This window comes from Sander lucioperca, chromosome 2 (genome assembly GCF_008315115.2).
Source record: "Sander lucioperca isolate FBNREF2018 chromosome 2, SLUC_FBN_1.2, whole genome shotgun sequence".
NCBI classification, from domain to species: Eukaryota; Metazoa; Chordata; class Actinopteri; order Perciformes; family Percidae; genus Sander; species Sander lucioperca.
This window is the reverse complement of record NC_050174.1, coordinates 40,453,640-40,525,728: the sequence shown is the minus strand read 5'-3', so window position 1 is coordinate 40,525,728 and position 72,089 is coordinate 40,453,640. Positions and strand designations below refer to the sequence as shown.

Below are 72,089 nucleotides of genomic sequence, written 5' to 3'. Positions count from 1 at the left end.
CAGAAGCGCCGCACGGCCAGGTGGATCTGTCGCGCCGCGCTCCACTCCACATCAACTGTCTGCACCTTCTAACCAGAGACTGATTTGGTATCTGCTTAATTTTGGAAATGAGTTTCAAAAGTCCTGTATATTCAAAGTATTTTACACATATGCTTTAAAACAGATTACTACCTATCTGATGGGAAATTCACTAAAATATATTTAATTTGGTTATTTCACTCAGACACCACTGAGATGAAGCCTTTATTTTCTATTAATAATGTTTATATTTGTTTTTCTACATTTCTACATTGTAGGCATTTGGGACATTTAGATAAATCGTTCCTTGTTTATAAAGATATAAAGACCTTATCAGTTATGTTAAGCAGAATTTGAGCATAAATCAAAGATTACTATGATTCATTTGAATGGATGATTATTAAAGTGAATATTATATTTATGAAGTGTGTGGTTATTTATTATCTTTGGCGCCATGTCTGGTTTCACTGCAGCATCTGTAGTCTTTGTGTCTTATATGCCATTTGGGCACAGCACCTTTATATGCTTGACAAACACTACACGATTAAACAGTCATGTATACAAGAGACCATTTTAACATTTGTTAGACAAGAGCTCCTTTCTGACAACGACAATTTCAAAATAAACAACACTTTTATCTGTACATGCCATAGTCAAAAGTAAGAGATTGCTTTCGTGCTTTTATCTTCACTATACTTCAATTTTGCCCAAATTAAAAATTTGTTCTCAAAACAAGGTTTTATGTTTTTATTCATAACACAAAATATTGTTATGGCTAACATCAGTACGACATATCTGAGACAAGTTAGTGTGAGAAGGGATTGTCCCTCATACTTGAGTGTACAATGCAACACAGCTGCTGTTATACACATTTACAATCCAAAGCATGTCAGCATTTCTATGTTTATCACTATGCACGATAGGTTTTATTTGTGTAAAAGAAGACCGCAAAGTTGAGAGAGATGGGAAGACCGAATAACATAATGGACCTGATACTCCTTCAGTTCACAGTTCCCAAGCTTTATTTCAAATTCAGTTTAGAACAATAAAGTTTTGATTTTAGGGAGGATTTGAAAAGTATTTGCATCGGCTTGTTGGACCTTTGTAGTTTGAAATGTGTTCCATGTGACTATCTGATGCTGTTTTGATCCCTGTTGTCTTTCCACAGGGTTTTATTTTGTGCCAGCTCATGCCTTTGATGTAAAATTGTTCTGGGAAATGTAATTCTACCTCCACCTTTTCTCTGAAATTCTTCCAACCACATAATGACATTAAAAATGGGACAAATTGTATAAGATTTTATATCAAGTAAGCAGCAGCTACGTAGGCATCCCAGTTAGTCAATTAATTCACAGTGGCAATAGTTATCAGAAACAGTACGACGATACAACTTTATTATCAGTTTACACTGAAATTCATTGTGCGTTCCCGAGCAGCTTCGCTTACAAAAAAGAAAAGTACACACAAGTTAGACAACAATTACACATATAGTACAAAAGATGACAACACATCAACAACCATGACAAAGAAACATGTTTCATGATATATCGAATCCAGATCTTAATTTGCAGCACATTGATTTTGGTTTAGCATCAGGATAGAATGATGTATGAAGTTCTTGAGCCTTTTGTGTTTAAACGACGGGACTCTAAATCGTTTATTAAGGCAAAAGTTGGTATTCACTATTCATAGTTTAAAACATGCAGTTAGAAGAGACGCTGTTAGCATGCTCTTTTTGTGGGTTGTTTGAAAGTTTGAGTCGGTTATATAATTTAGTTTTAAGTTTTGCAGATATGCTGCTGAGCCAGGCTGTGCTGCAGTACAGCATGACACTCTGAATTAATAATTACATCTATTATTATACTTATGCAGATGACACATAACTTTATATTTTAGTGTCACCACATGACTACAGTCCCTTACTTCCATTGACTAAGTGCATTTATGAAATCAATGAGTGGATGTGCCAGAATTTACTCCAGCTCAATGCAGATAAGACAGAAGTGATTGTTTTTGGCCCCAAAAATGAAAGGTCAAAGGTCGGTGCTCACCTTAACTCCATGTTATTAAAAGCTACAAATCAAGCCAGAAATCTTGGTGTAATTATTGACTCTGACCTGAATTTTAACAACCACTTAAAAGCTATTACTAAATCTGCCTATCACCACCTGAAAAATATAGCTAGAATTATTTATTTTTTGTCTAAACAAGACACAGAAAAAGTTGTTCATGTGTTTATTTTCAATATGTTAGATTTTTGTAACGGTGTCTTTACAGGTCTAAACAAAAAATCAGTCAGGCAGCTGCAGCTGATCCAGAATGCTGCTGCCAGAGTCCTTACAAACACCAGGAAATCGGACCATATTACATCGGTCCTTAAATCCCTACACTGGCTTGAATGAGCTGTGAGTTATAGGGTAGATTTTCAAATTGTATTATTGGTCTAAAAGCACTGAATGGTCATGGACCAAAATACATGCTGGATTTGTTCCCTATCAAGCATCCAAACCCCTCAGGTCGTCGTGGACAGGTTTTGTTGTGTGTTCCCAGAACTAGGACCAAACAATGTGAAGCGGAATTCAGTTATTATGCTCCTCACCTGTGGAACAAAATCCCTGAAAACCTGAGGTCTGCTCAAACGGTTAGCTCATTTAAATCATGGCTGAAACTTTATTGTTCACTGCAGCTTTCTGAAATTTGATACATTGTTTTTCCTAACTATTTATCATTTACCTTAAATGTACTGGCTTAATTTATTGATTTTTATGTTTATTTTAGTATTGATTTTAATATCTATTTTATGATAATGTTTCTAAATTTTAACTTTACTTCTCTTGTTACAATTATGATTTGTTTCTTGAATCTACTTTTATTGTTTATGTTTACAATGTGTTTCTATGTCTCTGTAAAGCACTTTGAGTTGCCTTGTGTATGAAATGTGCTATACAAATAAACTTGCCTTGCCTTACATTAGACTGCCCACAACTGCTGACATCTATGACCTCTTTCTGACATGCTGGCCATCATCTCTATATTCAGACAACATTTTTTCCAATATTTGCTTTTCTGGTTGGATATAACACAAATGCCTTGACCTAAAATCTGTAAATTAATGGTCCTAGGCAACAACTTTAAAAATAACTTTCTAGAGATTATGTGATAGATAACTAGCACTAAACCCTGAAATAAAACCAAACAGGAGACCAGAAGTCAGGGAGAGGAAATGGAGATGGATTGTGCAAAAGCAGGACATAAACATATATGACAACACGAGTGCCTGGATTAATATCCACAGTGAGGACAACTGAAAACAAAGAATTCCATGAATTTCAGAAAAGTACAGGGTCTGGTCATCATGCAACTTGGTACTATTTGACGGGGAATTATAACTAGGTCATGAAAGCACTACTGTCTGGATCAGTTATAAATACATTGTTTAGACTAGTAAGGGAAAAAGTGGCATGTTTTAATGTGTACATTAGCTGTTGGGCAGATGTTTTCATACAGATGTGAGGTTTCAGTGTAGAGTAATTTAGCAGAGGTCTGTAAGAATAAACAAAAAAGCCTCCTCTGAGCCTCCTGCTGTGACCTGTAGTGACTTGATGCCCTTATTGGGCTCAACTTTCACTGACTGTGCTATAAAAAAAAATAAAATAAAAAACGTTGGGAACTATTCAGGCCATAGGCTGTATTCCAGCAATCATACTTTTCATTTTCAATTCATATTACTGCCAACTTCTGCAAAAATAAAACTGCTAATGTATGTTTTATTTTTATTAATCACATAATATAAATAACAAGCTGACTTTAGGCAGCTGTTTATTTTGGGCTTTCACCTAAATGCTAACCTCAGCATGCTAACATGTTCATATTGACAATGCTAACATGCTGATGTTTAGCAGGTGTCATGTTTACCATACTGTCTTAGTCTAGTGCGATAGCCTGCCAAAAAAATGTCTATGGAGAAAAGAAAGCACATACATAGTAAAATGTATAATATATATTATAATTTGTAGTAAAATGTTAATATAGTAGTCAAATGTTTATAAAGCCTAGTAGTCCTAGTTTATACAGTAGTCAAATGTTAAAAAAGTCAAGCAGCCAGAGTCAAATTTCATGTAGGCGTATGTGTTCATGCATGTGTTCACACTTACTTGGCCATTAACCCTTGTGTTGTCCTGGGGTCAAATTTGACCCGTTTTTTAAAAGTTTTTTTATATCAGAAATATGGGTTTCTTACAACCAAATTACCCAAAATAACATGGATGCATGGATGTTCATTGTATGGAAGCCATACAACATTCTTCGCAGGTACAATTGATGATTACTTTCATTGAATTTGGGGTGTTTTATTCAATTTTATAGCATTTGAAAAAAGTGTTGAAATGGTTTCAAAACATATCCTGACTAAACTTTGACAGATACCAGTCTGTGTTTCACTCAACATCCTCTGATCTCAACTATTAGTCAAAACAATTAATAATTTCTGTTTTTTTAACTCAAAAATTAGGTATAATGTCATATAAATTAGGTTTAATGATCATGAATTTAAAAAAGCGTTGAGAAAAGTGACAAAAACATTGGAAAAAGTGCCAAAAAATTTTGACTGGGAAGGACAACAAATTCCTGGTGGACGGGAAGACAACTCAAGGTTAATAATATACAGTCTATGGTTAAAGCAGATTCTGATTCTGATGTATTTACATTAGCCTTGCATCTCCTCCTACTGGCAATTTTGGGTAGTACATGTGTGATAGAGGAGAATACTAAGGGAAATAAGAGAAATAAATGGTCGCAATATTGTTTCATAGGTCCACACTTAACAATGACCAGCGACTTTAACTGAATCCTTATTAAATCCTGCACATGACTTAGGCTAATAAGTTTGTTGGATCCTAACTTGGTATCTAAACTGGTATCCCCCTGGTCACCATGAACATCTATCTATCTATCTATCTATCTATCTATCTATCTATCTATCTATCTATCTATCTATCTATCTTATAAATCAGCTATCAGCTATTATAAATACACATTCATAAATATGAGTAGTCTACAAGTTGCCCAAAAATAAGTTGTATGTGTCATACAAATTATCTCCGTAAAAGGTAATTTACTGTTTTCTGAATGTTTAAATTGTCCCGTTAACACAGAAATATATAGTTCATCAGAGAGTCTTAGGAACATGAGAGGCCCGAGATCTCCGGCGTATGTCGCAAGGAATCATGGGAGCATCCAGGCGGCCAGTCATGGATCTACTACTAGTGACTCATCTCGCCTGATATGCATAATCTCTGGTCATGTGAGCGGATTGCTGGACCGCTGACACAGCGCGCAAACTCTCGCGAAATTAGCAACAGATTTGACCAAAATGCTAATGCAAAGCTATTTCCGGGTCAGGATGAGACTGTGGAGGACAGGACGAAAGGCGGAGTGATTACTGGAGAGATTTCTGCTGTAAACTGATCAGCCCATCGATTGTTTTGCTTTCCTAACCACGGCGGTGCATGGCCGCAGTAATGTTAGCTAACCGCACCTAGCTGACTGACAGCCCAATCGCTTGGTCACATGAAGTTAATTTAACCCAGTGGAAGGATGGCGGAGCGGGACATGTCGCCGGGAGATCTACCTCTGCATTCATTTCCAGAGGTTTCAGAAAGTTCCGCGAGAAAACATTCTTCAGATGAAAACGGACACGTTGATAGTCCAGATGACACTCTCTCCCCGACTTCGGTGATATACTTCAAGGAGGCTTTAAACTCAAACTTGAGATTTGGGAAGGCTGGGTCGCTGTCACCCACTCCGCTTCGACAGTTTGACTTCAGGATTGAAAGAATCGAGTCAAAGCGCAGAAGTAGGTGCTAACGAACTATTTAAAAGTACAGATATTTACCCAACTAGCTAGCTAGCATCACCCTCCTTAATAATCTAGTATACTAAGAATACCAACTGTAACGTTACCTGCAGTTAGCGTTGTCAACGTTAGCTAACGTTTGGCTGTCCATAAACAAAGTTCCTACCTCCTTAAAACTGACAATAACACATTTAGCTAATATTAGGAAGGCGATAAACGCTTTAAGTCAATAATCTAGGGGGCGTATCAATCAGCAAACATATCTGATGTCAACAATGTGTGTAAACTTCAAAAAGTTGTTTTGTGAGAATTCCTGTGTGTTGAACGTCCTGTGTGTCATGTGCTGTTTTGACAGACTCGGTTAATTGCTTTGCAACGCCACTGCAGGTTGCTATGGTACATGTAGGCTAATGGTGGATTGGTCATACTATAGCTAGCTGTCCGTGATAAATGTTTGTCACCCACATTTCAGATTAACTAACCAAACATTTGCAGTTTTTAATGTCCCATTGCTTTGTCTATCTAAGTACAAGTGAAGTAAGCTAACCACATGTGTAAGGAGGTCAATAATGAGCTGTCAGCGTTACACCAAAGCATTGAGTAGCCTACTGTCAATGATATTGCAATATGAAAGTAAATATGTTCTGGGATTTGGGTCAAACTAGGGCTGTCTCTGCTTAGTTAACTGATCGACTATAACTAGTCACTTGGTTTTTGGTTGAGTAAGGTTTTGTTTTGTATTAGTCATTTACTCTTTTCAAATTTTGTCATTTAGGCAAGTTTTTTACAGGGAATGATTTTGGTACTGATAAAAATGAGTAAATTAAAGGTGCCCTGCCACATGTATTTCATTACTTTGTGGTAATGTCTGAAGTTCTACCATGGACTGTAACATTTTTTTTGTGGAAAAAATGCCTTGGTTACCTTGTTTCAAGCCATTCTAGTGTGGTATAGAAAGCCTGCCGGAAGACTCAGCTCGATTTGTGCCAGTTCTCATTAATATTCAATGAGCAAAGCTGCTTGACTCTGATTGGCTAACAGCTAGCCAATGAGAGCCTGGCTATCAGCATCCTTTACCCAGCGCAACTGGGCGAGCTCATGAATAGTAATGAGCTCAGGCAACACCACGTCAGATTGACCAGCTTTTGTAATTGGGCTGATTTCTCCACTTATTTCTTTTCACTGGCTTGAGCTGACAGAGGAGGTAGCAGTTCATTTTCACATTCACGACATAACACAAACACATCATGGACCTAACATATTTCAAAAAATGCAAGTAAAAACGGTTTTGTGTGGCAGGGCACAATAATTTTGACGGTCAGGAAAAAAAGTAATTCATCAAGCCAACATGCTTACCATTTGTTGGTGCTCGCTCCTCAAATGTGTGGGTTTTGCTGCTTTTCTCTGTTTTATATAATTGTAAACTGAATATACTTGGAAGTTTTCGGCTGTTGCTAAAGCGAACCATGCAATTTGAATATGTCAACTTTGGCTCTGAGAATACGTGGTGGGCACGTTTGGACATTTCAGTAATTGAGAAAAAAACTAACCAGATTGATACTGGATTTTTGAGGCCAATACTAAAACGATATTAGGTAGTTAAAAAAAATCTGATGATATATGGACAAATAGGCATTTTGTTAAACATATTAACAACGATTTGGACAAATTTGACTTAGATTTATTTTTTAAAGACTTTAACAGACATTTTACAGTTTTACAATACAACTTGTTAAGGCTCTCTGATTGACAAACGATGCAATGTTGACACTGTTTATAAATTACCTAAAACATATCTTGCAATTTTTTTGTTACTCGTTGGCCAAAGATACCAATATGTCTTCTCATATTGCCCAATAAACATCTTATATGGACCAGTATATTGGCTTGGTCTTAGTCTGCTGATAATCGATAATGAAAATGATTGATCGCTACAAAGAAACAGGAAACATGGGGAGAGAATAAAGTGGTGACATACAACAAAGGTTCCCAGCTTGAACCAGGGATGTTGCAGTTACATGATCAAGTGTATTGGCAACAGGGATGCCCCTGCACTGGTCTTTTATAAGTATTACATTTGAAGAAATCTTTTGTATTATTCTGTGACAGAACAATACAGATGAAACACGTTGACCTACAGTAATTCTTTTCTTAAATCAGCTAATCAATTAGTCGAAAAAAAAATCCTATAATTATCTCTTAGATAATGTAAGTCCTAATAAGACCTTTTATACTGCACTTTTCAAACATTTATATAATAAGTGGTTTGCAATAAACCGGACACACATAACATGATTGAGCTTAAACATGAACTTTTCCTGGTTCTTAAGGCTGCCCAGCACTCATAGATACTTACTTTTCTCAATCTGACTGTTTTAGCCAAGAGAAACAAACAGTGAATGCTTTGTTGGCTTGGTCATTTTGACCACAATTACAAATGTTATATTGTGGATATATTGTTTTGTTTTTATCGAATTTCTTATGTGTATTTTTCTCATCATTTCATAGCACAGAACGTCGTCACCTAAATATCGTCTCCTCATCAATATCAAGTGTGGCTTTTGATTTTCTCAACATGCACCAAGCCTGTAGAAACTGTACCAATATACGGGTGTTTGTATTTTTTTTTTCTGACTTTCTAAAAGGTGCATCACTTAGTTTTCCCAAGTGGGAATTAAAATAACATAATGACTATTTACATCCAGGATCTTTAGCCTTATTACCCGTGTTGATTACTGCGGTTGGTGTTCTGCTGTCCTACTGCAGCCAGCTCAATAATTGCCTTGTCAAATAACAGCCTCTGTTTCAGGTCAGGGGGACACTGTTGATGCTTGAGAGGCAGATGAGTCCTCTGCTGCATCATTAGCATTGGCTTGGTACTCTTGGGATCCCCCCCCCCCCTTTTTCTTTTTACGCATGCACCATCTGCTCATGTGACGATGTGTTGCTGTACCCAGCACTAGTGTCAGCCATCTTGGTCGACACCCACCCAGTGCATTCACTGCGGTGCACAGGCAATCCAATCCGAGTGAACCGGTGCTAAGCTGACCAGAGGAGGGCTGTGATTTTCAGCACGGTGCTCTCTTGCATTTTAACTCCCCAGTCTGCACAAAAGGGATAACAAGAGGTTGAAGAGGAGGGGGAGGTGGAGGAGGAGAAGGCAGGGCAGCCTTTCTCAAGACAGTAGCATATTCCACTCAGTTGTGACAAGGAAGGGAAGGAGGATGCAAGCATAAAGAGGAGGAAACGCAGCACCCTTTCAAACACCTGCTGAGAGCTGCTGTGGGCCTTCCCACGTCTTTTGCCTTTTATCCTCTTTGTTTTGATGCTCTTTTCATCCTCTCTGATTTCCTCTTCTCTCTGACCTGTTATTTTTTTTTTTTTGGGGGGGGGGGCTTCACTGTTATTTTGGAACAAAAGCTACTTTGCTTTTTTTTTCTCCTCGGTGGTGTTGGTTTTGCATCGCATCAGCTGAGTCATCATGTCTGATCTGACGCCTCAGAGCGAAACCCCCACTCCCACCACCGACAAGATCACCCAGGCCGCCCGGGAGACTATTTATCTCTGCAACTTTCGCGTGTCTGTCGATGGCGAGTGGCTTTGCCTTCGCGAGCTCAACGACATCTCCCTCACGCCAGACCCAGAGCCGGCCCATGAAGGTAATGTGACCGATTAGCTCATCGTCCGAGGAGCTCTGTGAGCTCACAGTGTTTTTTTTTGTTTTTTTGTTCTCCTGTTTGGGCGTGGTGATACACAAGGTCCCCCAGACGCAACACGTTTCATCTAGTGAACTGTGTTAATGTGTCCTGTTTGAGCTGTGTCACGATGGATTTCAGGGGAGACAGCAAGATGTCTGAGAGCTACACAGCAGGATGACGCTGCTTGTAAATAAGCCAGGGCTGGCCACCAAAACAACCAGGAAGTGCCTCTTGTTTTGTCGTGAGAATTTATTATTTTGCAGTAAATCATATGGACAACAATGATAGGTCATATTTGATGTCTCTTTTCCTTATCTTGCAAAATATAACCCAGCAGAAACAGTTTTTTTTACTCTCACTGAGACTAAACGAGACAGGATGCAACTGAATTCAGATATTTAAATTTGGCAGTGAACTGTTAACTTGTTTTAAACAGATTCATGCTGCAGTATGTACTGTAGGTTTATGGTTTTAAATTGGATGGAAAACAGAATATCTGCTGTACAGCAAGGCTTTCCTCTTTCTCATCTTTTGCCATGCCTTCTCTCAGCACAGATCAGGCAGATTGGCAGGTCCATGGTTTTTTTTTTTGGTTTTTTTTTTGAGAAAAGGAGGCAGTTCAGACTTTTCTCTGGCCAGTTGGCGAATTCAATGCTGCAGCACTCAAACCTGCAGCTCTACTGCAATGACATTACAGAGGATAATATATAATATAATAACAGACAATGCCAGAAACATTTGTTCTGTCATGCTACTGTAAAATAAAAATGTCTGACTGCCAGTCCCTTATGTTGTGTGTTGGGTGACTGTGTTTAGTGTCAGGGGTGTTTGATGTTACATTTTTCACTTTATATCTGATAATCTAGAATTTCAATGGTCTTTCCATTCTATCTGATATTTATTTATATATTTTTTTATTTCACTGCAATATTACCACATTGGAGTTTACCAGTTTGATGCAAGTATTTCAACTTAAATTGAAGTAACATGTAACATTTACTTTACTCATGTTGGTTGTTGCTAATTTTCTAGTAGTGTAGCAGGGGAATTGTTGAATGCTTCCTTGTAAGAAGCCGACAATCGAGTTTACTCTTTAGTCTGAATCAAATGTTAGGCTGTCATGTTGCATTCTGTCTACAAAGCTAATTAAAGAGAACACAATATAATATTCCTCATTAACCAGCTGTCCTGTTTTATCCCAGTATTTATATACTTGGATATGTAAATTGTGTGTTGCAGTTACTTGCAATGAGGAAAGCTTTTCCATTAAAATCCGAGCTATTAAAATCACAACCCTGATGCAGAGTCACACCATTTTAAGATGTTTATGTTCTGTAACTAAAGTCCATGCAAACTACAGACCAAATATATGAATGTATTAATAATGTAAACAAATGCTGGAGGATAACTCTGTGGAACTCCTCTACTGAAAGCCTCTCAGTGTCTAGTTACAATATCTATTACATAAATAATGGATTAGGCACAGACGTATAGATGGATCATACCAAGATTTAAGTGCTGACTTTATTAGGTTTTTACGAGTTGAACCCTTCTCTCTTTCAGAGCTATTCATTGTTTTAGGTTTATGTTAAACATGTATAAAATGTTTTGCTGTGTTAGGCCCTAAAGTCAGTTTTAAGAGTCAAACTTACAGATGAAACACAGCTTTTCTTCTCCAACTTTACAACAAAAGCTCATTGTTTTTTTAAAATGTCATCTTGTTTGGTATTTCCATATCAAAACTACGATTACTTTTACTTCCTGGAAAACAGTGGATCTTGTCCCCTGACAGCTCTCGATAAATTCAGCTCCTGAGTCATTCTTGCTGTTAGACTGTAGTCTGTGTCATTACTACAAGGACTCTAAGGACCTTCTCCTGTGTTTTTCTTCTCTGTTAGATCCCAAGGATCCCATTGCAATCGAAAGGCTTAACTTGATGAACATGGCCAAACTGAGCATCAAGGGCCTGATCGAGTCTGCTCTCAACCTCGGGCGCACACTTGACTCTGACTATGCACCTCTCCAGCAGTTCTTTGTCGTGATGGAGCACTGTCTGAAACATGGGTTGAAAAGTACGTACAGCACACTTCACAATGTCATTGGTTCAAAGTTGCACGATCGGTGGAGCTTACAAGTCTGTAAATATACATATATATATATATATATATATATTAGTGCTGTCAAATTATTAAAATATTTAATTGCGATTAATCGCATTAATGTCATAGTTAACGTTAATCGCACATTTTTATCTATTCTAAATGTCCCTAGATTTCTTTTTGTCCAATTATTTTTTTCTCATTTTAATGCTCCTATCAACATGGAAAACTGGATCGGCTTGCTTTGTGCTTTTGTCACCCGGCTTTGACGAGGGGGCGGAGATTCCCATAGGCTGTGTGCTTGGTATCAAGTGGTATTTCAGACTGGACGTGCTGCGATGAGAGCTCAGTTCACAACGACAAAACACACAGATCACTTTGGTCTTGTCAATGGAACCATTTGGCAACTTTTGAAAAGTAAACTTTCCATTCAGAATCTTATTGGCATCCATTTCGCCGTCTCACGCTCGCCATCCACTCAAAACGTAACGTTAGCCTACTACTCTTTGGCCGGCTCGCAAGCCCAAACAAGTGTGTGCGGTGTGCCTGTTGTTTTGTTTCCGGTCTAGCTAGATCCGGTGTGGTGTTGTAGTTTTTCTAACGTTACTAGTTGTTGCAACAGCATGTAAAAAAACGACAAAGTTTGCTATGCCAAACAGAACATTAATCTCGCAATAAAAAAATGAACGCCATTAAAATGGGTTTGCGTTAACGCCGTTAATAACGCGTTTAACTGACAGCACTAATATATATAGGGAATATATATATATATATATATATAAAAAATCCACAATCTGTGTAGTTGTGAGAAATACTTAGTCGTTTACCCAGCCAGTGACACCATCCATCATATTCCATCCAACCAAAGAAACACACTTGTTACTGTTAAATTACTTATTCTCAGTTAGTTTCCGTTGCTCATTATTATACCCAGTGTGATGACTCGGTGACCCAAATACATCAAAATGAAATTGCTCAACAAGCACTATCTCTCAATCCCCAGCCAAGAAGACCTTCCTGGGGCAGAACAAGTCATTCTGGGGGGCGTTGGAGCTGGTGGAGAAGTTGACACCTGAAGCAGGAGAGATCACTGCCAGTGTAAAAGACCTGCCTGGCCTCAAGTGAGTCCGTTATCTCGATTCTCTAAAGAAGGCAGACAAATTTCACCTAGTCGTAACTTAAAGGAACACGCCACCGTTTTTTGAAATATGGGGTTATTCACCGTCTCCCCTAGATTTAGGCAAACGCATTTTTGTCTCAGTGCATGCATTGTCTTAGGCCGGCAGCGCCACCAATAGTTTAGCTTAGCATAGTGAATGGAATCCTTTGTTGCCGGATAGCATGTCGTGACTAAAAGTGAGCCAACAACAACAAAAAAAACGAATTACTTCTTGTGGCCTGCGTATTCACAATGAGTACAAATAGCAATGCAGATTAAGACTAGGCGATTTCCTAGGCAGATATTGACTTGAGACTATATTGGGGCGAAGTACTGCTACATGGGCGTGAATAACCCCTATTCAAAAAAACGGTGGCGTGTTCCTTTAAGATTTTATAGATATTATCAATGCGCTTTTCAAAATTTGCGAACAAAACAATGCCATGAAAATATTTAATAGCATGGGAGTTACTCCTTTTGACTGAAGTTAACTGTGCCGGCCATTTGGTGCTCCTTTGTAAATTTCCATTGTTTAGTAAAGATTGTAAGGAGCTGTTTTTAGTGTATTTATGTATCTAACTCTCTTGTGTTTGATTACAGAACTCCCCTAGGAAGAGGGCGTGCCTGGTTGCGACTGGCCTTGATGCAGAAGAAACTCTCCGACTACATGAAGACCATCATCAACAGAAAGGACCTGCTCAGGTGGGATTGTGTTAGGGGTGTGAGTCTTCACTGGTCTCATGATTTAAGTCGATTACGATTATCCTGTCAACGAATCAATTTGATATCACGATGCATTGTGATGCGTCACCTCCTCAATATTATTATGTATTGCTACACATGGTTTTCATCAACAAATTCAAGCAGTCAGATATACATGAACTCCCCTTTTCATTGTATCTGCTCTTAAAAAAGGGCAGCTAGGTGAGAAAGGGGGGGAAGACATGCAGGAAATTGTCACAGGTCGGACTCGAACCCTGGACCTCTGCGTCGAGGCATAAGCCTCTCAGTATATGTGCGCCTACTCTACCCGCTGAGCCAATCCGGCCACCATTTCTTTTTATTTCAATCACCTTATGAAAGCAGTGTGAACATACCTTGCCCCACCTTGACCAAAATAATGGCACCTCAACCAGTGCTAAGACCATATGTAGAGCCCTTAAGACATGTTCCATGCACAGTTTTCTGGAAAATTAAAGGTAAACGTAAAAAAAAAAAGAAAACACAAAAAAGCATTGTAACACAGATCCTGACGTATAGCTCAACCTCCAAAACTACTGGGTGCTACATTTCCCATAATGAAACGAATGAATGAATGAATAGCGTCTTTCATTAGACCCCTGTTCTTTTTTTTGCCCAAGAAGTGTTTTAGATAGATATATATATATATATATATATATAGAGATATATATATATATATAGATATATATATATATATAGATATATATATATATATATATATATATAGATATATATATATATATATATAGATATATATATATATATATATATATATATAGATATAGAGATATATATAGATATATATATATATATATATATATATATATATATATATATATATATATATATATATATATATATATATATAGATATAGATATAGATAGATATTTATGGTCCCATGAGGGAGATTTATTTTTACAGTCTGATGCATGCACATGGCAATATACACGGGCAAATACATCTACAGATAACATTAAGCCAGGTATATAGACACATAGAAACAACCACATTTACGACAACGACACCGGATCTGTACAAAGTCAGCGAGATAGTTTGTTCAGCAGTGCTATGGTAGAAGCGACAAAACTTCTGCCAAAGCGAGTCCTTCTACACCTCAGAGTCCTGTATCTGCGGCCAGAAGGCAGCAGTGTAAAGTGTGGATATGGAGGTCGATTGGTGTCATTGACAGTGGTGAGGGAAAGGCGTGTGATAGTACATGGTGCACGTTTAAAAATGCTTGAACAAAAGCACTACCCTGGTCAGTGACAGTATTTCTAACTCTGGTCTTTAGCGAATTCTATGAGCCGAATGCACTGATGATGGAGGAGGAGGGAGCCGTCATCGCCGGGCTGCTCGTCGGACTAAATGTCATTGATGCCAATCTGTGTATGAAGGGAGAGGACTTGGACTCTCAGGTAACTCGGCTTTTTGCCTTCTTTTACTTTCACATCGACCGCCACCCAGAGCTGCAGTAACACTTTTTTTCGTAGTGGTTGCAGAAAGGAAGGGTCAAATTTGTCTCTCAAATAGCTGAAACTACTGCATGGTGTTTGTGTAAGCTGACATGCTTTAAAATAAATATCAGCAGGAGTTTAATCACGTTCAAATTTTAGCTTTTTCTTTTTCTCTTTTAGAATAAGAAACTAAAGTAATGTGGTAGGCATTGAATTTACAGTTTGGAGCATTTACAGTTCAGTGCTTTACATCTCAACACCTACTATAGAGGCAAACATATCTTTACATATATTAAAATGTTCTACAGTGCAGATCTAAAACAAGGAAACTGTTGTTTTTCCCCATCATCATTGTTCTTGTGTTAATGCCATAGACAGCCGTTTCCAAACTACTCAGAAATCTCTGTTTCACCCTCTATTAGTTGTCAGTTTGGGAATGAAGCCAGAGGAACTGGGAGGATTGGCAGGTTGCCAGTTTGTCATCAGTTTAGTAAACAAGTATTACTCCAAGTACAAAGAATTGAAACCTCTCCACTTATAAACCTCTTTTTAATTAGACGTTGCACTGACTGCTAAAATATTTAGATAACCTGAATGCATCTAAACCAGAACAACACATTTTTGTATTAATAATACAAGTTGACATGATGCATTCAAATGCAAAGGCAAAGTCTTCCAGATGCAGCATGTACAGTGTGTAGCCATGCTATTTTCATTAGCATTTTGTTTTTTCTTGACGTTAGAGCTGCGGTGTGGTTTCAGTTGTCATTGATCATCTGTTTCTTACTAAATGACTCCTGCAGGTCGGGGTGATTGATTTTTCAATGTACCTCAAAGATGGTGGACACAGTAGTAAGAGTGCAGAGGGGTGAGTGCTGCTCTCTCATCTTTAACCACACTGATACTGATTTTTATTTTGGTCTCTCACACTACTTAACAGTAGCCACAATAAAGTTAACAGCCTGGTGAAGGGTGGACTTTGAATTTGTTTTTCTCCCTTTTCATTCATAGATTTAGTTGTTTTGTTTTGATTTCTAAGACATTATGTTGGCTTTCACTATGATCTTAGTAGGTGACACCTGATCTACTTTGATAGACTGGTCCATCAAGTTAAATGTTTGTCTGCTCATTGGTGTCTATGATTCGGCCACTTTTTGTAGCAGGCACACAGTAGATTAATGTCGAAGGCAAAATGTGTTAGTTGTTTGTTAACTTTGAATTATGTAAGGGAGAGATTTATAAAGAATTAAAAATATTGGTAAAGAAATACAGTAGTTGCATTATGGCAATTAGTACAGCACTTAATCTGCCAATTATTTTCTCGAATAATTGTTTGGGCTACAAAACATCAGATAACTGTTAAGATAAAAAAAAAGCCTGTTACAATTTTCATTGTGGTGTCAACAAATGTTTGACTAACAGTCCAAAACCCAGAGTTATTGAATTTGCTAAAATTTTGAGACGAGGAAAAGCAGAAACTGTCAAATGTTTTGCTTGAAAACTTGACTATTCATTGATTATAAAGTACAAATTCAAGGTACATGTACTTTATTTGAGTACTTCCATTTTATGCAGCTTTATACCTGTACTCTACTACATCTCATAGGTAAATCTTGTACTTTTTACTCCACTCCATTTGTCTGACAGCTTTAGTTACTTTTATTTATTTAGGATCCCCATTAGTTGTTACCGTAGTAACAACTATTCTTCCTGGGGTCCACAATTGCCAATCTTTCACTGTGGTTCTCACTGGACAGCGACGCTACAAACATGATGATTTTATAGAATATGATGCTGTAGATTAAACTACCCAACAGTATATAAAGAAGTTAAAGGTGATGTGGGTAGGATTGTGAAGAACGAGGACTTAGCCAAAAAATTTGAACATCGACAACTTCTCAGTCCCTCCCCCCCTTTCTGCTAAAGCCCAATACGGTCTCCTAAGCCCCTCCCCCCAAGAGGGAGAATGAATGTGTGTGCATGAGCAGTGATTGATAAGCAGTTAGACACCCCCCCCCCCATCTACAGCAGTGAAAAGCAACATACACATTAATGCAGCAGTAATACTAATCCAAAAATCATCATACGTAATAATTAAAACACTGACAAGGAATATTTTACTACACAATGAGTACTTTTACTTTTAATGCTTTAATTAGTAAGGGAAGTTTTAAATGCAGGACTTTTACTTGTAGTGGAGTATTTTCACAGTGTACTTTTACTTAAAGTGGCTATATGTAACTTTCAGTTTGTGTTGATTCTAGCGGCCGCTTTGGACAAAAGTGGTAGTGTTTTTACCACACCGGCTGCTGTCTTTTCTTTACGGTGCTGTACTGCCCACTGTATATTACTGAGGAAGCGTTACCGGGAGGTCATATAGTCGCGATGAATGTTTTGCTCAGACAGAAAATCATTATATACTACATACTTTGGATGTCTCATGAGATAAACCGGGTATCACTGTCACTGTGTCACGAACCAAAGCATTAAGAGCTTGTTATAGCAGCCAACGTAATAATAACTTTGGAGGGGGAAATGGAAGGGGACGTAATTTAATGTCAGCTACTGACGTTCAACCACGTCGCGCATTGTAAAGTTATTTTATGAATGAAATAGACATATTACATACCTGAGGGCCAATTTGGGGTGGGTTTTGAATAATTTTCAATCCCGTAATTGTCTCCATCTATTGAAAGCCCGACCGAAGCTGGCTCGGATTTCGCCCATTGTCTTTCTCTTTCCCTTTTAGCTTTTAGTTGTTCTTTGTTTAATTTCCTTCTTTTCTGTGATGGCCCTGCCCCAGTATCAGCTATAACTACAGCATATAACTTCTAAAATAAAATAAAAATACAATTAGGCCATACATAAAGAAATCTCCTGCTTCCTTTTACCTGGCTCCGCTGGCTGGATACACTAACACAGGCTTTTCCGGTGTTACAAAGAAATCTGTGACCCATCAGAATGTGTTACTGTAGCGCCGTCTGCCTGCCGTAAATCATTCTGTGATTTAGGGCTGGGCGATATGGAGAAAATCAAATATCACGATATTTTTGATCAAATACCTCAATATCGATACCGCAACGATATTGTAGTGTTAACTATTGGTGCTTTCACAAAATATTTACACAATGAGATTTTTGATAAATAATCATCAGTAATGTGGATATAATGACTAAGTGGGTAAAGGCAAATAATAGAACAGTAACAACAGTCTGGTAAGTTCAGAAAATGACATAACTTTACTGTAATGCAGCCTTTAAAACCAGGAGAGACAACACTTATGCCATATTACGATATGACGATATCCAAAATCTAGATGATATCTAGTCTCATATCATAATATCGATATAATATCGATATATTGCCCAGCTCTACTGTGACTTCGAGGGAAAAAATCGCCGCTGTTCAAAGGCACTAATAAAAACGATATAAAAAAAGCGTGCGTTTCGTTCGTTTGCTGTTACAGGTCATTTAAGACCATTGTATGAAAAATGACAGAGCTTCAGAAACATTAAAAAGTTGCATATAGTCACTTTAAGTACAGTGCTGAATATTTCTTCCACCACTGTCAAAATAGTTGTTGTTGTTGCAGCTTTATTAGCATGAGGATAAGTGATTTAAAAATGGTTTAATACAGAAAGTCATTTTAGATTTCATCCACGGTAACTCTTGTTGGATTACTGCATACAGTCTGCTGCGTCCTTTAGTTTGAACCATGGACTTATTTTCAGTGTAAATCTAACATTCATATTTTGTCACTTTTCCACCTGGCTCAGTAAGATGCTAAAAAATAAAAAATAGAATAGCTTTTGTAATCTGATTCTGATGCTGCATACTAAAACATTTCCCTCCATTAGGGAAAGTGACAGAAAGTATGAGGCATTATTTTATCACTGTTTATCAGTGATAAACAGTTGAAATGATTATGTATTAATTCAATGGCTAACGGCTAACTAGATGTTGTGTCATTCATCTTCCTCTGTCTCTGCTCCTTCAGTGACGGTCAGATCACAGCGATTCTCGATCAGAAGAACTATGTGGAGGAGCTCAACAGACATTTAAGGTTTGTCAGAGTGAGCGACTCTCTTCACCTTCTTCAGCAACCTTCTTTTTTTTATTCTTTATTTATTGGACAATGGGAATATTACAGTTCAAGAAGTGTACATAGATAATACATGAACTCAAGGTATCTCCTCTCATTGCCCTTTTTTTCTGTCCCTTTTAAATCTCACAAACATTTCAGAACTATTTGACAAGAACAAGGGATGTAAAGGTTATAGCATATTTACCACATAAGGATTTGTCATATAACATATGAAAATAAAAAGGAAAAGGAAAAAGATAAGAAAACATGTTTAAAGACCTGGCAGTATTTTCTTCAATAATCATATAAATAAATAATATAAGGATATATATAGCTCGGTTAGGCACACCTCTGTTTTATAAAATGCATTAGTGTGATGACCCTCCCAGTGGTTGTGTCTGTTGTGTATATATGAGGTCCATATTTTAACAAACGTGTTCATTTGTAACCAATGTGAGAATGTGATTTTTTTCCCATCAAATATATGTTATTGATTATCTCTGTCCATTCCTCTGTTATGGGAGGGTCAGGTCAGCAACCTTCTTCTTGTTGAGCTCCTGACTATTGTGATATCTTGATCTTATTCATAGTGCATCAGTAAACAACCTCCAGGCCAAGGTGGACGCTCTGGAAAAGTCCAACACTAAGCTAACAGAAGAGGTGAGAGTTGTTCACAGCCAAAACTTCAACACAGCTGCTGGTTTCTCTCGTTTACAGAAGTGTTTGCCTGACTTTTGTCCCCACAGCTCGCAGTGGCGAATAACAGGATCATCACTTTACAAGAAGATGTGGAGAGAGTAAAGGAGGAGAGCTCATATCAGCTGGAGTCCAGGAAGGTGAACACACATTATCAGTTTGAATTGAATTGTTTAGTTTTTCTCCTTAAAATTGAGATAAATCACACACAGAATTTTTCATCACAAATGCCATCCAGACACTGTGCATTCAAAAACGTTTGTGCAGTTCTGACACTGACAAAGTCTCGCCGATGAGAGATGAAACGTCTTCAAGCAACTTTAAAGAGCTCATATTATGCTTTTTGGCTTTTTTTCCCTTTCCTTTATTGTGTTCTATATCTTTTTGTGCATGTTATAGGTTTACAAAGTGAAAAAGCCCAAAGTCCACCCCAAAGGGACTTACCATCTCCAACAGAAAACACTGTTCACAAACTGCTCCAAACAGCTCTATTGTAGTCCAGCCTTTACTTCTGTGACGAACGTGCATCACTTTGTAACACACTAGGGATGTCCTGATCAGGTTTTTTTGCCCTCGAGTCCGAGTCCAAGTCATTTGATTTTGAGTATCTACCGATACCGACTCCCGATCCGATACTTCTATAATATATAAAAAAAGAATAAAGAAGAGCGAAAAAACAGATCCAGGATGTTCCATATTTTTTATTTAATTCACCTTATTTTAACATTCAACAACTCTGTTAACAAACAGAGCACTTCTGTTACATATCTCACAGTTTGCTATGGCAATGTTGTTGTCATCAACTTTATAATACCTCCAGACCGCAGACATACTCGCACTTTTCGCTTCAAGCTGCTTCCGTGTTCTACTTTGCCGGCATTTAACCAATAGCGTCTCTGCAACAAAGTGATGTCATGCCGCACGCGTTGCTGTTTCTGTGTGGAGTCAAAAGGGTCTAACAATATATATACATATATACCCGAGTCCTGATCGGGAGGTAACAGCCGATTCCGATCGAGTCTGAAACCACGTGATCGAGCCCGATTTCCGATCACGTGATCGGATCTGGACATCCCTATAACATACGTTATAATGCTCGCCTAGCTGCTAGCGTGGCACGCCCTCATACTCTGCTTCTGATTAGCTTACAGTTAGCTATGTAGCTACTGCGCATGTGCAACTCCCAACAAAGATGGAACAGAAGTGTGATGCCTCACTCTGTAGCTAAAACAGAGAGCTGCAGCAATGTGTAGTACAACAAAAATATGGTGTTTTGGGTGCACGGATAGCTCAGTTGGTAGAGCGGGCGCCCATATATAGAGGTTTACTCCTCAACGCAGCAGGCCCGGGTTCGACTCCGACCTGCGGCCCTTTGCTGCATGTCATTTCCCACGGGTGTTTTTTGAAAATTAAACCATGTAAACCTATTCTGGTCCAACCTCTAAATACAATTATGAACCTGAAAATGAGCATAATATGAGCACTTTAAGTAAGTCCAGGTGCCCTAGATTTTTAACCTTCCCTGGATTTTTATGATTTACCTATTCTCAAAGGCAAGTCATGGTTGGCTTTCAAGTTAAATATTTGTAAAATATACAGTATTTGCGATGATTTTTTAGTCCTGTCATGTGTGTTTTACTGTTTTTCAGCCATCAAGAAGCGACTCAGCAGCAAACGGACAAGCACTGGGTGAAACACGCAAGCAGCTCAAAGAGGAAACTTTGCTGCGATTGGTGCGTTTCAGGCTCTTAATGCTCTTAGTCTCTTATGTTTAGATGTGTATAGTGTCATGAAATTCTCAGATGTTATCACAATTCGTGTGTGCTTAAATTATAAAGGTAGAATCCCAGGAAACAATATTGGCCTACGGTTGTGAAGAGTGTATCTGAAGTTGGAGCTGATGTCTGTGCAGGATGTGGAGAAGGAGTTGGAGGTGCAGATTGGAATGAAGCAGGAGATGGAGCTGTCCATGAAGATGCTGGAGAAAGACATCTGTGAGAAGCAGGACGCTCTGGTGGAGCTCCGACAGCAGCTGGAAGACCTCCGTGTCATCAACCAACAGCTTAGCCACAAGTCACAGGTAAGGACGCACTTGGGATCCTTAGGGCCCTATTTTAACGATCTCAGCGCAGGTGCGTTTAGGGCGTGTCCAAATCCACTTTTGCTAGTTTGACGGTGGAAAAAAGGGTCCGTGCGCCGGGCGCATGGTTCAAAAGGGTTGTACTTAGTGTCTTCATTAATTCATAGGTGTGTTTTGGGCGTAGCGTACGCATTGCACATTGGGCGCATTGTTATTTTGACAGTGGATTTGCACCGTAATATTTTTATTTGTAATCTTTTGCATGTTTGTGTGCTGCTGCTGTGCTTCCCTGTGTTAGTGTAACAAGCATAGTGTGCACGCGCTGTGCACAAGCCTAGGCGCATTTTACTAATTCGCTGTTAAAATAACAATGAAATGCTGCGCTATTGAGTTTAGAGCAGGTTTTGGGACAATTCTTTCACAATACATGGGTGCCGATTAGATTTGTATTGTGATTCAAAAGTATTGAGTATTTCAATTTTCCTTTTCTTTCTTTAACAAAATAAAACAATACATATAAATATATCATGAGACATTTATAAAAAACTAATTGTTTTCTAAGAAGAATGCACATCAAATTGAATTTGTAAAGAAGTACAGAACATGTATTTTCTGCATTTTCTGCTTTCGGTCTGTTTTGCTGAAAACTGATATGATGTAGTTGCCATCATTGCTACCGTATAAAAAGAAAATATTAAGGTGAATTATTGGTAATCATTTAAAAAATCACGATTCTAGATGAAAGAATCTATTTTAAAAATTGTCGCAAAAAAAAACATTATACACGATTTTCGATATTTTTTCCCACCCGTAGTTTGCATGGTGAGCTCCAACTCATGGCAAAAACGGATAAAAATAACTGTTAACTAATAAAAAGAGACTTTCCGTAACTCAGAACAACATTTTGAGGCTTTTTTTGCTGAGTGTGAGGGGCCGCTGGTTCTGGAAGTGATTTTCCACCTTCTGTTTAACTGTGCCACTTCATGACTACTACAATACCCACGAGCCTCGGCTGCAATTTGCTTTGGAGAAAAAGCCAGTCAGAGGCGCCATTGTTAATGAATTCATCCAATATTGACCCAGAAACCAAATTGACATTGATTTAATCTGCAGATTGTTTTCAGTCTCCTAAACGCTGTAATCGTTAGCCTCCACGCCGTTAGCCGTGCACATGAAAGAATTTGAAGCTCTATGATTGGATGATTCTTCCGGAAAAGCACCTTTGTAGTCGTTATTAGCTTTCTCCCCAAAATCTTTATGTGCACAGGTGTATATATTAAAAAATGTAGGGCTTTTTCCTTTATTGCTCTAATAAAGGTGAAGCTGAAGAGTGACAGGAAATGGGAGAGAGAGAGATAAGGACTGACACACAGCAAAGGGCCGCAGGTCAGATACAAACCTGGGCCACTGCCACGGACTGAGCCTACATGGGGTGCACGCTCTACCCGGCGAGCTAGAGCTCGCCCCGAAAAACCAGATATACCCCAACATACTTTTTTTAATCTTTTGCACTGATGATTTTACCGGAAGAGTTTTATTCAAGCCGTTAAAGTGCTCTGTCAGTCATCTAACATTGTCTACAGGGAAATATAATATCATAGTATAATATACGTTTGTATAAGCACCCACTTCACAACACTATTGTAGTTAAAGCAGCCATATTATGCTCATTTTCATGTTCATAATTGTATTTTAATGTTGCACCAGAATAGGTTTACATGGTTTAATTTTCAAAAAACACCATATTTGTGTTGTACTGCAGTGCTCTCTCTCACTGCTGCAGATCCTCTTTTCAGCTGGTCTCTGTTTTAGCTACAGAGTGAGACCTCTTTTCTTCTTCTTCTTCTGTACTATCTTTGATTGCACTTGCACATGTGCAGTAGCTCAGATGTAGATCATGTCAGCTAGCTAGCTCCATAGACAGTAAAAGAAAGGCTGTTTCTACAACTTCGGTCAGTTACAAGGCAGGATTAGCTGCGAGACTTCTAAATGAGGGCGCACATGTAAGTAGTTCTTTTGTAGATTATGGTGAACTTGTGTGTGTTGTAGCAGTGCTTTGCTATTGAGAACGAGGTAGCATGCTAGCGTTAGCATGCTAGCGTTAGCATGCTAGCGTTAGCCATAGCGTTAGCATGCTAACGCTACGAGCTAATGGTTGCGGTTAGCCTGCTCGTTTCGGCTTGTGACGTCACAAGCCGTGCCGATTTTGAACAGCTCACCTAGAGACTGAAGACAGGACACATTCAGAAACCGTATCTCACTCTAAACAGCATGGGTGGATTTTTTTCAAAGTTTGTATGTGTGTGGAAGCACCAGAGACACAAAATAACACCCCAAATCCCAGAAAAAGTGATTTTTTCATAATATGAGCACTTTAAAGTCTAAAACCAAACCAAACTGAATTCAAACTCAATAAAAGTGAATGCATTTGTAGACACATCATTGAAATAAAAAAAAAAGAAGCACAAAACTCCAGTTTAATATTTTTTTACAAGACAGACAACATGTACCGAGTCATTGATTCCAGTTGTCTAACATGGCTCATCCTCTTCAGAGTGCAGACGCCGGCTCTAAACAGAAGAGTGAAGCCATCGCTCGCCTGGAGGAGAAAATCAACCAGATGACGGGGACTGTAAAACAGATGGAGACCAGGTGAGGACAGCCACGATTGGTATTCTCAATAGTTATTATTACAGTAGATAGTTTTTCCTCACTGAGTCACTTGCCTATAAAAAACATCTTATTGTCCTGTTTTGTCATTTTTCTCCCTTCCACTTTCATTGTTTTTCATTACCATTACTTGTTTTAATCCTTCAATCAGTGAGAAGCATGTGGTGAAGCAGGCCAGAAACCTGAACTCAGCAGCAGGGAAGCTGCTGCAGCTGCAGCAGTAGTAGCACCCCGCTTTCATAACCGAATACAAACATACAACCCCGCCTAATATAGAAGTAACCAAACTAGGATGTTATCTTTTCTGTACGATGCTCCTTTGTTGTTGAAAATAAAAACCCATTTTACCACAACCTCCTGCAGCGGCTCTCCAGCATCAGCTTTGAGTAGTGTGGACTGAATGGATCCTTTTAGCAGCCCTTAATCCTTGTGTTCTCTGACAGACATCAGATTTATACTTTCATTTGGAAGGCATTCCTTAAAAAAAAAATACCGCATTAATGCTTTTTTGGCAAGGTAAGACGAGTAGATGGCATGGTGTCTGAAACTCCACTGTGAACACTGTTTTAAGATTTGACGGACTGACAATTTAATGTGCTGACGAACACGTCCTGGATATTAGGGAGGTGGTGGACTTGCTGTAATGTTATTCCAAAGAATAAGACCACCACCAGAGAGTGAACTGATGTTTAGGGGCTGATATCCAATGTTGTCATTTGGTGATCCACGTTCAAGTGTAGAAGGCCAGGACAGGAGCAAGATAAAGTAAGAAGAAAAGGGCAAAATTAATTTATACATTTTGAACTGTATGTAAACATAACATTGGTGTAAACTGTAGTAATCATTAGGCTAATAAAACAATAAACAAACAGCCTGCTTCATCTTTTTTGGCTAAAGTTTCCCTGTTGTCCTCGTTGGGTTTTCAGTCCCCAGTCAACTCTTCATTGTTTGTGTTTCTTTTTTTTTTTTTTTTTTTTTTTTTAACGTTTAATTTCCAACCATGTTTCTTTTCGTCAAATTTCATTTTACCATACGTTTATGTAACACCCCCTCCCCTAACCAGATGCAAACAGGCTGAGGGACAGAGGGATTTGGCTTTGGAGGCCAACCGACTCTTCAAACAGGAGTTTGGGGACAAAATCGAGAGTCTGCAGGTGGAGGTAGAGCAGCTGAGGAAACACAGGTAATGTCTGAGGGAATGGTAATGGGAAGGTAAACTTTATAAGTGATGGTGTAGTTTATGGTAATTATAAATCCTGCTGAATGTGGCATACATTTTAGTTTTTCTGTATTTATTATTTGTCTTTGGGATATTTGTCTTGAGAAGACATCAGATCATTTGAATCATGCAAGACTTGCGTTCACTGCATTGTGTTTGTCTTGTTTCAGGTCTAATCTGGAGCTGGAGCTGAGAAAAGAGCGAGAGCGAAGGAGTGAGCATCATCTCGACGCTGCGTCCGTGCACTCCAGTACTCTTCGGAAGGAGAGGAGACTCCCTCAGAACATACCAAAAGTAAACCTGTGGTCATGAATGTGCAAAATTGAAGGTGAAGTTAAAGCCTTGATACATCTGTCTACTTTGTCCTTGTATAATGTGTGTGTTTGTGTGTTACCAACAGCGTCCCCCAGAATCCCCATCAGTCAAAAGGGAGACTGACCAGTTACACACAGCAGCGGAGGACCAAACAAGTCTGAGCTCCAGCTTGTAAGTAGTTTTAAGAATGACCGCTTTTAGAAAAAATATAATCATTTGAGGAAATGTTATTTATTCATTTATCTCCTTTTTAAGGTCCTCGCAGTCACACCATGAGGACGAACAGGTGAGCTCTAAGATGCATTAAAGAAAATGTTTCATTATCTTAACATAGATCTGTTTATGATTGGGGTTTTATTGCAGTAAAATAAAAATAAAATAAAAAGGAAATTATGTAAGAACAAAAACTTTCAATCCAAGTATTCAAAAATATATATTTTCACTTATATCATTGTCATTAAAGGTGCAGTAGGTAAGCCTTATAAAACTAACTTTCTGTCATATTTGCTGAAACTAGAAGTAGTAGAACTACATGAAGCAGGTCATTTAAAAAAAAAAAATCTGGCTCCTCTGGCACCACCTACAACCTGTAGTGCTATTTGCAAAAATCCACAGCTCCCTGTTCAGATGCACCAATCAGGGCCAGGGGGGGGTGTCTAACTGCGTGTCAATCACTGCTCATGCACACGCATTTCATAGCGTCCTCCCCTCCCCCTTCCCCACGCACGAGCTGCAGATAGGTTTCCTCCCCTTCCCCCCTCTTCACACGCACTCTATCGTGCACAGCTCTCCCTTGTGGGGGGGAGGGGCTTTGGAGTTTGGGGCTTTAGCGGAAAGGGGGGAGGGACTGAGAAGTTGTCGCTGTTCAAATTTTTTGGCTAAGTCCTGGATCTTCACAATCCTACCTACAGCACCTTTAATGCAGTTAAGTTTGTACTATAAAGATGAAAATAAAAACTGAAGTAACAGCTCAAACAGTCAGCTAGCATTGTAGTACTAGTGTTGAATATTGGATATTACGAAAATCCCATAATATAATTAACGTCATATTATTGATTGATTTTCTGCAGGACGAGTCCTCCATGGAGATCAGTCAGCCTTCCATCTGTACGATGTGTGAGCAGGACGACTCCCTCATGAAGACAAAGGTATGAGGATGGAAGATAATTCTAAACTTCTTGTCTAAAAAATGCACAATATTTGTTTATAAAAGCTTCTAGCAGCCCAGTCTTTGTGGCATGTTTTTAAAGGAACTGACAACTAATGATCAAATTAAATGTTTAAAATGAGATTTTTTTAGATAAATTATGTTTTCTAAGTGAGGTTTGGTTACATTGCACTCCTCCATGATGGACTGTTAAATAATTTTTTATTAGTCACTCCACCACTATGGTCCAAACTGGATCGTCTCAACAACTGTTGGATGAATTGCCATGCAATTTTTAGTGCAGACATTCTTGTCGTCTTCAGGATGAAATCTTCATTTCATCTTTGGTGATCCCCTCCCCTCCCCCTTTCATCTAGTGCCATCGTCGGGTCAGCATTTCCCTTAGTTAAAAAAGTTCACTTTGTCAAAATGAAAGTAAAATGTCAGATTGTGTATTGGACCTTTTTAGTTCAGGGGAAACAGCCAAAGTGCTGGAAGAGTTATTGAAATGTTGGTTGCTGAATTGGTTGAAATGACGAGTAACTTAGGTCATGATTTCACTGAAAGGCTTAATGGAGACACATTTTGCTCGAGAAAGTCATTAGACTGCGAGGTAAAGACTCAGCCAGCGTCCTTGGATTTAAGCAACCTTAATTTTCTGTGTTCTAATCCTTTTTTTTTCCTGTCTCTAGAAACAGTGTAAGAACTGCAACGGCATTTTCTGTGAGAGCTGTGTGTCCAACAAGCTGCCATTACCTTCCTCTATTCTCCCAGAGACTGTGTGTACCGCCTGCTTCTCTCAATTACTCCAACAATACGCTGCGACACCAACATGAAACAACTCTGCATTTTACTACAAGACATGACGATCAGACACCTGGAAACCAGAGGCATTCATTTGTAAAACTGGCACTGCAAAAATGCACTTTTTGACTTTGTGACTCAAGACATTATGAAAGGTCTGATTGAGTCAGATTCAGATCAGATTAAGTTAGCAGTGTCCAAACATGTGCCACTAAGAGCTGATTGAATTCAGGTTTTCATTTTTCAAATACTGGTTTGGCTATAATTCTTCCTTTCTGGTTGAAAGTGTGTGTTGAGCTGCTGTGGTATTTCTGAAAACCTGCACTCAAAAAGCTGTAAAATGGCACCTGGATGGAGATTACTGATATAAAAAGACCACTTTAATCATCTCATGCATTAAAAAAAACGGACTTTCCGCAATGTCCACTAAGTGGATTATTGATTAAAAGGCCACATGACGATATATATTTTATATAATTTAGTTTTAACAGATGGGGAAAAGGAAAAACTGGACTTGTTTTTTGTTTGTGTAAGCCACAACTGTGCTCCATTACAACACAGCTGTTAATCATATACAGATCAGTATGTGATGTATCATTTTACTTAGATGAAGCATGAATTTTATGATTCAGGCTGATGCTGACAAAATCAAATATCCCAAACACTTTTGACCAAATACTATATTATACTATATTATGTGTCAATATTTTGGGAGTGTGCCGTCAAAAGCTTTTTATACACGTATCATACATTAGTAATAAACTCAGTCTAATGAGTTAAAACAAAAGATCAGAAAAATACTAATATTTAAGTTCTATGACAATGTTATGATAACCAGAATCCTAGACTGCTAGACTACATCTAGTCTCTTGTCATGATATCAATATTTGATGGACATATCATCCGGCTTTGGTGTTGAGACTGTAGAAGAGAGTTGATTTTGCTGTTCGACATTTTGGGCAGTGCGCTTATTCTGTCTTGCGGAAAGTTAGATGAGACGATTGATACCACTCTCAAGTCCGTCCGTTTAGTGTCAAGCTACAGCCAGCAACTGTTTAGCTTAGCTTAGCACAAAGACTGGAAACGAGAGGAACTTATTCGCTCGTTAACATGTCAAATCTGGTTTAATCTGTACAAAAACTGACAGTGTACTATTTCTTGGGTTAATTATTGAGCTTTAGAGGTGCTGCTAGGTCAATTGTTTTACCTTTCGACTAAGCCAGACAGTCTTTATGCTAAGCTAAGCTAACTGGCTGCAGCTTCACATTTATCGTACAGACATATAGAGTGGTATCGCGCTCAGCAAAATAAATAAACGCAAATAAGTGTATGTCCCAAAATGTCAGATTATTCCTTAAGTTTACAAAGCTGAATATTCTCTATGAAATAATTCTTTACTGTTGCTGTTGTGTTCTATATAAGTTAGAAGTGGCATTAACAATAATGGCTAAAAAAAATCATCTCCTGTTGACAAGGAATATTTTGTCAAATCAGAGTCTATTTGATCTCAAACAGTGCAGCTGTTAAAATCACAAAACCTAGCTTTTATAGATATTTAGATTCTAGTCTTTTCTCTGGATAATCAAACTTTTTTCCGAACGTCTTAAAATATTACTGCACTTTTAGAATGCATGGCTCTGACTGGTTTGAAGAGGGCATATCGGCTGTTTTTATGTTTTGTTGATTTATATGAAGAATAATTAGAAGCTCAGTAAAACCAGTTTAGTCGTTCTTGTTGAAACTAACACGTGAGATGGAAATGCTTCTTAGATCAACAATAAACTTTTTATTAATTTTACTGGTGGTATGACTCTGGATTATTTGAACCTATGTTTCACCTTTGTGCAACATAAAGAGCTCAGTCCTTATACCTTCAGATAATCATTTGGTCCCTTTGAATTATTTTGTGTATAGAAACATATTTTTGCAGATAAAAAAAAATACTCTTCAGTACAAGTGGATAGCGGTTTACATAAGTTTTTTTTTTTTTTTAAAGCACTTAACAAAACGTGTGTCCCTGTAATTAGTTTTACCAATCAAAGCCACCTTTTTATATTTCATAGAAACACACCGCTCACTTTTAAAGCTAGTTTATGTATAGCATAACTTAGTTAAAGCTTTATTTCGAGTGAAGATAATGACCTCTTCTGAAGATTCCATCATGTTATTTTAATCCTCCGTGTCCTCCTTGGCTACTAGCAACTGTGAGGGGGGGGTGCGCGGTCACGGAGGGCTTGTATCATGTGGACGCGCTGACAGTTTTGTTGTTATTACTTAGAATTCCTCATGGGGGCGACAGAAACTACGCACTATAGCTTTAATTAAACACTTTATTCTCCTGTTACAACTGGTGAACAAGTAAGTAATCCTTCATGATACTAAAGACAATTCAAAACATCTTAAATTTAAAGCTTTTTGAAGAGATTGGATTGGCTCATAAGTAGGGCTGGGCGATATGGAGAAAATCAGATATCGCGATATTCTTGTCCTAAAAGCTCGATGGCGATATAGTAGGGTTGACAAATGATGCTTTAACAAACTATCTTCACAATGACATTTAAGATAAATAATCTTCAGTAATGTAGATATAATGACTAAGTGGGTAAAGGTAAAAATAAAAGAAGAGCTAGAACAGTCTAGTAACACAGAAAATGACCACTTTACTGTAATGCAGCCTTTAAAGGTCCTATGACATGCTGCTTTTTGGATGCTTTTATATAGGCCTTAGTGGTCCCCTAATACTGTATCTGAAGTCTCTTTTATATAGGCCTTAGTGGTCCCCTAATACTGTATCTGAAGTCTCTTTTATATAGGCCTTAGTGGTCCCCTAATACTGTATCTGAAGTCTCTTTTATATAGGCCTTAGTGGTCCCCTAATACTGTATCTGAAGTCTCTTTTATATAGGCCTTAGTGGTCCCCTAATACTGTATCTGAAGTCTCTTTTATATAGGCCTTAGTGGTCCCCTAATACTGTATCTGAAGTCTCTTTCCCGAAATTCAACCTTGGTGCAGAATTACAGCCACTAGAGCCAGTCCCACAATGAGCTTTACTTAGGATGTGCCATTTCTGTGTCTGTAGCTTTAAATGCTATTGAGGAGGAGAAGGGGGGGGGGGTGGCCTTGACCAGCCTTGTCTCTCTCTTTCTCATGGGTGGGCCAAATTCTCTGGGCTGGAAAAGCAGAGAAAGGAAAGGTAACCTTCCTCCTTATGACGTCATAAGGGGTAGATTCCAGATCGGCCCATCTGAGCTTTCATTTTCTCAAAGGCAGAGCAGGATACCCAGGGCTCGGTTTACACCTATCGCTATTTCTAGCCACTGGGGGACCATAGGCAGGCTGGGGGAACTCATATTAATGTTAAAAAACCTCAAAGTGAAATTTTCATGCCATGGGACCTTTAAAACCAGGAAAAGACAACACTTAAGCCATTTACGATATTACGATTTCCAAAATCTAAGACGATATCTAGCCTCATATCACGATATCAATATAATATCGATATATTGCCCAGCCCTAGTTCCAAGGTCAGCTAATAGAGTGTAACAGGTAAAAAAAAATGTGAATCAACCAGCGTGGTGCTTTATCTGCCGGTGGAGGTAGGTCTGGCAATGCGAGACTAATCTGCCAGTAAACCGTAATAATCATTCTGTACATGGTCATTTTAATTGACTTAAATGTGAAAGCTAAATTGTTTGGTTCAGATGTTTCTCAAACGCAAAATATGTTAAACAGTGAGGTGAAGCCTGTATGCAATCTTTAGTTTGGTTAATAGCTTAATGGAAATTATATTGTATCAGGTTTAGGGTGAAAATGTCCACACTTTTGCATACATTTACAGTATTTATATATATTAACATGAATTACTTAAATTTAGTTTCATTTTTACTCTCAAGCTACATTTATTAGGGGTGGGAATCAGCAGAGGCCTCACGATACGATATCATCACAATACTTATGTCACAATGCGATATTATAGCGATTTTAAACATATTGCAATATTCTGCAACATATTGCAATTTATTACCATTTTTCCCAATTTCTAATTATGTCCCCAAAAGGAAACTTTGTCAACATCTGTTTTATCTAAAAAGATACATTTCTCTGTTTGTTCATCTCACTTTAATTTACTTACTACAAAATGGGATTGTCAAGCAGACAAACTGACCAACACATATATAATAATAGATCAATACTTGGTGTCTGTGTATCAATACAGTATTGCCACAGAAAATATTGCGATACTATGCTGATTTTTTTCCCCCACCCCTAAATTTCAAATTTTAATTCTTCTAATTTTTAAAACTCCCAACTTGAGACACAGCAGGTTCTCCTTCAACATACAGCATATTACGCCTGTATCATCACCAACAATATCAAATAAAACTCATCTAAATATCACAAGTTTTCTTTTCTTATGTCATGAACATGTCAAAAAATTATTTGAAAAAATCTCTAAATTTAACATTAGACTCTTATTTACCTCTCATCTCCACATTATCTGCTGATTTAGAAGATTCCTCTCTTTGTTGGCCTCAAGTAAGAGAAAGCTCCATTTTGTGCCATATTTGAACATTTGTAACCTTCACAAAAAATACTCAGTAGAATACCCATTTTATTATAATTAGTCTATGTTGATCTCAAACTGTAATTAACTCCCTTTTGTTGGAAAGAGACAGTGAAAACAGTTTTCTTTTGACACGAGAAACGTTTATTATTTGATGTCCAAGTCAGGCTGGAAAATAAATACAGTAGTCCTGTGTATGTGTGTGTCTGGCATCTGTGTGTCTGCATTCACCTGCAGGAGACAATACCGCATGTTAAATCACATCTGGGGTTAAAAATTAACAGTAACGTTTGTTGGAGAAGGTAAAACCAGTAAATTCAAATTGAAATATATCAAAATACCCTTTTACAAAAGGAAATCAGCACTGTAACTGTGTGTATGTGGCATTCTTTGTTCCATTAAAAGCTGAAAATTCCCAGTTGGTGGGTTGTAATTACAGCTTCTGTGTTACAGTGATCCAGTTTAGAGAAACCGGCACACCCACTAAATTGTCTCGTTCATATCTTCCCTAAAAATGTGAATTAGAAATATAAAAATAGAGTATTTTTCTGTCAAGAAGCTTGAGCTTCCAACTCTCTGGTTCTAACTCAGTGTTTCTCACCTCCTTCCATCAGAGTCTGGGGCAGAGTTCAGGAATAACTCGATGTATCTTTCTCCTACAAATTAGAGAAAGTTCAAAAGTTCAGTTAAGCTCTCGCAGACATTTATATATATTTAACATATATTATGTCATAACACACCAGAAAGGGATTATGCTGACATTAAATCCCATTGCATTTAAGATGCTTTAACCATTTAAATACATCAAACGTGATTTTACTTCTTATCCGATTTTCACTTTATTGAAATGACAAAAATATATTTCTGGAAACTATGTCACTAGTCCTGTGAAGAATATTAAGGTTTTAATAGTGATGAGCTCTGGGTTTTGACCGTTTATTTTCCTCATGTTGTTGTGCCAGCTATAGACAAACTGCCATCCAATTTTGGATAATTCAGAGTTAAAAAAAAAAAAAAAAAAAAGGCTACATAAATACTTGCTCAAACATTCTGAACAATTATAGTAAACATCTGACAGTGCACACCCAACATCATATCAAGTCTTATTTAAACATGAGAAGCAGTTTATACTCAAACAACTGATCTAATTCTTATTTGAATATTAAAGAAATATAGATTAATGTCTATCTATCTATCTATCTATCTATCTATCTATCTATCTATCTATCTATCGTCTTAAATGCTCTCCATCAGTCTCACCTATGTGCTGCCTGTCTCTGGACATGGCGGTCAAGGCGTCTTGGTGGCAGCTGAAGTAAACGTCGGCTTCTCCGCTCAGCCTCCCTTCAGGACCGCATTCAATCAGAATCTTCGACACAATTAGAGGAGAGAAAAACTGCAAGAGAAAAACAAACGCATACAACATAAAATAATGTACAGAGTGACCTCTAATGCAACAACACAACCAGCTTCAACTTGTCAACATTATCTGGATGTTTTACCTTAACAATGTCTTCTCCGGACACCTGGAAAGGAAGTCCTCTCATGTGGATGTAGTGAAGCGGCGAGGCCGAGCTCTGAGCGGATCCTTATGGAGCAGAATCGCAAGTTTACACGATAAACAAAACAAAAACTAAGAATGTGTACACAAAGAGCAAAACGTTTAGTTATATAAAGATCTCACTGCAATTTTCACACTTTGCTAAGTCATGCAGTGGGCCTAATTGGACCCTTTGGCGGGCCGGTTCTGGCCCAAGGGCCATATGTTTGACACCCCTGATCTAATCGGTTCATCCTTAAGTCCAAGTGGATATTTGTGCCAAATTTGAATCAATTCCTTCAAGGGGGTTCTTGGTGAGGGGTTCTATCGCGTTCAAAAGAATGGGACAGACGGACGTACAGATGTACATGTACGGATGGACAACCTGAGAGCATAATGCCTCCGGCCACGGCTGTCATGGAGACATAAAAACGGGGAGAAAGATTAAATGGAGGTGCTGATTATGCACCGAAGTCCCTCTAAATAAAGTATAACAAATTAATCAACAGTGTTTGAGTCTGATTTTTACCCTGATGTTTAAAATGTTTCTTTTTCTTAATCCTTTCATCATTGTTTTTTTTAAATGCTGTGTTATTTTAGGGGAGAGGGGAAACTAAAAACTCAATGTAATGAGCCCTAAAAGCCCCTTACCAGTTCTGGTCTGTGAGGCAGAGACATTCCTCCTGTTCGCGGACTGTGCTGTGCTGGTGTGATGAGAAGCTGAACTCGTCCTCTTCTTCCAACTAGAACTAATCTGGTCACTTCTGCTGGGAAACACCTCGATGTATCTGCAAAACCAAAATTTTCATTCAACCTTTATTTATACTCGAGGGACCACTGAGGGGCAGCCCTCATTTTCGATGACATCGAGTCAGAAAACAACACAGAAAAGGAAGCAACACTAAGAACTACAAACGTAGAAAGACACTTAAACTTTCCGCAATGGAAAAACAATTTCATAAACAGATCAGGACAACCAGGATGCAACAGAAATACCACTAAGTTTGGAGGTCCAAAATCAGATTTCTAAAATGTCTAAAAGCTACAAGTGAGTTCATTTTAAGAAAGTATTTGTTGGTATTTGAACGGTCACCTTTAGATTAAAAGGGGCTGTACTCGAAATACAGACAAAAAACACGGGCTGGGATTGCCTCCACACAGCTCTCACAGACCGCTCCCCATTACGTGAAATACAGACGTTTTTTAACGGCCGTAGCGGCTATCAAAACAAAGACCAGAGAAGCATGGATTACAACACACACAGAGGGAGTGTGACTTCCTTCTCCGCTCAGGACTCCATTACTCCCCTATATCTTTACATATAGCAAATATCTGTTTGCTCCTATAGTAATGTTCTGAATGTCAAGTACAACCCCTTTAACATTTGACACAGGATTATAACGTCGGTACAGGCCTTAATGTGAGCATGTGCAGCCTCCTACCTATTTCCGATGACTTCTCGGTCTCTCTGCAGAGCTTCATCGGCTGCTTCTTGAGAGGAGAATTGCACAAAGGCCTCTCCAGAGTTTCTGCCTTTGCGGTCTGTGACAACGGTGATCCCATTCTCCACTATATCCAAACCTGAAATAAACAACAAGATAATGTATTTTACTTTTGTCATTAAACAGTTAGAGAAGCGAGCTTGGGACCGGGAGGTCGGCGGTTCAATCCCCAGACCGGCAGGATAAAATCTGGGTGGGGAAAGTGAAAGAGCAGTGCTTGTCCCTCCCTCATTACCACCACTGAGGTGCCCTTGAGCAAGGCCCTTAACCCCAACCGCTCCAGTGGAGCTGCTCAGTGGCCAGTAGATCAGACTGTGGTTGTAGTGGGCAGCTTCCAGGTATGAATGTGGAACTGTGTGAATGTGACAGGTTGTCGTTGCAAATGAGAAATTGTTCTCAATCGACTTACCTGGATAAATAAAAATAAAAAAGGTTAAACAAAAAATACCTTTTTTTTTAAGTTTTTGTTTTTGAATCCTGTGTCCCATCAAAATTCCTCTTCTTTCTCTTTTTGTAAAATATTTCTTATGAACTCATCCTCCACTCAGGCACATATAGATTCATTTAATCCAATCAAATGTAGTTCAGGGCAACCAGGTAACCTCTCCAGTCATGTAAAACTGCATTGGACTTTGTGTATTTGTGTGTCGTAGTAGCAATATCTTAGATTGGAGGCTTTGACCACAGTGCAGTGGCATAGACCCAGTGTTTCCAGTAAATGTGGAGGTGGGAGAAGTTTACCTGAAAAAAACTGGACAATGTCGGCCTCGGTGCAGGAGAAAGGGAGACCTCTGAGCCGTACCACCCCGTCTTCAGCTGGAGCCTGGACGGCTTTCTTCAGGATGGCTTCAGCGTCACTGTTCGTTACTTCATACACTGCAAAAACACACATGAGCATCTGTTATTATCATTTAAACGGCCATGTTTTGCCTTAATTACAGTACAGTATTATTTTGTTAATGATGATGATGATGTTAATTATGGCTCTGTCTTATTCAAATGTCCCAGTAAGCAATGACAGTATGACAGTGAGTCAGCATGAATAACGAGCAGGACCCTGAAACTCAAGAAGCTAAATGAAACCATTATTTCATCATTTAATCCTGGGATTTTCCTGCTATGCCGCGTCAATATGTCCAATCAGCATCTGGATTTCGACCAGCTTGGGAGACAAAGAGACATACCTTCAACATATCGTGGACCGAGGTAGTGTCGGTGCTTCTCCAGAGCTTTGCTGACGTCCTCCTCGTGCTCCATCTCGATGAAGGCTTGTCCCGCTGACCTCCCCAGCCTGTCCACGGTGAGATGGATCCCCTTTACCCCGTCACGGATCCTACACTCTGAAGCACAATAATAATACCTTAGCAATATTTCTTTTTTACACAATCTTAATATGTAACTGCTATCATTAGTTGTATACTGACAGTTGTCTAAGTTTTTCTGTCCGTTTGCTTTTTTTTAGGTTGGACAATCAGGACAGCAAACGTAATAATTTCATATTCACAATACAGTCTGCATGGAGTGCTGCTCGGGTGTGTAGAAATTGTCCTTCTGGTGCTATTCAGTTTGGGGATCCTGCTAGTTTAAAAAGGTTGTAGGAATCTGAGGCACTTGAGAGGGTTGAAAAAAGCCTTTAATATCTTCTTGGCTATAAAATCATTAAAATATGCCAATGTTTGGCATGGTATGTTTGAATGACTTTATAGCCAAGAAGATGTTGAAGGCTTTTTAAACATTACTCTCTCAGATTCCTTCAACCTTTTTAATCTAGTAATACTTTCATAGTATAGTGCTCAATAAAGCTTTCCACATAAGACACATAGTTTTGGCATTGATTTAGTGATTAAAGAGTTATGATAAAGAAACAGTATATACCGAGGCAGGATGTTTTAACAGCTGGACAATGATCTTTCCTGTCAAAATCATTAACATAAAGTGACAAATTATGAACAATAAACTTCACTAAAAAATAAAACCTAAATCCTTAAATTTAAACTGAATAAAAACACAAATGTAACCTGTGAAAAATAAGCATAAAAAATACATGAAAAAAAGAGCCAGCATACACCCCCAATACTGATGTATCTGTGATAAGCAAATATAACTAAAGGTGTGAGGTGTCCCTCACTGACTTTTCCCAGATCCAAACTCTCACCTGGGAAGAACTGCAGGAGGTCCTGAGCCGAGCACGACCAGGGGAGACCTTTCACCTGCACGATGTACACCTCCTTCTTCTCTGGTTCTGGGTCAGACTGATAGGCCGGCAGTGGTGGGTAATCATCTTCACAAGGTTCTCCAGCCTGGAAGACAAGGTGGAAAATAGGATTATTTAGTCACAAATGCTATTGTACATCATTGGCTGTTTAACTGGAATCACCTGTAAAAGTGTTGCCATTAATGGATCAAGGAACCATTTTTTATTAACAGTTAAGTGTTATTTAGTTTTTTTTCTGGTATTTAATCCAGTGGTGGAAAGTAAGTAAGTAAGTACATTTACTCACGTACTGTACTTAACTTAGTATTTCCATTAAATGCTACTTTAGATTTGCAATCTACTACATTTCAGAGGGAAGTATTGTACTTTTTACTTGACTACATTTATCTGATATTTGTTACTAGTTAAATAAATAATACATAATAAACAAATAAAAGTATATAACGTGTATAAAGTAGTAGTAGTAGTAGTAGTAGTAGTAATAGTTCAAATTAGCTCCACCTTTACTAGCTGCAATATTAAGATGTAACTTACACATTACGCATGAACGAATCATTATCATACAATAATATATTATTCTAAAATGCATACTGCATTAATGAGTACTTTTACTTTTGGCAACGTTACTTTAAGTATATTTTGATGATAATAGTCTGTACTTTTACAAAATGCAGGACTTTTACTTGTAGCGTAGTATTTTTACACTGCCATTTTTACTTAAGTAAAATAGGAACTTACTAGTAGAAGTATAACGTCAAAGCAGCATAAAAAGGATATACGAACTTAACAGTAATCAGTCACTAACGTTACCAGCCCTCGGTATGGGACTAACCTTGGTACAGAAGCGGTACCGGCTGGTTCTCACTGCGGACTGCAGTTGACAGACTGCCCGTGTTGTTGATGTCCATGTCGGCTGCTGAAGAAACCCGCACAACACGCTGCTGCATCTTGTATTGATACCTGTCGGTAACGTTACCTTTCTTACTGCGACACACCGCTGAAGTAAAAACAACAGATATTTACTGTTACTGGTCATGTTAGCCGAGCCTAGCCGAGCCGAGTTTATTTAGCTAGTTAGTTTAGCTAGTTAGCTACCGGCTCAGTATAGGGGTATAGGAAGCTAAACTGACTCACGTGGATCAGTCAAGGGCAGCGCTGAAGTCTTTTAACGGAGCGAACAAGCTAACGGTTCAACAACACTTTTGACTTCCGGTTAACCTATCACAACAAAAGCTGAATCATAACCATTTCAAAATTTATTTTGATTACCTCAGAGCTCATGATTTCTATGAAATATTGTATTTATATTTATAATACTACTACTACCACTACCACCTCTTTAAATGAGGTGACATTAAAACAAGCACATAGTACACTTTATTGTTATAAATAATGAATACATGTTAACAAAACAAAAACAGAAAATAAGAAAACTAAATAATAATTAAAACATTTATTTTAAACCTAAAAGTAAAAAAAGGTATATACACTGTAAACCGATATTTAAGGTGTGCAATTTGTTAATTAACATTCAACCAGTTTAGAAGCCATTTAATGTTAACCCCGAAAATTTTGAATTTGAAAAATCTATTAAATTCTAAATGTTGTAGATTTTATTAGTAGTATGTGTCTTTTTTAAATTTATTTTTATTCTTTTTGTGTTGTCTTTTCTTCTGTTTTGTTTTCCTCACTGTGCTGTAGAGCACTTTGGATCAACTGTATAAAGTGCTATATAAATAACGTTGAGTTGAGTTAATCTGTCCACAACAGAAACACTGGCATAATTTACTATAAACAGAAAAAAAAATGTTAAAAGAAACGATCTGCCTGCCTACTAAGATTCTCACATTTCCATTGTTTTTAACAACATTTGAAAAACGGCTGTAATAATAATATGCATGTAACATCCCGATAAAATGTAACCTATTCGGGACATATTAAACTTCCCTGATTTTGCAATGACTTCATTTTAATTAGAAGAGGTGCTGCCGCCACTAACTCTGTAAACTTGACAACAGTCTTCTCCCTCAAGAACTTCCTCTCTCTTACTCTGCTCTTGTTAATGTTTCATGTACACTGCCACCTAGAGGTGAGGATGCCATGAACTCCTCTGTCTCGTAACAATGACATGATTTTAATTTCTCCAGTCTGAGATCCTGCTTCAGGTTTTGATGCAGCTGCAGCACGAAATATGTTCATCAGGAAAAACTTATTAAGATGCTGCTGATATGTTTGACTCAAAATGTCTATTATTACACATGTTTTTTTGGTCTACACTGCTTCGTAGACCAAACAAACTAAATTTTAAGTTTTGGTTTTAGCTGCAGCAGCTAATTGTTAATCTGAATTTAGCCTAAGATAAGGTACATTTTCATCATGTTTGTGGAAAAACTGGGTGATTACAGTAGAACAAAATGATACTGATCTGAATTTCAAAAATATTGAACTTACAAAATAAATACAAAATAATAAAAAAAAAAAAAGAGGAGAAAATACACATATTTAAGAAGCTGGTACTTAATAGACTAATTGTTTCAGCTCTAATGGGCTTTTTTTCATCTTCAAACACAAAATCTCTGACATCTTTCATTCCTGTAAAATCCCTTCCAATGACAACTTTTTTTCTCTTTTATTTAAAGAAAATTCTTTCTTATTTTATTTTTATTTATTTGATTAAGTTTGCTTCGATGATAAAAGGATATTTCTTGTTTTCTAGAGGACATAAACTGAAAATTGAGTCCAAAATTGGATGGTGAAAAGGACCATTCAGTTTTGTCAGCACCTTACACTGAGCGGCCAAAACCATCAGATGACTGAAGAGTGAGAGGCAGATGTCAGTCTGACCTCCAGTGTGGATATTGTCGAGCAACAGATATGTAACTGATCCACTAATACAGGGGTCTTCAACGTTTTTAAGGCTAAGGACCCCTTAGCTGAAAACGAGAAGCAGAGACCCCCCACTACTATTGTATACAATTTAGTTGGATAATAAACTGGTCCTACAATAACGTGTAGGGTGACCTAAAGCCTTTACACATAGCTTTGTATGGTGCATACAATACTAAGCTATTACAATAATTATTGCAATGACATATATTTATTTATACATCATAAGCTTAACTGTATCTGTGGATGGCCTAACAATGAAAAAAAAATCACAAAGTAGGCCGATTCATCATTGCTGATAATATGTTGGATTCATGTTAATGACAGTTTTCAGAAATATTTTAACTTTTGAAGAAGAAAAAAAACACAACAAAATAATCAAACAATAATTTGGTCCCCCCCTCCCCAGGATCCTCATGTATGGATATTGAATGTATCTTCCACAACTGGATATCCCTTGACTGTTTGTGAAATGTGCTACTGAGTGGAGGCAGTACCTGAAGGTAAACCTGGCCATCCAAAAAAAAAGAGAAAAAGGGAAAAAAAAGAAAACACCGGATCACATGACGACCGCCTCCGTTATTTCCTGCAGCACCAACCTCTCCGCTACTCGCTCCTGCCTGCGACAGCACAGCAGTGGTGTGGTCGCTCTGAACGCACATTAACGGAAAGAAGAAAAACACTAAGTGAAGGCCTCTACCACACCGAAAACTGTTGCAGTCACAGCGACGACGGATATAAAAACACATTTATTTGTTTTCTAATCTTAGTTGCTGTTTTTTTTTATTTGATAGCCTTGTAAAAAAAGAAAAAAGCCAGAGCTCATAATGGCGACAGCTGCGGTGTCTGCCCCTGCTGGCTGCGGCCCCAGCCCCGGGTCGGGAACGGAGCTGGTCCGCGGGCAGGCCTTCGACGTCGGCCCTCGGTACAGCAACCTCTCCTACATCGGGGAGGGAGCCTACGGCATGGTGTGGTAAGTGTACGCAAAGACTGTTCACCTACCTAGTTTTTTGACACAATGTATAACACTTGAGTTTACACCTTTTCGTTTTGACTCAACGTAACTAACTTAGCCAAATGTAATGTTTTAGCTAGCAAGCAACAGTGTGAAACCGATGTTAGTTTATTTAAGACAGCGTCCGTTTGCGAGGAAAAACGTATTGAATCACGGCTGAATTGGCTTGACTTTTGGTGGCTTGTAATATTGATCGACTTGAAGTCAATGTAGTTAAGCTAGGAGTCTTGTTTAGTTGGTACTACTAATCATAATGTAATGTTTATCTAAAATCTCATTTGCATCGCTTTTAACTGAATCTGAATTGTATCATCTAAGGATACTCTTCAAGGTAACATGCATCTTATAAAAAGAACAAATTTGATTTTTTTTTTTTTTTTTTTTTGTCAATAATATTGCTACACCAGGCACCCAACAGGGTGTGTGCAATTCTTCACTTTAAATTTACACTGATTTCAATTCACTTTGTGGTGGTGTCTTTCTCCCAGACTTGCCCTTTTAATACTTCACAATCGAATATACAGGTTGTTTTTTTGTTGTATCAATAGAGATTTTATGCTAATCTGATCATACTACACCTTATTTCTCACCCATAGTAGCTGTACACTATGTTTAGACTTGCTGATGGTTTCTATCTCCCAAACTACTGTAGCAATACCCATTTCAATACTTCATCATATATGTTGTAATCAGTACAGCATTTCTACTAATTTCAGACTACTTCGTCTTATTTTCTCTTTACTATATCAATTTCCACATATTCACTCTATGCTTAGGTTTATTTTGGTGATATTTGTCTGAAAATGTACTTGCAGTAGTACCTCAAGATTTTTTTCTTGTACATTTGTTTTAGTAGCTGATGCTGATGGCTGGTTACACACATATGAAGGAATTTATAGACGAGCAAGCAGTATTTCCCACCTAATTGATATGCTATCAGGGGTGTAGTGAACGATACGCTCATCAAAACTCAATTCATGCATGGTATACATATTTTTACCCCATTCTATTATATGTCAGTTATCTTAATTGTGTAATTAACCACAAATATGACCAATTTCAAATCTGACTTTCAAAAACACTAAATCTTATTGTTTCTTTAGCCTGTGGTACTGTACTGACCTTAAATGTGCACACTGTACTGTATTACATAATATCAGTGTAAATCTTGTTCTGAGAACACTGACTTGACACTAGCCTTCAGTGTTGAGGCACAGCAGGTTGTTTAGCATCTTTCTGTCTGCAAACTGGAAAAACCCACCAAATGCACACAGCCTTGGTTGTCACTCGTATCATCCCCTATCAACAAACCACTTGTACATACAGTACTGTAGTTCAAGGAAAGCAGACCAGATAAAGCACAGTTTACCTATAAAGCCCCAGTGTTGGAAGGATGTTTAGTTGTAAAGAGTTTGTCTGTGTTCAAAATAAGTGTTGGAATCTGTAGAGAGATGGTGAGCTAGAAGCTGGGCAACATAACTGCAATTCGTATCAAAATCATTTGAGAAAATGACCTAAAATCCAAAGAAAAAAAAAAAACATACTGTTAAACGCATTCTTAAATATGAGGATTTGCTGCATTGTATAGAAGGGTCTAGCTGCAGAGCTTCAGACTCGGGGCCCACCTCCTACCATAGCATGCGTTAATTAGACTGAATAAGCCACTAGTCACTAGCAAACTCATAAGGTTAGTACAAGTTATTTGCTGCTTACAGGTATATCAAAAATATTAAGGTTGTATCGTTTACCTTGGTATTGGTGGAGGTCGTGTGGAAGTGGTAATTCGGCATCTTACCCTCTGTAGCCTATAATACAGTGGCATCAAAACATACAATACACTTATTTATTAACGATAAGCATGACAAACAATACATATGTAGCCTAAATGTGAAACCAAATGTGATCAGTCAGCTTATAATAGGCCTACTTGGTGGCATGGACGTGATACAATGTATTAAATATACACTCAGTAGGCTACTTTATTTATTAACGATAAGCACGATAAAGTAATACACTGTGCAATATAATACCTTGTAGGCCTGTAACAATTATTACATAATTGTAAAAAAATTTTTTACGTAATCGCGGTTTCTTTGTTTAACCGCAATTATTGCTAACATTAGCTAAGGTCCTAAGAGGTATGACTGTTGATACTAATTGTTGATTTTGTTCTATGTGCCAAATTGAAATTAGACAAGTGGTTATTGGTTATTGGTCGGACTGTTGAGCTAAGCTATGTTAGTTGTTGGCACTTGACCCTTTACACGTTCAAAGCAACAAAAATTAATTTGTTTTTTAATGATTATAAAGAGGCATTTAATTCATAGGATGTGTACTTGTGTTACTACATTATCTTGGTCACATAACAGTGTTATAACCAAAAGATGTATCTGGAATTCATTTAATTTAAAACTTAAATTTGTTTTAAAAAGTAATGAATAAATAAATGTTTTTGAATTTGACTGAAAAAGACAGTTATATTGTTAATCGCAATTATTTTTGAGACAATTAATTGTACAGCAACATTTGGAATTGTTACAGCTCTAATACCGTGGCATCTAAGCACTATTTATTGATAAGGAAGTGTGACACGTAATGCGATAACACATGATTTTCCACTGTCCTGGCGATTTGAGGGGTGGATGTGCCCAAGCCTGGAGCTTTGCAGTGGGATGCTTGGGGCTTTCGGTCTGCTTCATATTACTGTAAGCTTAATAGCGTTGGGTTTTTTGAGCCAGACAAAATAAATAATTTAAAGAGACCACTTTGCTCTCTGCTTACCTGTTACCATTAAAGCTATAGTGCGTAGTTTCTGTCGCCCCCACGAGGAATTCTAAGTAATGACAACAACTCTGTCGGTGCGTCCACATGACACAAACCTTCCGTGATCGTGCTTCACCCCCACCCCTCCTCCACACAGTTACTAGTAGCCAAGGAGGACACGGAGGATTAAAAAAAACATGATGGACTCTTTAGAAGAGGTAATTATCTTCACTCGAGTTTCTGCGAGCGAAAGTCGCCGGACGACACAATCTTCTAAACACAGCCATGCTGAGAAATACAGAGAGAGTTTTGTGGAGTCTTAATTAGCTTTGTATCAACTCATTTGGCAATGGCTTGAATGTAACGGACGTTCATTATTATTAGAGCTGCAACAATTAATTGTTTAATCGATTAGTTGTCAACTCTTAAATTAATTGCCAACTATTTTGATAATCGATTAGTCGGTTTGAGTAATTTTTTAAGACAAAAGTCAAAATTCTCTGATCCCAGCCTCTTAAATGTGAATATTTTCTAGTTTCTCCTCTCCTTTGTGACAGTAAACTGAATATCTTTGAGTTGTGGACAAAGCAAGACATTTGAGGACGTCATCTTGGGCTTTTGGGAAACACTGATCCACATTTTTCACCATCTGTCATTTTATAGATCAAACAACTAATCGATTAATCGAGAAAAAAATCAACAGATTAATCAACTATGATTTTTTTCTCAGATTAATCGAAATTAACGCGTTACAGCCCTACTTTAATTATTAATTAATAGATAGTGATCGCTGACCTGTCTTAATGTATGCTCAACTAATCATGTTTCGTTAATACTCGATATAAATGCGTTTTTTGATTGAGTGACTATATCTTTCACAAATGGAAATAAGAAGATTTCTTTTGCTGGGACTATGGGGTGCAAATGAGCTGTTTTGCTAACCCCTGCACATTGACACTGATGTTGATTTATGTGCAGTGTCCCCTAATAAAAAGACAAGAATTTAGGAAATACTTCATGGAAACACAAACAATAACTGAACATAAAAAGTATAATTGAACTAATGGACTAGTCGGTTTTGATCCCAAGGCGTTGAAAATACAGACTGACCACCGCAAAGCTTGTTTTTGGGAACAAATCAATAATGCACTGTTAAAGTTTGTACTAAACATCCTAACATAAGCAAAATTAGGTCAAAATAGTCTTAGTGTCTGCGATGGCCTATCCCTAATTCTGCTCACACAAAGACAACAAAAACCCTTTTTGTTATAGGTAAAACTGGGCATGTCGTCCTCTTGGCTAACAATTATGTTGATATGTTACAAGTGGTAACTTGTGGGTCTCTCATAGCTGTGATGTTTCTGCACGTCCCCTCTAAGAGATCATTTGTCAGACAAACTGCGTGGGCAGCAACGTTTTATTCCTTGAACTTTCTTTTAATAAAGTTTCAGTTTCTGTAAGCAGAGCTCTTTTCATTGTCCCTTTACTCCAGTGTGTGCTTTCTTCTTCTGGTAATTACAAGTAGGCCTAATTCCAGTAATGTGAAAAGCATTAAATAAAGTTAATAGTTTGCTCTGCCCTTTGACACTTTGCTTTAGTGATCCAAATAATGGGTTAGGTGATGCTGCCTGGAGCAAAACACATGATCATTGATAATTTCATAGGTGAAATTGGAATTTACCACTCATTTTTAATGTATTTGTTTGGTTCATATGGGCAGGGGTAGACTGTGCCTTTCAGGTCACTCAAACAACTTGAGCTAATATGTGTGCTTTAAATTACAAGTTTGGCTTCTCTTCGTGGGGAAACAGTGATGCAGTATATTATGAGGAGTGAGAATCTCAACCAACTACAGGACACAAGCCAAAAAACACAATGATATATGAGTATAGAGAATACACTCATATTTAGATATCTTATTATTAATATTATCATTAATTAGAGCAACAATACCCTAAGATGGCAAAGTTACAAGAACTTAATGTCCATTACATGTGACCTTTTTAATTTCTTTTACAAGTCCTTCTCACTTGTAAATTGGTCCTGTAAGACTAAATATGCAACAACATACACTGTTTGACTATGTCATTTCAGAGATGGTTGTGATTCTTTTACTTTGAAGTTTTCAAAAGAAATTGAGATTATTTGAGGTGATTTTTTGAGAGCAATCTCCCCATCTTTGTAATGAATTCCAAGACTATTTTAATCTTGTAGCCCTTGAATGACTCAGCACCTTTTTTTTTTTTTTTTTTTTTTTTTTTTAACCAGCAGCAAAAGCTATATGAACAGTCCAATATTATTCACTTGTATGTAAAACCCAGTTCTTTGCTTTGGTGTTGATTCTGTATTTTTTGGCGTTGGATTGGTGGAATGTGTAAGCCTCAGCCTCCTTGCACTTGCTCTCTGGTTGCATTCTTTTTGAGACCTGTAGTTTTGAGTTAGTTGGTCATGTTGCTTTCAGGTTTTTTGTGGTGGCAGTGCACCACTGTATACTGGTGTTACCATCTTCAATGGCGTCCCCTGGGCTCCATTCAACAAGTATAAAGAAAAAAAGCTGGCTTTGTTATTTTACTAAAAACATTTTTTATGCATAAGTGCACATTTCACACCTAGAGATTTTGAACAAAATTAGAAAATATCACAAAGACTTTGATAGTTTAAAAATGATATAAAAGTAAAAATGTATAGTTCACAAGAGCTTTGGTAATTATGCTTCTGTGGAGTTGTGCACAAGCGTCTTTACAGATCTACACAGAGAGGTTAAGGTATAACTTAACTGTATGTCGCTGATGCTCGCAGATGAGCAGACACACACACCTCCCTAAAATATCAACAATGTGTCGACGTGCAAACCTTGTCGATCAAACAAACTGGTTGATCCATCGTCCTGTTGGGAAACAGAAAAGTATACGTGTGAGTACGAAAGAAACGGCACTCAAACACCTCCAAATACACAAGTGCACCCACCTATTTACACGCTCAAAGTAGGCTGCAAAGTAATACCAGAACAACTTTTTTAAAACCAACAGATTCACATTGAAGCCTGAAGCAGAGATGCTGTTTACAGTTACCATGTCAACAGCTTTCTCCGCCGTCTCTATGTCCTTCTTTTTGCTGCTTTTATTGTTTTCAATGGTCAGTCCTAAAGCATTTTAACTTTCATCGTCATGCAGGGACAGCAAACGTAACGTGAAGAAGATGCAAAACTTGGTGGATAAAGATTTATAGTTGGTCATTGGTTTTATTACTGTAAAGATGTTCTTATTGAAATGTATGCCACCTGGGATGGACAACACTTCATCAATGTGTCATGTCTCTGATACTAGAGCTACATGATGGTGGTATTATATCTACAGCTCTGATACGTTATGTTCTAAAACAGTTTTCTCTTCTTAGCAAGCTCTCACAACTGCAACCTTCCTTTTGCAGCCTTCTACAATATTTTGTTTTGTCACCAACAGTTGATCTGAATTCCACTGTTCAACAAGCCTTTGGTTCTCAATGTCATTTCTCAGAGTTTTTTTTGTGTTTCTGAGAAGCTGAAGTGTGATTACTAGGTGTTTCTATTCATATTCCAAGCAAAACGGGTATTGACTAATGCACTAGAATTTTAGCATTTTAACCAAGATAACAGTTATTTGTTATCATGTTGTGCTGACTTCTTTTAATGATCATGCAATAGAACAAGGTGGGATAGAGGATTACAATCAGTCTGCGAGTCCCCAGTTGTACAATGAACGGTCTTATAATCAGTATGCTATTCTACAAAGTTTTGAGTTTGTGTCAGGATATGCTGTATTACATAATCTGACTGTGTTTGACTATATGGTAAGAGGGCGGTTGACTGTGAGGTATGTCTGTGTCATTTTCAGAGTAGGCCTATTTTTGTTTTCAATAGCCTCTTGTTGACTGTTAGGCTGTTGCATGTCAGGGCTTTCCAGTGGCTGAGGGCTGCGCATATTGACGGTGCACTGAGCCTCTTAACGCCAGCCTCAGTTTGTGCACACCGTCAGGCTTACACAATCGCAAGATACTGTATCACCCTCCGTGATGATATTCAAAAGCTTAGCATACTCTGCCTTTTTAGCACACCCACATGAACAGTTAGATCATGGGAGACTGCTTCTGAAGTGGCTCATGTTAAAGGTTTATTTCTAAGTGGTTGTAGTTTTGATGAGCTGGAGCAGTGCATCCCTGGTACAATCAATTCTGATATCTCAACTTAGGTTATCTGTGGGGTACCGATCCAATACCAGTGCTCCCTTTTTCCCCAAATTTGAAATCTGTTTAACGCGCTGCGTGACGTGAATGTGACTTAAGGAATATTGAATTTCACCATTAAATTGACAAAGAAACTGTAATTATTATAGTATTAATGTTGACCGGTTACGTCAAGGCTGATACCTGATCTGCCTTTTTCAAGTCAGTATCGTTGGAGATATGATCCAACATATGGGATCAGTGCATCTTAAGTTGATCGACTAAGTTTTTTTGTTTGTTTTCTTACCGTAGGGTTCCAATTTCAGTGGATTTGGGGCCATATTTGGTGCTTGTTTTAGCACGTTCGTTTGTGTTGTAATTCCAGTTGAAAGGCATTGAGGAATATAAAAAAAGATAAATTTGAGCAGTATTTTGTAGTTCAGAGCTCATTGGTACAGTATAAATCTGATACGACTTGAACATGTCATACAAACTACCTGTAAGCTTTCTTTCGATTTGAAACCATTTTGCCTAATAGGTAAAGTTGTAAAGACTGTCAGAAGCTGAATTAAACCCAGCTAAAGCCTGGAGCTTGCCCAGTAGTAAATAATAGCCTAAGTTCCACTAATATTGTAACATGCCTATCACAGACCTCAATGTGGCATCTTCAGATAACTAATTTTGCCTGACCAACAGTCCAAAACACAAATATGTTCAATTTTAAAATGATAAAACAGATAAAACCAGCAAACTCTCATATTTGGCCCAATTTTTTAAGCGTGTGAAAAAAACATTATTGAGATTGAGTTGTTAATTTGATAGTTTTAAGATATGACTAGTTGTCGAGAAATACAGTGTACCTTTTTGCACCAAAGTACCATTTACCAAAAGAAATATTGGTGTCAGCCACCATTGACGCACATTTCATATGTAGTTAACACATTTCATATGTGGTTAACACATTTCATCATATTGTTAATTCAATGTTTTTCCTCATCCTGGTGAGTCCTTCTAATCTCAATCTCAACTCCATGACCCGCCTGATTTCTTAGCCGTTGCTGATGCTCTGCTTCATTCTGCCATGAACTGTCGTCTTGAAATGCCACCGTGGCGCCCGTCTCCATGGCAACCCCTCTGCCGCTGACATCAGTACCACCTTTCCACAGCCAATGGGAGAGGCAGGGAGGGAGAGAATGAGAGCCTTGACACTCTGAGATCCTGTTGTGCAATTCAGAAGGAGATGTAATTTGGGTGATTACGCCTGCCAAGACGAGCACAATGACTTCTGGTTCAACAAACGCGTAAAACATTCACGCACATTGCAGTTTGTTGCATTTGAAGTTGATAACGGTTTTCGTCATCAGGGCCTGACAGATGCTTTTTATTACTGCACTACAGTTGCATTCACATATTTCTCAGAAAAATTGACTAAATAAAATAAGCTTAAGTTACAGATATGATTGTGTTGTGGCCTCTGAGGGGAAAAAAACAATGACGTGACTCTATGCAAAGTCAAATTTGCAGAAGTGGTCAGACAGCTTTGATGGTATCTCTTGGCCTCATTTCTACTTTAAAGTTTGCTTGTTGAAGTTTCATTGAAATCAGTACACGAGCACTATCATACAGCTTTTTAAGTGAAGTTGTGCTACTGTAGGCACAAAATAAGTGCTGTAGTAAATAAATACAAAATATTTGTATGTGGTTTGACAAAAGATCACAGAAACATTGGATTTTAGCACTGTGCAGTAATGAACGTATGCATTTGCTTCTGAATTTTTGTGTGAGTTGTTGTTGGCTCACGTCGTTCTTCACACTGCAAGGATTTACCTGTCATTTCATAAGCATTGCACATATCCCAACAACAGAACAGGTAAGACACTCACTCTTTTATTTACGATGCTATCTTACGCTACATCGTTGATAAAGACAGAAAAATACATATTCAGCTGGGACACCAACTCCGGGCTTCCTGAATCTAGCTCTCATTCTAAGTAAACTAAGGGGACTGTGGGTGAGATCGCCTTGAAAGTGACCAATCATAAGAGGGCCAGTGCCTCCTTGATTTCCGCCCCCAAAATGTCAAAAGTCAGTTTCATTTGAGCGAGCAGAAATCAACTTCGAGAGCAGAGTTTACCTGCGGGAGCATGTATGCCCTCAAGCGCTCGCAAAGCAGATACTCGCGGGCGCATGGTGGCTGCTCTGTGTGCGTGCTGCTTAGTGTTCTACACTCATTTGCCATTCTTTGCCTCGCCCTATGTTTTGTTTCACGCACGCAGCTGCCTGTACAACTCTCGATTGTTTAATTGGTGCGCAAAGAGTAATATCTGCGCATGTGAAATTATATAATTTGTTTGTGAGCATGTTTTATCGCAGATCTGCAATGGACTAGAAACCTGGTACGTTTCCCTGCCTTCTGCAAAATGCATGCTTAAATAAGCTCCAGGTGTGTGTGTGTGGGTGTGGGTGGGGGTGTGTGTGTGTGTGTGTGTGTGTGTGTGTGTGTGGGTGTGGAGAGGGAGAGAGCATTTTATCATACAGCCATGCAAGCTTGAGTGAAAAACTCTTGTAAACACAAACCCCTTACAATCACTTTGCTTGCTTAAAATAGGTTATTGTGGTTAGCATACACAGAAACAGGAAGTGCATTTTGATACGTGAAAAAGAAAATGCAGCTAAATCTGTAATAGTTCATGGATAAGTCTTTAAGTGACTAAATATGCAAAATAGAATTGATTTTTGTGTGTCCTGAAATTGTGGTTTTATTTGGCAAAAGATCCCCATGATAGAAATCCTTTTTTTATTATTTAACTACACACAGCTTAGGCCATATTGTGTGAACTGTTGTAGGCGTTAGTCAGTGAAGCCTGAGGTTTTACTACTGAAACCTCTCAGAGACAGCAAATGATCAGTTCTAAGAAAAAGATTAAACCTAATTGATCTTTGTGCAGAAACAAAATGTAGCATGGATTCCAAAATACATTTTAAAGAATATAAATAAACAAATGAAATGTACAATAGTAAATGAGTTAAAGAAAAGGCTACATTCAACAGATCTAGGATAAGTATAATAGAAATGTGTATATATTAGACGATTGTTGGTTGAGAAAGAAACAACGGGAATGTAAGCGGAAAAGTTACTTAATGTATTAGATCTTTTAAGATATAGATTTTGGTAGCAGCTTCCTTGAGTACAGAGTTTTGGAAATTGAAATGATGGCTAAATTATTGTTTAATTTGCTGATTATTTTTTTGACTAACAACAATTATAAGTGTATAGTAAAATGCCCATCATAGCGTTTCAGAGCCCAACGTGGTCTTTAAATGACTTGTTTTGTCTAACACCAACAGTCCAAAGATATCCACTGTACAGGTAAAACAAAACAGAGAAAAGTGTAATTTAATATTTAATTTAATATAATAATTTTAACTCTAATGGAAATACAAAAACATGGAAAGCAAGTGATAAAATATATTTTAAATTCAAATAATATTGCATGATGTTTAATATGTTGTTTGATTTTGATTTGTATTTGCGTTTTGAGTATTCTAGTATTGGTACATTACATGGAACGGCATCTGTCTAGTTTGTGCATGGACTTTCGTATCTGCGCTTTCTCGGTACGCGTCACCCTTAAACGTGAGTTTTTCCCCTGCTTCCTTCAACCTAACCCCTTGAACGTCGTCATGGTAACAGCCCTATTGCATAACACAGCAGCTGCACTGTAAAGCCTTGTATTCCCATCTCCTTGGAAACAGCCGTCTTCTCTTTTCACCCCCTCCCCTCATCTCTCTGTGCTCTTTCCTGGGCACTGAGCATGCTCAGAAAACCATACAGAAGCAGAGGAAACAGGAAAGGCAGCTCAGAGCAGATTCTCTTCACTGTTGCGCACAAAAACCTGCAGCTCTTACTGTCAACAGAGCATCTTTATTAAGATAAGCACAGCGGTTAAATCACAAGAAAATCGTACAGTCTGTCTACGTACATTTAATGTTGCTCTGGTCTAAAATCATCTGGCCAAAGGGCTACAGTTGAAAATTAGCCAGCTGGCTAACACTTGCACATTTACAGAAATGTTTATTAATATGTGTTGTCATTTTATAAAACAAAGAATAAGAACATACCTGTATATATTAACAAAGATGTGAATACAAGTTCTCATAGCTACATTTATCCAAAGTTACCAAGGGGGTCGGAAGAAGACAGAAGTGTTGCTTTTGATTTATCGGACAGTTTCAATCTTCCTGAAAATATTGATCTAGCTGGCAGCTTGGGCTGCAAGTAATGATTTATTTTCATTATTGATTGATCTGAACCATCAAAAAGTTAAGAGTTCAAAAGTCCAGAGTGCCATTCTCACAAATGAAAGTCACCCTTTAGTGATAAGGCTGAGCAGGTCAGGACTCTGAGTACACTGAAGTGAGCAGATTAATACTACACACTCAACTCCGTGTACTTTGTACTTCCTCAAAAATACCTTCTGTTATACGCCTGGACAAACTGACAAGAAAATGATGGGCTTGTCTCAGTAAACATGGTGAAATGTACTGTGAACTAAGATTGTCCACACTTCTCTCTGCACTGAAAACAGTCTTTGATTTTCTTTTTTTATATCATGCAAGCACTGCAATGTTAGGTGTTACAATTTTGCAGCACATAAGAAAGTGACATATGCATTTATATAAGACAGGAGGCAACAGAGCATGTTTAAAAAAAATGTACTCAAGGGGTTTATGAATAGGGCTCCAGCTAGCGGTTAAATCATTATCCATTAACCTGTCAATTATTTTTGACTATAGGATTATTAGATTAGTCTATAGAAAAGTCACAATTTCCCTGAGCACAGGGCTACAGCCAACCAACACTCATACAACCCAAAGATATGTTTTGTTATTGGCAGCAAACCCTCGCATTTGTGGAGCTTTTTGCTGATTATTTTCTCAAATCATTTGCTCTGTAAAACAGAAAAAGTAAAAAAGAAAAGAAAGATGCCCATCAACATTTTTGCAAGCCCGAGGAGCAACATATGTCTTGATTTGTTTGACCAACAGTCCAACCCCAAAAATATTATTTTTAAAGTGATATAAAAGAGAGAAAAGCAGCCAATCTTCACATGTGAGAGGCTGCAACCAGATACTATTTGACATTTTTGCTTGATAAATGACTAACAATTAATAACAATTAATTGATTATAACATGTGTGGACTGATGAATGACTTGATTGTTTTAGCACTAGATATGACATTATAGAGCATGCCATAAATGCCAACATTTTTGCAACCTGTGAACAATCCTGTATATACCTTTTTCAAATTATGCAGAAATAAATGTATTATTATTATTTGCTTACCATTAGAGATGACCTAGTATTGTGAAGACATTTTGTTTTTTAGTTTCCATCATGCATGAGATAACATTGTGCTGTGTCAAAAAACTGGTGGCAACTGCATACCATTGACTGCTCTAAAAACAGTCTGAAGATATACTGTATCATGCCAAACTGGCTCTGCCCTAGATCATAGTTTAGCTTTAAGTCTTTTAGCTCCCTGCTGCACAAGTATATCTACTGGTGTAGAACAGTTACATGGAGAGCTATTCACACACACACACACACACACACACACACACACACACACACACACACACACACACACACACACACACACACACACACACACACACACACACACACATTCCTCTCACACAAGTGGAAAGGAAGGTCACTCATATTTCCCCTTGCAGAAGGCTGGTACACTTGTTTACATTTCAGTCCCTACACCCCCATCACTATAGCAACTCATTAGTCTTATTTTGTCATACTATGTGGGTGTTTTCCAGTCTTCTGTGTTTGTAATGTGCAGAAATAAAATCACTCTTGGCTGTAGATGTAAATGATGAAGCTCAACTTAAGGTTTTCTTAATTTGTTATCCCGAAGCTACAGCTTCATTGGGCAATTTTGCTTTTGTGATGGCTACAATTGGCAGCAACTAGCACCAGTTTGACAGCAGATGATTTAGAAATCCAGAAAAGCTTGGAAGCAGGAAGCAGTAATTTGCATTTCTTGGCAGTAGGTGGTGAGTTTAGACTTGGTTTCGGTGTGTCAGTTCCTGTGCACTGAATATGTCTGGCCAGTTTTTGTGCCCAACACCAGACTTTAATATAAATTGTCATTCTTTGGGACAGAAGTTCTTTCATTACAAAAAAAACCTAATTGTTTTTTCTGATGATCAAGAACCCACTAATTTCATGTAACCCTAAAAATGACTAAAAAAGGATATTAACGTATTAGTCACAGCATTTGAAGGCAACACACAGACACATTTTATTCCCATTTTATTGGATTTTAAAAAAACAATAATGAAATGACGGCTTTTGGTAGTTAAAGTTGACATTCAAGATGCAGGTTTAGCCCCAGTGTGGGATTTCAAAATATATCGGGCTGAGTGAGTGTGGGGAAGTTGACAGCCATTAAGCCAGTGAAAAGAGCCAGAAATTCAAGAGTGGACATGTCTGTTACCTGGAGTGGTGTGGAGGAAGTGTCTCATCACAGGCAGGGCCAAGATTTTAGACTGGAATTGAACAATTAGTCTGCTGAGCGTAGACACAGTCAGACAATAAGTCAAACATTTTTACACTCATTTTGTTAGTTTTTATTGCATTTTGCATTGGAATCATCAATTTGGACAACAGGGTTTTGTACAACAATAACTTTAACATCACTCTCAAACTTCTAACACGCACACCTGAAACTGCCGGCCGCTAAAAAAACTGCTGTTTAAGTACAGTGACCCAACAGAAAACAATTAAAAGGCAGCAGAGTAAACAAAAATCCTGAACTCTCAAAATACCATAGGGATCATGAACATGTTAATACTTGTTGATTCAGCTTAGTAAATGGTAAGCGTCATCCCTAGAAGAAAGGGCCTGCAGGCAAAAACGTAGCCCAGTTTACACCATACTGTATATTCCTCCTCTTTATGTATGCCAAAGGACATCCTGGGATTTATTTCCAGTTTACATCTGATCATACACAGGAGATTCGTCTGTGTTCAAGTGCTATACTTTATCTTGATATTCTTTTGGTCTCCTCTTGAAAAGATGACCAAATATGTGTTTTTCCAGTCTGGATATTGTGTATTATATAATCTACTTTTTTTTATTTTTTTATCAAACCTTTTTGCATAAGAGAAAAACCTTTCCTTTTACCCTTTTTAGCAGCATATTTGACACCGCTCTCAGCTTGGAAGATGTGTGATGTGAAGGCACATACCTCCTAAGGTTTGCGCATTAACTTATTGCCCTTTCTCTGGATCTGGCTTAAATGTTAGATCTGACAGACCCAGGCATCCCATGCATGCAAACATGCTTTATCATTTCTTGTAGCCTATATGTTATACTTTTCATCATTGGGTTTTAAGATGCCAATATTGCAAAATGGAGCTGAGCTGCCTGCTAACATTCATAACCACTCAACAAGATGAATTGTCGCATCACAGTATTATTGAGTACTGAATATTGGTGAAGAATATTCGCAATAATTGAGTTTTACTAAATACTTTGCTGTCTCTTTGCTAGGCTAAATGTTTCATTGTAATTCAAAATATTGCTCTGTAAAGCAAATTGTTACTGTTTGACTTTGTGTTTGCACAAATAAGTGATATTCATCCAATCTTTGAATGTCAGGGCTGCATTTAAACAAAGACATTGTTATTCAAGCTCCAGTCCAAAGTATGACAATACTAATTATTTTTTTTTTAAGTTGCGTCATACTTTGCATAGTTATAAAAGGTGCAGGGGAGCCAGAGTGAGGTGAGCTTATCTTGATCACGACGTGCAAGTTCTTTTGGCTCTTTCCCTTTGCTTTGTGTAGCACACTTTAAATGCACTGGTGTGCCGAGCAATGCACGGCTTGATCACATGCAATGCCACTGCATCCTCTCAGCTGATGTGCAGTGTTATGGACCTGCTTGGTAGCTGCACCAAGCAGGGATGGTCTTTGAGCTGTGTCGTCTTGCTAAATTTCCAGGTAGCAGTACTTAAGTAGCTCTCTGTGTAGGGTTAGATTTTCTGTGGTTGGGATTTTTGTTCCACTCCTACATTCCTGTTCTTACTTTTATCTAACCGATACTGCAGCAGCCTCATTGTTTTCTGCTCCACGCAGTATCAGAAATGTATTTGTCTTGTTAAGATACTGCTTATGCAAACCGAACATTTCTTCAAATTAAAAGCTTTCCACTGGCAAACCACAGGAAGGAAGCAGCATTTATTACCCAGGTTGGCGCCTGACTTCTGCTGTTCAATAAAACCTGGCCTGCACAGCAAGATATGATTAAATGTTTCTGTTCCTTTATGTCAGTGCATCATTTTAAGATATTTCAATGTTTGAATGTCTTTCAAAGAAATGGCCAGATGCTTATTGCAGTTTGTACTAATCATCATACCTCCAAAATGTCGTTAAGCTTAGTAATGGTGTTTTTTTTGGCATATATTGAAGAGATGTCAGTGCCATCCCATGCTTTTCTGTAGCAAGGATTGTGGGTATCAGTAAGATGGGTTTCAGCTGCACAGAAGAGTCTGTACGAAATATACAAAACAGGAAGTTAAAACTTAAGTATCACTATTTCTGGTCCAAATGTGGAGACACAAAATTGAATGGGGTATAAAAAAAAAATGCTTTGCAAATGCTGTTTTTAATGCTGTGCCTTTTAAGTCTTTTGCTCCTTCAACATTGATGCCTAATTGTTGGCTTTTGTGTGTGTGTTTTTTTTTTTTGTTTTTTTTTTTTTTTAAATAATTAAGCTCTGCCTATGACCGGGACAACAAGATACGTGTGGCCATTAAGAAGATAAGCCCTTTTGAGCACCAGACGTACTGCCAACGCACCCTGAGAGAGATCAAAATCCTGCTGCGCTTCAAACATGAAAACATCATCGGCATCAACGACATCATCCGCACACCAACCATTGACCAGATGAAGGACGTGTATCCTTTTACATACACCTCCTTATGATTTATATACGTTCTAATGTATTTTATGTGCCTGCAGTTTAATTTATAGGCTTCAGGTTAATCCTTAATGGCAATGGTCTTTTTTTAGGTTGGTATGTAAGTATTTGTATTTCCACTTACACTAGTGCTTTTATGCTAATATATTTCAAACATTTAAAATGACTTCTTTGTGACAAGTAATGTTGGTCTCATACGCCAGCATTTGTAGTTGAATAGAGGTTTTCAGTTGTATTTTATTACATAATAGCCACCTGTCACCGTATGTGTGGAAGAGACGCTCTTCGCTGTAGCCAAGCAGCAACAGTAGCAAACTGGTCGAGCGCATAGTCAGTTTCATAACGCAGTGTGTGTTACCTTAAAGAAATGGCTGTGACCAAAACCTGCAGCTACTCTGCTCACTGCTTCCTGCTTGCATGCATTAGATGAGCATTCACCTAAATAAAAACCCTCAACCCTTCACAGTTCCCCTGTGGACAATAAAGACTATCTATCTATCTGAGATGAACCTAGTTATTTAGGTAGGGCCCACATTGGCCAAACATGGTTCAGAACTTTGTAGTCATGGGCGTAGAAAAGTCATCAGTTTGACTGCCTTTTCATGACTCTGCCAGCCTGCAGGAACAACAGAATGAGGATAACTGTCTGAGCTAAATGATGCAAGGATTTTCATTTTTTTTTTGCAATGTTAATAAAATCCAATTTGAGTGTGGCAGTAAAACCTAAATGTAGTTCGGATACTTGAACTGGGCAGTAAAAATAAACAGAAAATAATTTAATATGACTTTGTTGTACTCTTAAGGGGTAAGCAGCCGAATGCACGAAATCATGAATTTATCATATTATTCATATTGATATTGATACTAGAAATAGTAGTCATAATGAAGGTTTCGGTCACTTTTGTCACTAGAGGTGGTCCAGATGGACATAAAAATGTAACTTACATGGACAATTTAAAAATAGCTTTTATATTATTTATGCGCATAAAAATACAATGAGTGTGTTTTTCATGATAATAAAGTAGACGTTCTTTAACGTGGCACTGTGCAGATATATTGTCCAGGATCTCATGGAGACAGACCTGTACAAGCTCCTGAAGACTCAACACCTGAGCAACGACCACATCTGCTACTTCCTCTACCAGATCTTACGAGGGCTGAAGTACATCCACTCTGCCAACGTCCTGCATCGCGACCTGAAGCCCTCCAACCTTCTGCTTAACACTACCTGTGATCTCAAGGTAGTGTCTCAAAGAGAAATTCGGTTGGGCTGATTTTAAAGGCTTATTTTTAGTCACTGATAATCCATATGATGTTCTACATTCAAGATTGGTCAATGAGTTTCAACAGAAAACTGATGCCTAAATAAAGATCAGTATTGGCACAATGTGTCCCCCCTGACGAGTACAAAACAGCCAGGCAAACCATTTTTATAAACAGTCTGAACATTTTTTTTTTCCAACCTGTTGATGGTTTTAACTGGTCAATGAAATGACATCCAGCTTATTTTGATCTTGTGTCCTCTAAAGTTGCAGTCTCTCATTGTCTTGTCACTCATCTTTCTGCAGATCTGTGATTTTGGTTTGGCTCGTGTGGCTGATCCTGACCATGATCACACTGGTTTCCTTACAGAGTATGTAGCCACCCGTTGGTACAGAGCACCTGAGATCATGCTCAACTCCAAGGTGAGTGCGCTCACCTGCCGTAAAATTATGAGTGTGTTGTGAATGGTTTTTTTTGTTTTTGTTTTTGGTCAAAACTTCATTCATGCATTTTATTTTGTAAAGTTAAATATGTTGACAAAGCATACTGACTGTGCTGATGCACGTGCATGTGTTTCTTACTGTATTTTATTTTATTTTTTTTAAAAAACCTTAAATTAGCTGTGTTTTTAAATCTTGTATTTAGCTTTCTGAATCCTGCAGATAGACGAATGAGGTACTAGTGATTAAGACCTTTTATTCATACTGGGCCCAACAAGAAATAACTGTTTTCATTCATGCTATGTTAATGGTATGTATGGCATAATCCACCAGTTGATATCATATTAACTTTAAAGATACCGTAGTCATGACTGTAACTTTGTGCCCCTTAAATCTCAGGGCTATACCAAGTCCATAGACATCTGGTCAGTGGGTTGCATCCTGGCCGAGATGTTGTCCAACAGGCCAATCTTTCCTGGGAAGCACTACTTGGATCAGCTAAACCACATTTTGGGTAATAAATCTCTCTATGTGCAGTGTTTTTAGGATTGATGTGGCAATGTAGTATTGTTGTTTAAAGGATAAGGGGGAACACATTTCTTAGTAGGAAATCTGCTTTAATCCAGTATCATTTGTGTTTAAGTGCAAGTTAACAAAGACTACTCCAACTTAAATGATCAGTTTATCAAACCTGCCACCATTTGCATAAACTTGTGTTTTCAAGTAAATAAGGTTACGTTGAAAAGAAGATGGTTTCAGAAAGTTTTAGTGAAGTTTATTCCAGTCAATAAAATTAAAGGAATTTATTGTATGAACAGTATACTGATTCTTTTCTTAATAGTAGTCATATTCAGAATCACAGTGTGAACCATGTTTGCTAAAGTGGAAGTTGATATTTACCTCTGAAATAATTGTGTTTATGTAGTTAAACATAAAAAAAAATCAGATAATCTTGATATGGAAAATTAAGTACAAACTGTATATTTTGCCTATCTCTCTCTTAATTATATTTACAGTAGGTACAGTATATCATAATGGTCGTAGCATATGTGAGACATATGTGAATACGTTACAAAATGCAGTGTCAGTTGAGTCTGCATAAAAGTTTAGACATGAACTAAACTTTCACACTCTGTCAGTATCACACTCTCCATCAGTAGGAACAGCTTCCTGCTGCCAGTTCATGGATACTGTAGCTGTTAATACTCATTTATATAGTTGTACTTTTTGTCTTGGTGCTAGACCACATGTTGCTTCTCTCATCTGTCATTTTGTTGTGCCTTTAGACTACTTACTGAAAACTTTAAGCAGGGGCTGTGTAAATTACTAGACGGTAGTTCATTTAGAGTTCTGCAAACTGTTTTTAAACAGAATCAGAAAGGAATTCTTCTCTTTGTCCTTTTAGGGATCCTGGGTTCTCCCTCTCAGGAGGATCTCAACTGCATCATCAACATTAAGGCCAGGAACTATCTTTTGTCGCTGCCTTTGCGCTGCAAAGTGCCGTGGAACCGCCTCTTCCCCAACGCTGATCCCAAAGGTCAGAGCCAGGACAAACTCTTTATTGACTTAATGTTTCCCACTGATCATGGAATGTCTGGAATATAATGTATCTTTGAGAGGTTGTACTGCAGACAAGGAAGAGCTACCGCCTCTAAACAATTTCCTGAGAGAATTCCTTTTTATGGAGGGCATAGGCATAGAACAAAACACTTGCCAATACCACAGGCAAACCAAGTGGCAAATGTTCTGGGTGGGAAGATAGAGGAGTAGATTGGATGCAACCAACCAAACTGATCGTTTGTCAGCTCTGAATTTTTGAACAGTAATGCCTCAGATAATGTGTAAAATCAAAAATGAGTCATAGTTTTCTACCTGGAAATAATCCAGACAGCATGTAGGGTGTGATGGTGCCCTCTAGTGGGCAGGCAAGCTCATTGTTGTTTCAGAATCATGTTAAAGGAGACATACATGCTCATTTTCAGGTTAATACTTGTATTTTGGGTTTCAACTAGAACATGGTTCTAAGTTTTAATGTTTTTTTTTGTTCATACTGTTTGTCTGAATATACCTTATTCACCCTTGGCCTGAAATGCTCTGTTTTAGCACCTGTCTCTTTAAAGGTCCAATGTGTAGGAATTTCTCCCATCTAGCGTTGAGATCATATATCGCAATCAACTCTCTCGCACCATGCAGTTCAAAGTACGTATTACAGCTACGGTAGCCTTCACGCTTCAAAAAGCCGTTCTCTTGCTCTTTTCAATATCCTTTTTCTTTTTCTGGGCGAAGAAGAACACTGCTGTTCCTGAAATTTGGATTCTGAAAACGTGCAGTCCTCCATGTTTCCTTCTTCAAACTTGCCGGGGCCGGGAAGCTACGATACCCATTAGCAGCATTAGCAGCACCTGTGAGTTTATCATGTGACAGCGAAAACGCGAAAGGCGGAGCAGTATGTCCTGTATGTCCCTTACCGGCTAATGTATTTGAGGATGGTGCATGAATATGGAGCGTCTACCCCAGTTCATGCAAACGCAAATGTAAAATTTCAAGCCAAAAGGAATACTTGGAATTGATGGTGGTGGTAAATATTCATGAAAAAGGACAAGTTTGTGAACGGGCAACACAGATTTTGATAATGAACAACTAAACACGTTACACACTGGACCTTTAAGCCGCCCTCCCGAAAAAGGCCCAGTCTGCTCTGATTATATGGTGGCTGATTATATGGCTATTCTAAATATTCTAATGAGCCTGCATGTGACATAGGAAGGGGAGCCAAATCTGAATGGCTTGTTGAATGTCGTGTTTTCTTATCTAATCAGCCCACAAAAAACTGACTGGGTTGTCTTATTTCACAGTTTGTGGGTTTGGTAGACACTCCAGATACCCACATGTATGTGCACAAGCACTGAAAAAGTGAGTTTTACATGATATGTCCAATTCAAATGTTTTCCTCGTGCTGCAGCTTTGGACCTGTTGGACAAGATGTTGACCTTTAATCCTCACAAGAGGATTGAGGTGGAGGAGGCCCTGGCGCACCCTTACCTGGAGCAGTATTACGACCCCACGGATGAGGTGAGATGGCCAGCGTGTGTTATATAGGCCTGTTTGGAATGAGGATATGTAATCTTTTGCTAATCAAGATGTCATGCTTTGAGTTGTTAGGCATTTGTTATGTTTCTCCATTCCTTAAGTTTAAAATCAGCAAATTATATCTACATAACTGAATGATGGTGAGCATATTTTAAACACGGTGTACTAGAATTAGCTGCTCTGTTATAAGTTGCTCAATGGGATCAACACCAGAAGTCTCCACTGTACATTTACGTCAATGTGACCTCTCCGTCTCCCTGTGTAGCCTGTTGCCGAGGCCCCATTCAAGTTTGACATGGAGCTGGATGACTTACCCAAAGAGACACTGAAGGAGCTCATCTTTGAAGAAACTGCACGTTTCCAGTCCGGCTTAAGGTCCTAACATCTCACACAGGTAAGTCCACATTACTCGCATTCCAGTGTATAACCTGAAAACCAACATAATCTCAGAGAGGAACAGGGATCAGACCTACAGGTAAAGAACAATATTACCATTGGCTGCAACTATATATGACCTCCTCGTAACGCTAACTCCTAGACCTTTACTACAGTTGTTAAATTTAACAACTCGCCACTCAAAGACCTTTCACTCTGCACGATAATATAGATTTAAATTTAGCCTTTGTAGAGTATGAAGTAGAGGTTCTTCACCAAGATAAACTCAATATGAAAACCTTCTATCTGAATGGGCACTTTAAGCTACACCACCAGTATAATTCAGATTTAATTCTGTCATTTTGCATCCAAAGCAAAACTTAAAACAGTCCTACATTCATTTGTGCTTGTATTTAAATATTTTTTTATTCGAGGCACTTTGAGAGTAACATATCTAAACATTAATGTAACTATATGCTTCCTTTTAACAACTATGGCATTCTTTTTCAAAGTGTTTATATATCGCAGAATAAGGTATCATAAAAACTATTGTTTTAGTATTGGTACTAAAAATCTGTTATCCTATCTACAATGGCATCAAAAATGTTCAAACAATACCCAGACTTGTTTCTTTATGGCTAAGTAGTTCTCGTTTAAAAGATGCAATGTGTTTACAAGAAGTGCAGTGGGCTGTCCTGTTTAAGGGAGTTGCTAGTTCATATACGTATGCAAATCCTTTATGAAATACTTTAGTGTGTGTTTAAGTGAAGAGCTTAAACACGTTAGTCTTAATGTGAATTTTTTCACTCTGACAAGAATGTGATTATGGGGAGAAAACCTAATACTTCTAAATGTTTTGCGTGACACAGGTCATTTTTCATGGTAAATGTAAAGACAAAATGTCAACTCAGCGTTATTGTCAATTTCTTCACATATACTAGACGTGCAGAGGAATCGAAAGTTCATTTCTCACCATCCCACGGTGAAGAAGAAAAAACGGATAAGACAAGACATTCCTACCACAAGAGTAAAAAAAAAAGTGCTCGACAGATAGGGACATTTTTCCTGACACTAAAACAATAAAGGGCAACAATATCACAAGACAAAAACACAAGACAAAAACACAAGAATGTCACATGCAGCAAAAAAATGTTATATGATGTGTTGTGGTAGAGCAGAAAGATGTGCAAAAATGCAATAGCAGCAACTTCAGAGTCTAGAGTTTTTGTGCTGCCTTTTAATAAAAAAATATAGACATTTAACAATCAATATTGGAAAATGTATATATATTTAGGGCTGGAATGGTTCATCGACGTAATCAACGTCACCGATTACAAAAATACTTTGACTGAATAACGTGTGTCGGAATAGAGGAAGATAGCAGCGCCCGTAAGCATGGATTCGTCTGAAGAAGCTGTAGCTTAAAAACATTGGCAACGGTCATCTAAGCATGATTTATGCTTCTGCGTGAAATCTACGTCGTGGCTACGTACGTAGGTAAGTGGACCCTAGGCTTGTAGCCTGACGTGCTCCTCTCGAAAAATGCAACTGCACGTCGCAGCAACGCATGTCGCTCGGCCGTGGCTTTGTAGCGTTGTATTTTCCCCAACACATTTCCTGGTTCCCAATCTCCATAAGTAACATGAAGTCAAGGAGAGGGTTAACTTTTCCTGCTACAGATTTCCCACAGTGGCCAGAAAGCACAGGGGAGACACTTTGTTTCTCTCACTATGACTCTAGAGTCGCTACTCGCTCCGAAGCTAATCGCCGCCGCTCGCTCTACCGCACACTCCCCACGCACACACACATGCCGGCCCCGCTATCAAAGAGATCGACGCACACACAAGTGCACAAGTATAAACTTCAGCCCTGCATTTTCAATTATTTTCCTTGCCCCACACTGATGCAAAAATACAGTACATTTGCCAGTGATTATCTTAACTGCACATTAGTCCAGTGATGAAATAAATCCATGTCATAGCCATTGTAAGTTTTATGTCAAGTACCGAAGTAAAAATACTGATTCTCCAAAGTTCAGTTCACAAAATAGAATAATATGCAAATTAATTGTTAATTAGTCAACTAATCGAAAAAAATATCGTTAGGGACAGCCCTAATTATATTATTTAAAAAAAGGTTTAAATATAAAAGAGCAATAGGAGATAATGTTATAATTTCCCACACTAACGACACTCCTGTGATGTGGTTTCTTCCCCCCCCCCCTCCCTGATCTCTGCTCACCACCAGCTGCTCCCTGACAGGCCTCTTGTTGTGATAATAACTATCAGTGCTACATTTAACAGCCTATCATCCCTATTGTGTCAGCGTTTGTAATTACTGTGGAGCTGGAGCATTTTAATTCACAACATGAGTCAACTGAAAAGGAACAGGAGTGTGACATCTCCTAAATTAGAGGAGCACAAAGCTGCTCTCTGCACAGACAGCAGTTTGTTTTTGCAGCTTCCAAATGTATTTTCACTGTGACGGGGTTGGATCAGGGGGTAGAGCAGGCGCAAATATACTGAGAGGTTTATGCCTCAACGCAGAGGTCCAGGGTTCGAATCCCACCTGTGACAAATTCCTGCATGTCTTCCCCCTCTCTCTCTCACCCAGCTGTCCTGTCAAATAAAGGCGGAAAAGCCCAAAAAAGTCTTTTTAAAAAAGAAAAAAAAAAAAAAAATATATATATATATATATATATATATATATATATATATATATATATATATATATATATATATATATATATATATATATATATATATCTCTTAATAATAATATTTAGTATCTGTAACTTCTGTTAATGTATCTTTGAATTTATCATTAACAGTTGTTGTCAACACCAATGTGCTGACATAATACATTTCTCATGAGGAAATGTATTGCTTAAATAGAATATTTGTGAATGAATTTGTTTAATACATTAATGGGAAGTTCTTACATAAGCATTTGTAACTGAACTTTTTAAGTGTTAATTGGTCATTTTTAAAAGGTGTTTCTGCACTGCACTCGTCTCTTGGTGGTGGTCAACTGATACTCAAACAGTGTGGCTTACACTAGTGGGGGGTGAAGTTAAGCGTATTTGTAGGCGTCACACTTTTTTTAACTTCTTTTTCTTATTTTAAATACTCCACAAATGTAAAACTCTTAAAGGGATGGTTCAGATTTTCTGAAGTGTGGCTGTATGAGGTTTTTATCCACAGTCTGTGTATTAGCTACAGTAGATGGTGGTCGAGTACCGGCATGGAAGCTAAACAATGTATTGTTACAGTTGACTGGGGCAGCAGCACATTTTCAAAACGTATCCCGTAAAAAAAGGACCACCTAAAAAAATCTGTATCTGTTTAAGTGCGCTTTATATTTAGAATATTTTTACTGCTTTACCTTGCCCTCAGACGGCCTTTTTCCGATGCGGAACTGAAGCCTTTCTTTTTAAATGCCGTAATTTTGCCTCGCAGAATACGGGAGTTGCTGATCTACCGCTGCCTCGGTTAGATTGTTTGTGTTATTGTGTGACTTTAATATTTTAAAGGGTTATTTTGGAATCCCCAAAGTCATAATGGCAACCATTTAAAAAGAAATAAAGATAGAAACAAAGAAATACAAGATAAGTACATATATATATGTGCCAGATGAATAATGATGAGTGCTTAATATTCAGTCAAAGGCAGTGGAGAAAATCCCATGCAGAAAATGTGACATTTTTCATTAACTTCATTTTATGCGAATTCAGTTATTGAATCAGTTTTGTTTTTTTCCCCAATTGGAATTAGATCAAAAATGCATCTTGACTATGGGAACCTAACCCTATTTGTTATAAGTGAAATCCCCATGAAATACATATATACATGTCAATGTGCAATTAATTATTACTTTAAATATTGAGGAAAAACCAATGTGACAGCTCATCACACAGTCACTGTTTTTTCTCCCTCTAGATGTTTCTGTGGACGGGCTTCTGCGTTGCCACTGCTTCTCCTCGCCTCCACACTGTTGCTGTGATATTTTTTTTATTTTTTTTATTTTACTATCCTGTTGTCCACATCACCTGGATTCCTTGGGTCTCACTCGTCAAGTCCAATTTGCTCAGGAATGGCGTCAGGAATCAATCAATCAATCAACCAACCATTCTCTTGTCTCCCTTTCTATTTCTCCTCTCTCTCTCTCTCTCTCTCTCTCTCTCTCTCTCTCTCTCTCGCTCTCTGAGGTGGGGGGGTTTCAACATCACAGCTTACAGTTTGGGGGTGAATTTGTGTTTTAAGCCAAGATAAACAATTTGTTTGTGTGTCTCAAAGGCATTCAGCTATGGCTATTCCAATTCAAGACCTTTTCATGTCCAGTTGAATGACCGTGATAGACTAGCTGTTGTGTTTTTTGGTGCAACTGTCGTGGTTATAACTCTGCCTACATTGCAAAAACAAGCAACGGTAGATTACTAAGAATCATCCATCATAAAAAAGGGGGGTCTTCTGAATTTTCTAACCTTTGTCGCACTGTTACAAGGGGTACCTTGATCTCTATCTTTATCTTTTTTTCTCTCTTTATCGCTTTGAAAAAAGAAACTGAATTAAAAGAACTGATTTATGCAATGAAATCACATAATCAGCCGCAGACAAAAAAAAGGGCCAAAAGCCATCACTTGGTGTTGAGGATCTATATTTTAACAAATGCCTATTTTAATCCTTAACACACACACACACACACATACATACATACATACATACATACATACATACACACACACACACACACACACACATACACAGAAGGCCCAAATGCAAGTACATACATATAAATATAAATTTTATATATATATATATATATATATATATATATATATATATATATATATATATATATATATATATATATATATATAGCCCAAAGAGTCTTAAGCTATGTTAATGGCTAGAGTGATGATAGAAGGTGAATCAGATGAATTTATAACCTTTTTTTTTTTTTCAACCACAAAAAAATGCCTGTTTTCATTTCTCATCGGCTTTAGTAAAATTTCAGGTTGTGTATAAATGCACCAAATTACAAGTGCATTGAAAGATTTCACCATCAATTTCTGCCTTAGCCATGAGAAACCTAAAGGAAAAGTCTGTTTATTTCACACAAGTCTGTATGTACAGTGTGAAATATTTCACATGGGAGAAAACTGCGTCAGGATAGGAATTCAGTTATCACACACAACTTGTTTTCGTCTGGAGGAAATGTTGTCGTGCCTCCTTTTACCTCCCGTTTCGTGTTTTTCTTTTGTATTCTTCTTCTTCAGTCTCTCTCTCGCCTTGTTAGAATGATACTGTGCCCTTTGCATGACTGTTATAAGCTCTGTATACAAAGACGACAATGTTAAGTGCCACACGAGCTGGGCGGATCCACCGGGAGAGCGCCCAGGCTCTTTCTCTTCTACCTTTTTGTGGTACATCACACTTCCCAATCACACGATGCTTTTTGTCCCGTTTCTTTCTTTTGCTTCAGCATTTTCTTTCTGTTTTTATGTCATTTCCTTTTTACAGATTTCAGTCTCGCATGCGTGTCGTTGTGGTTGCAAATAGGAGAATAACCATATATCTGTATTTATACCAATCACACAGACACCACAAAACACGTTGTTTCCTCAACCTGAGAAATGGGATCCAGGCATGATACAGTTGAAAATATGGCTCAAACGTAACAGATCAGGTTTTTCATTTCGTCCGTTGTAACATTTCTTTGCTTTAAATTGCACATTTTCACTATGAAAACAGTTGGCAGTGTCGGTACCAAAATAAAATAAATAAGCAGCAGCAGAAATCAAGACCATATTTTCAGTTCATGTCAGTCACTGCTGATTTAAAGGCCCTGAACATCCACACAGGTGTTAACTTGGCTGATTAGACCTCTTCCCAGGACTGCGCAGGTGCGTTTGGACTGATTGATCGACATCTTCCGGAGTCTCTTGTTAGCTTTGTTGCACCAGTTATGGCTGGACAAATGACAGCTTTACCATTCTTATTGGTAGAAAAGATTTGTGACCTAATAAGTTCCCATCTAAGCTCTGGCCCACTTCAACTTAAGCAGAGGTCTAATCAGCCAGATCAACTGAAATCAGCTGTGCGTGTGCTCAGAGGGTTTAAAGACTGTTGAATTTGAAGATTTTATTTCAAGAAATGAATTAAGACTTTAAATATGATATATGTGGAAACTTTGGGGGGGGACAAGCCTGAAGCACCGAGGCTTCATCAACATAACGTGTCATTTCATTTGAGTAGCACTGCAGCGTCCAGTGATGGCTGTCATTTCAGTTTGTTTACTAAGTGGGCTTCAAATATTCACTTTCATGGTAACACCTAGCCTTTGTTAGTTTACAGTACTGCAGCTTCAAAAGAAATGCTCATTTGGTGATGTTAGTGACCTTATGAATGAAACAAGTATTATTCACGACACTAAAGCATCTTGCAGTAGATTAAAGTCAAAATCTACCTGAAAAGATTCTTCAAGAATCTTTCTCTGTTGGCACTTAAAAGTAAGAAATCAGAGATTTAATAGACAATTTTAGAACTATTGCGCTGCTTCAGGGGATTATTTTCATTCTTTCCGATGACAACTATGTCTGTGGCCTGTGAAAAAAATATTGGGCAAGCCGCAAACTCATGATATTTTTTATGTTTCTAACAGAAGATGAGTAAATCTCAACTTTTGATTCTTATTATACATTTTCATACATAGCAAAAAGCAAGTTTGAGTTTTTTTTTCTCTTATGGACAGAGCTGCTCTGGTAGAATGAAATGACAGTGGACAGAGCCAAAGAACCACAGTTTGGTTCTCTCTTGTTCTGGCCGAATAATGTTAGACTGAAACTGAGTAGGAGCTAAGAGAGGAGGCTAACGCTCTGCTGAAATGTACTCAAGCCATAATCGGTCAGTGTGTTGCAACTCTGACCACACCCAACAGTGATGTCACAGCCTGGGGTACACTTTTACATCACTTCAGTCAGATTAGAAGTTAAAGCGCTGGAGATCAGCAAAAACAAGATTTTCAGATGTTAAGAAGTAAGACTTCAGATTGATCTGTAATTATCACAGCAAGATGGCTGCTGCTGCTGCTGCTGCTGCTGCTGCTGAGAGTCTTTAAGGCGGCACACAGATACAAAAAAATGTGCAATTTCCAATAATAAATGAATGATGTCCTTTCAAGGCAATTCCTCTGAACAATTATGTAAAATAACTGTCAAACTCATACTGTCTATTTTACATATAAATAGTGTGAACTTGCACAGTTCCCTACAGGAAACCTTGAAGAAAATATAAGAAATAACCGATCCGTAAAAATAAAGTGTTACCAGAAAATATATTTTTTTTAAAACAAAAATTTTGTTCAGACCCAAAAAAAATTGTTTTGTTGGTTCCGATGATTTGATTTCACTCATCCGATGACATTTGAAAAATGACCAAACTCCATTGCAGAATTGACCGTTTTTGCACTCAAATTTCACCTGAAGGTGAGGTAAAGACTCGTCTGTCCCAGTGCTAATCACAATAGCTGTACACACCAGTCTGTCACACGATTATTAAATGCACTTGCTTCTAAAGTAGTTGGGATGGGACTTGTAATCCGAGGTGCCTGCCGGGACTTGACTTGCCTGTAGATAGTCTTTTTTTTCGGGGGGGTGGGGAGGTGGTAAGAACATTAAGGGCACTGGAAACCTTACTGGGATTAGTTGTATAAAAAAAGCTTCTGCTGAGTTCTTTGTGCAACCTGTCTGTTTGTGCCTTTTTCGATAGTCTTGATATCCAAGATTTGATGTGCAGCTTTTGTTCAGTCGGGAATCCGTTTGTAATCGCAGTATACGCTCTTAAAAATGAACACAATCAAGTCTGAGGGAGGGAGGGAGGGGTCGCGGGTGGGTATCCTTATCTTTCAGTTATGTAAATTTTAAAGAGATTTGTTGCCACAGCTGTGTGATTTGTGACTGTATTGAAAAGATGAAAAAAGCAAACATTTATATTTTTTTGCGTTACCCTTTTTTTTTTTCTTTTTGGGATGTTTTTGTGCAGATATTTTTATTGTAAAATTAATGTTATGTTTCTATCAGACACTAATCTTGTTTGAGTTGTCTCCAGTGGAACTACTTCACTCTATGTTTTGATCAGTATAAACCTTCAATTGTGTAGTTAACATTTCTGAAAGCGAGAATAAAATAAGACCCTTGGTTGTATTTTAAAGCTTGCTGTTTGACCTGCCATAGACATCGTTGGATTTGATCAATCATTTTTATTTTGCTGTCGTGTGAAGGATTTGCCTTGAACGAAGCATTTATTTGCTATTATTAAAGACTGACTGCCACTTTGAAAAACCTGTTTTTTTTAAATGTTTGGTTTTCTTTTCTTTTTTTCTTTTTGCCATGACATTTAAGTAGACGTTCATTAAAAACACTGTACCTTCATTAACATCTCTGTGAAGTCTCTTTGTAAGATTTCAACTGGCAATAGACAACATACTCTAACTGCTGTCAGCGTCTATTATTACAGAGTTACAAAATAAATATTTCTTGGAGCAACAAAGTATACAATTTAATTATGTTTAATGAGAAGAGTGAACATTCTTAATGAAAATGTTGTGTGTATGACTCCGAACACATCAAGTGTGGCTGTAAATGTCTGCCACTTTTCATTTTGCAATTGTATTCTCTGATTAAAGACCCCCCCCCCCCCCCCCGGGGATCAATAAAGTTTATCTCAATCTATAATAATACATCTTATTTTTTTGTTTATTATATGTTGTATTATTAAACAGAACCTGCAAAGTAATTAAAGTTATAAAAGAAGTAGTAGTGGAGTAAAATGTACAATATGTGCCTCTAAAATGTAGTGGAGTAGAAGTATAAAGTAGCAGAAAATGAAAATACTAAAGTAAAAAACAAGTGTCTCAAAATTGTATTTAAGTACAGTACTTGGGTACGGTAAATGCTCTTAGTTACTTAACGCCACAGGAGAGGTTTTAAATAAAACCATCAAGAGGAGTCAAGATAACAATACACGCAATGATGTCCATCCAAAAAATAAGGGACAAGTCCTGATCAACACATAGAATTATTATCTGTCATACTGTAGTAGATACTTCAGGCCACAGTGTCCTTAAGGGGGCGCTGTCGTATTGGCCAATAACATTTACTGCAGTATGTCATTTGTCCAGTCAGCAGTGTGA

The 72,089-nt window shown here is 37.9% G+C and overlaps 3 protein-coding genes across 6 annotated transcripts; 2 read left to right on the top strand and 1 right to left on the bottom strand.

Annotated features, from left to right (window-relative positions):
- The first annotated feature begins 5,309 nt into the window (after positions 1-5,309).
- rufy3 (RUN and FYVE domain containing 3) lies at positions 5,310-29,837 on the top strand. Of its 4 annotated transcripts, none has more exons than XM_031305263.2 (18): positions 5,310-5,872; positions 11,469-11,642; positions 12,673-12,790; positions 13,429-13,530; positions 14,862-14,985; positions 15,828-15,892; positions 19,022-19,087; positions 19,699-19,768; positions 19,855-19,944; positions 21,454-21,537; positions 21,717-21,884; positions 24,439-24,536; positions 25,618-25,737; positions 25,944-26,067; positions 26,174-26,259; positions 26,344-26,374; positions 27,159-27,236; positions 27,928-29,837. In XM_031305263.2, the coding sequence occupies exons 1-18, from the start codon at positions 5,614-5,616 to the stop codon at positions 28,069-28,071; spliced, it is 2,001 nt and encodes a 666-aa protein (XP_031161123.1). In that variant the 5' UTR covers positions 5,310-5,613; the 3' UTR covers positions 28,072-29,837. The 4 variants fall into 4 exon arrangements, with proteins under 4 accessions (XP_031161123.1, XP_031161125.1, XP_031161124.1 ...); XM_031305264.2 differs by lacking the exon at positions 5,310-5,872 and adding an exon at positions 8,828-9,531; XM_031305265.2 differs by lacking the exons at positions 25,618-25,737; positions 25,944-26,067; positions 26,174-26,259; ... (1 more) ...; positions 27,159-27,236; positions 27,928-29,837 and adding an exon at positions 24,706-25,425 and having other exon boundaries at positions 5,313-5,872.
- A 2,922-nt stretch (positions 29,838-32,759) lies between these two features.
- On the bottom strand, positions 32,760-39,033 carry grsf1 (G-rich RNA sequence binding factor 1). The gene is made up of 10 exons (XM_031305267.2): positions 38,694-39,033; positions 37,802-37,946; positions 36,831-36,986; positions 36,388-36,522; positions 35,587-35,725; positions 34,796-34,932; positions 34,107-34,192; positions 33,865-34,000; positions 33,206-33,260; positions 32,760-32,835 (listed from the first exon to the last, which is right to left on the bottom strand). Exons 1-10 carry the CDS (start codon positions 38,895-38,897, stop codon positions 32,832-32,834), a joined length of 1,197 nt encoding a protein of 398 aa, XP_031161127.1. The 5' UTR covers positions 38,898-39,033; the 3' UTR covers positions 32,760-32,831.
- A 2,290-nt stretch (positions 39,034-41,323) lies between these two features.
- Positions 41,324-67,500, top strand: mapk1 (mitogen-activated protein kinase 1). Its single transcript, XM_031305314.2, has 9 exons — positions 41,324-41,720; positions 57,524-57,706; positions 58,781-58,970; positions 59,298-59,414; positions 59,832-59,946; positions 60,838-60,969; positions 62,395-62,504; positions 62,788-62,916; positions 66,836-67,500. The coding sequence occupies exons 1-8, from the start codon at positions 41,575-41,577 to the stop codon at positions 62,902-62,904; spliced, it is 1,110 nt and encodes a 369-aa protein (XP_031161174.1). The 5' UTR covers positions 41,324-41,574; the 3' UTR covers positions 62,905-62,916; positions 66,836-67,500.
- Positions 67,501-72,089: the final 4,589 nt, after the last annotated feature.

Bases quoted from the DNA above. Each gene is read 5' to 3' on its own strand.
- rufy3 (XM_031305263.2), top strand. From the start codon at position 5,614: ATGGCGGAGCGGGACATGTCGCCGGGAGATCTACCTCTGCATTCATTT. The intron at 19,769-19,854 runs GTGAGAGTTGTT...TTGTCCCCACAG, and splicing joins ACACTAAGCTAACAGAAGAG to CTCGCAGTGGCGAATAACAG. The intron at 19,945-21,453 runs GTGAACACACAT...ACTGTTTTTCAG, and splicing joins ATCAGCTGGAGTCCAGGAAG to CCATCAAGAAGCGACTCAGC.
- grsf1 (XM_031305267.2), bottom strand. From the start codon at position 38,897: ATGACCAGTAACAGTAAATATCTGTTGTTTTTACTTCAGCGGTGTGTC. The intron at 34,933-35,586 runs GTAGGAGGCTGC...TTGGTTTTGCAG, and splicing joins CGAGAAGTCATCGGAAATAG to ATACATCGAGGTGTTTCCCA. The intron at 34,193-34,795 runs GTAAGGGGCTTT...CTGCTCCATAAG, and splicing joins TGCCTCACAGACCAGAACTG to GATCCGCTCAGAGCTCGGCC.
- mapk1 (XM_031305314.2), top strand. From the start codon at position 41,575: ATGGCGACAGCTGCGGTGTCTGCCCCTGCTGGCTGCGGCCCCAGCCCC. The intron at 57,707-58,780 runs GTATCCTTTTAC...GGCACTGTGCAG, and splicing joins ATTGACCAGATGAAGGACGT to ATATATTGTCCAGGATCTCA. The intron at 59,947-60,837 runs GTAATAAATCTC...TTGTCCTTTTAG, and splicing joins TCAGCTAAACCACATTTTGG to GGATCCTGGGTTCTCCCTCT.